This window comes from Diadema antillarum, unplaced genomic scaffold (assembly GCF_040938485.1).
Source record: "Diadema antillarum isolate AM-2024a unplaced genomic scaffold, OU_Dant_1.0 scf00000068, whole genome shotgun sequence".
NCBI lineage: Eukaryota > Metazoa > Echinodermata > Echinoidea > Diadematoida > Diadematidae > Diadema > Diadema antillarum.
This window is the reverse complement of record NW_027270957.1, coordinates 1,405,126-1,477,214: the sequence shown is the minus strand read 5'-3', so window position 1 is coordinate 1,477,214 and position 72,089 is coordinate 1,405,126. Positions and strand designations below refer to the sequence as shown.

The 72,089-nt window shown below is 37.9% G+C and overlaps 3 protein-coding genes across 3 annotated transcripts; 1 reads left to right on the top strand and 2 right to left on the bottom strand.

Moving 5' to 3' along the window:
• Positions 1 to 13,244: 13,244 nt before the first annotated feature.
• On the bottom strand, positions 13,245 to 23,048 carry LOC139716647 (uncharacterized). The gene is made up of 12 exons (XM_071628175.1): positions 22,907 to 23,048; positions 21,867 to 22,187; positions 21,419 to 21,489; positions 20,340 to 20,484; positions 19,359 to 19,424; positions 18,783 to 18,925; positions 18,250 to 18,346; positions 17,351 to 17,484; positions 16,406 to 16,533; positions 15,472 to 15,570; positions 14,485 to 14,585; positions 13,245 to 13,372 (listed from the first exon to the last, which is right to left on the bottom strand). The coding sequence occupies exons 1-11, from the start codon at positions 23,046 to 23,048 to the stop codon at positions 14,501 to 14,503; spliced, it is 1,431 nt and encodes a 476-aa protein (XP_071484276.1). The 3' UTR covers positions 13,245 to 13,372; positions 14,485 to 14,500.
• A 10,652-nt stretch (positions 23,049 to 33,700) lies between these two features.
• Positions 33,701 to 58,885, top strand: LOC139716627 (uncharacterized). Its single transcript, XM_071628153.1, has 10 exons — positions 33,701 to 33,739; positions 40,020 to 40,175; positions 40,604 to 40,683; positions 48,856 to 49,130; positions 49,475 to 49,688; positions 50,094 to 50,163; positions 52,477 to 52,590; positions 53,117 to 53,185; positions 54,536 to 54,634; positions 58,043 to 58,885. The coding sequence occupies exons 1-10, from the start codon at positions 33,701 to 33,703 to the stop codon at positions 58,169 to 58,171; spliced, it is 1,245 nt and encodes a 414-aa protein (XP_071484254.1). The 3' UTR covers positions 58,172 to 58,885.
• Positions 58,886 to 68,092: 9,207 nt separating this feature from the next.
• On the bottom strand, positions 68,093 to 69,219 carry LOC139716626 (ubiquitin thioesterase OTU1-like). Its single transcript, XM_071628152.1, has one exon. The coding sequence runs from the start codon at positions 69,187 to 69,189 to the stop codon at positions 68,233 to 68,235; it is 957 nt and encodes a 318-aa protein (XP_071484253.1). The 5' UTR covers positions 69,190 to 69,219; the 3' UTR covers positions 68,093 to 68,232.
• Positions 69,220 to 72,089: the final 2,870 nt, after the last annotated feature.

The window sequence follows — 72,089 nt, the reverse complement described above, 5'->3', positions numbered from 1 at the left end:
TTTACCATATACATGTTATTCTTGATTTCTATCTTGCCCTCTTTTTGTCTATCTCTTCTCTCCCTCTAATATCCTTTTTGTGTTTCCCTTTCTCTCTCTCATACACACTCATCCCTCTCTCCATCTCATTTTTATTTCTGCATGAAGTTTTTCAGATTGATAAGGAAATATTATTTCAACGGTATTATTTTAACGGTATTGATGTGAGAAGCCTGGGGAATGATTTGACAGGGGGACTTAGATATTTCAATCGGGGGAAAAAAATCAATGTCCTTTTTTTCTTTTCTTTTTTTGCGGGTGGAACGAGGGAAATGAAGGGTGCTGGATAATTGCATTCATATCCCCTGAAGTGAACTGAAGAGAAAATTGAATGATATTCCATTTCTTGAGATTGCCCACTTTGGGGACAACTGTCACTTCCTATTAACAGACATGAAATGAGAGAGAAATATAAAAGAGAGAGAGAGGGAGAGATGGGATACGGAATGCGAAGAGAGAGAGAGAGAAAGATGGGAAGAGGAGATTTCCTGTGGTCTTCAATTGCTAACCAAATCTCATATATCAATTCCTCTACTGAAAACCATCACTCCTATTCCCTCCGTGAGAGCTTAACCTTTTGTTACCCTCATCTTTTAGCTTTGGCTAATGATGGTCTTGCCATGAAAATTTGATTACAGAGGGTGCTCCATTTTGACTTACATCAACAAATGCCAAGAAATAGACATTAAAGGGAACATCACACCTGAATATATGCCATTTTACTTATTTATCTATACTCAGTTGATTCTGCTAAACAATGGTCTGTGGAGCCGGGAAATGTGCAAACGCCGGGAAATGTGCAAACACCGGTAAATGTGCAAACGTCTCGCCGGGAATTGTGCAAACGCCGGGAAATGTGCAAACACCGGTAAATGTGCAAACGTCTCGCCGGGAATTGTGCAAACGCCGGGAAATGTGCAAACGTCTTGCCTGCAAATGTGCAAACGCCGGGAAATGTGCAAATGTCTCGCCGTGAAATGTGCAAATTTCATCGACAGGAAATGTGCAAACATGACGCCGGGAAATGTGCAAAAGTTCAATTTTGCCGGCAAATGTGCAAACGTCGCCGGGAAATGTGCAAACCATTTACTTTAGCAATACTGTGTATAAAGATGATCGATAAACTCCATGTCAAAACTGCGCATGAACCTCCACCATTAATATTTTCTTAATAAGATCCTTGACAGATTTTTCAACAAAATTGGCAGGTAGCACCGTTATGGCAATGGGATCTCAATTTGTTTAGATTAGTCACACCCCCCTCCATCCAAAAAGGGGGGGGGGGGGGCAGACCTCAAAGTCCCATATGCAGAACTACGATTTTATCAAAATTCTTCTTATATTCTATAACCAAATACGATAAAGCTTGGTTGGTGCTATAAAGACATTGATGACAGTAGTTCAAGTTTAATGGCAAATCCAGAGATGCAGGGCATGAGGCCATGTGGGGGCTTCAACTCCCCTCCCTAGCCCCCTTTCGGGGAGGTGAAGCTTAAGATTCCTAAATCTCTGGAATTCTTAATCTTCTTATGTCGAACCGAAAAAGATAGAACTACGTTAATGCTATATGCAGACACTATTGTTACTGAAATTTCAGGTGTGATGATGGCGGATGCAGGGGTGCCCTGATAGGGGGGTATGAGGGGGATTTTCCACATTTTCTGTATGTTCTTGAAAAATCTCAACGGATTTCCACCTAATTTGATTTTGAGTTGTTAAAATGATTCCCCCCCCCCCCCTCCCCCGCCGAACAGGAGGGGGTTGGGGTGGGGGAGTTGAAGCTTCAGAGTCCCTAAACTCTGGATTTTAATATTTATCTCCTGTAGAATCGAAAAAGAACTAATTTAGTGCTATGAAGACATTAATGACTGAAATCTCATGTTTGATTATGGCGGGTGCAGGGATGCTCTGATCGGGGGTGGGTCGGGTGAGGGGGAGGAGGGAGATTTTCCAAATTTTCTCCATCTTCTTGAAAAAAAAAAATGACGAATTTTCACCTTCCCAAACCCAAAGTGGGAGGAGTTAGAGCCCCCCCCCCCCCCCCCCCCCATCTCAGCCCCTCAATAGGGACCGAGACGAGGGGGTGGGATCGTTCGGGTGAAATTCAGGATTTCAGATATTTCTTGAAAACCCTATACGCATGACAAAAGGAATACATATTTGAAGAAATTTTCTGTACAACTGAGAGTAATAGAAATCAATTTTATCACATTTTTGGAAGGTTGGCCTACTTTGATGAAGTTTCACGTCTGCTATAACTGTCACGTGGTGGCTACCCTCGTTGTTAGCCCCCGCTTTGGGGAAAGGAAACAAATTGGACTTGTTGCCGTTTCGAACAAAGTGGGATTCTATTACCCTAGAGATGCTACCACGTTTGGTGAAAATCCGTCAAAGATTTCTAAAACAGATGCAGAAAATGTGGAAAATCCCCCTTCTTCCCCTCACTCTACCCCACCCCCTGGATTCGCCATAATCAAACCTGAAATTTCAGTCACTAACGTCTTCATTAGCACTAACTTACCTCTATCTTTTCCGATTTGACAGAAGAAGAAAAAAATCCAGAGTTTAGGGACTCTGAGGCTTGTACACCCTTCCCCCCCCCCCTCCTTTGGCGGGTGGGGGGGGGGGGGCTCATTTTATCAGTTAAGATCACACTACCATAAACATGCTATCTGCCAAGTTTGATGAAAATCCGTTGTAGATTTGTAAAGAAGATGCTGAAAATGTGAAAAACCCTATCTCCTTCTCCCCCCCCCCCCCCCCCCCCCGATCTGGGCACCCCTGGATCCGCCATAATCAAACATGAATTTCAGTCATTAATGTCCTCATATCACTGACTTACCTCTATCTTTTCTGGTTTGACAGAAGAAGATTAAAAAATTCCAGATGTTAGGGATCATTTCCCCCACTTCATTTTGACAAATAAAGATCATATCACCGTAAAGATGCTATCTGCCAAGTCTGGTGATAATCTGTCATGAGATTTATCGAGAAGATGCTGAAAATGAGGACAATCCCCCTCCTCTGCATCCAACCCCCCCCCCCCCCCCAAAAAAAAAAAAAAAAAAATCAGGGCACCCCTCGATCCGCTATAATCAAAAATGAAATTTTAGTCATTAATGTCTTCAAAGCACTAACTTCGCTTTATTTTTTTTTTTGGTTCAGCAGAAGAAGAGAGAAAAAAAATCCATAGTTCAGGGACTTTGAGGCTTCAACCCCCCCCCCCCCTCCTTCGGTGATGGTGGGGGTGGGGGAGGGGGGACTCATTTTAACAAATTACGACCATATCACTATTAAGAGGCTATCTGCCGAATCTGGTGAAAATCCGTTCTGAGGTTTACAAGAAATGTGGAAAATGTTAAAAAAAGACAAGTGGTCGCTAAAGACAGGTGGTGGCTAAGACATGTGGTAAAGGTAGTAATGATTCATCCACAGGTTTGATTGAGAGTATCTCTTCCATCTTTACATAATATAGGTGAAATGAACGGTTTGCACATATCCCGGCGGCTTTTGGACATTTCCCGGCAAAGTTGAACATTTGCACATTTCCCGGCATCACGTTTGCACATTTCCCGTTGATGAAATTAAGAGATTTTCACATTTCCCGGCAAGACGTTTGCACATTCCCCGGCGTTTTCACATTTCCCAGCGAGACGTTTGCACATTTCCCGGCGTTTGCACATTTCCCGGTGTTTGCACATTTCCCGGTTCCACATGGTCCTATCAAGACATTTCACATGCTACTGAATTGGAGAGACAATTGCAGAACAGGTATATGCCCGGCTTGAAAATGTATCCCCAGTTGCCTGGAGTAAAACACTACAATATCCCAAATTGAAGTCATTCACAACTTGTATACAGTTTCATACCTGGTAGGTCGCATGAGGTTCAGTGATATTTTTTGGAGGGGGGAGGAAGTGGAGGAAGGGGTGGGAAGCACCCCTTAACAGCTTCCTGGATGAAGACTTAATGCCAACAATGTCATGGCAATTTAATCCTCAGACCTTTTTACTTTGTTCACACAAGCAATTTAGTATTTGCATCCATCCTACTGTGTACATTTCCTGGTGGTGCAAGCTGTGAAACAACCTGTCGGTTTGGACAGAGTATAGGGGAGGAGAGACAGACAGATTTATTTCCCCGGATGAGGAAGATGAAATATTGATCCCCCCAAAAGGCGATGCTTTTCTTGACCTTTACGTAGGGCGACACAAACTGATGAACCCAATCGGAAAAGAGGCGGAGAGGGAGTGGGTTTAAATTGTCTTGAGGACATATAGGCAACACAGTTTCAAATATTGAAGGACCTTGCTAGCGTTTCCCATTTGTTGAGTCAAGCATAGCAGTGAGATGTGAAACAGGGAACACAATACCTTATCAAAGCAACAAAACAATCAAGTTTCAAAGAAATGTACCCTTTAATACAATAACCTGTTTCATGCTGGGCTAACTGTTACTAAAATGTGCGTATTTTTAATTTTGCAGAAGACCGTTATTTTGTACATAACTTCATACTTCTGAATATTGTACGTCACTATAATTTTATGGTTGTTACTGTGAAGCCCAAATATGCAGAATTTACAACATAAATGTTTCCCATTTATAGCAACTTGTGATAAATTTCATCAAGTATACACAAAATACAATACCATATCAGTGAAGCCATTATCCATATGGACTGCAACTAAATGGGAAATGAAAAAAAAAGACAGACGTAAGGAAAAATGCCAGACAGGTATCAGTCTTCAAATACTATTCCTTTCCTTTCTTTTTTTCCTGATGTTCTGGACAGTTCTCATTTCTCTGCGAGTGTAACCCAATGCATATCATTAGCTCCGTTATGGCGTCGCAGATTGTCTTACAGGATGTAGCCCGGGATGACAATTTATTTTTCGTGCGCAATATCTGCCGTGTTTCAACGTTAGTACACACGAGCAGTTTGACCCATATCCCAGATTTTCTTCATCTGACGCTGGGCATTCTCAGTCTACGCATCGGATGTCATGCACGCAGACAAATGGCACGAAGTATGATATTGTTTCAGCATCGAAAATGACAGATCAGGTTGCAACAAGACATACAAAACCAAAGAGCAGAAAATGGCAATATATCCATTTCTGTTTTATTTCTCTCCTCATTTCCATGGACGGTATATTGCAATGATATTTCTGAGAAATCCTAGTTTCTTTCCATTTGTTGTAAGTGCAGGAAACAATTAAAGACAACAAATTGTCATACCATCACTCTCTCTTCTTAAAGTTTAATCAGAAGGATTGTGTTTGGACAGGTTTGAGCCAGCCATACCACACATGGAAAATGCTGTCTTAAAGGGTATTGAGAGATGGGGGAAAACAAAAGAGGAAGTTTTATGGTACAAAACAATATTTACATATAAAAATGCATAATAACACAATAGAAAAATTACCATGGAGAGCCCCAGTGAGCAAGTTTCACAATGTATTTGTTTTCTTTTCATTCATTTATTTTTTCATTTCCAACAGAAACATATGAATATATTACAGATATACAGATATTACTTTTACTATTTCAAACATTATCAAATATGCCCAACATCATAAATAATCAATTGATGCTACATAAAGCAAGCTTTTGTTGAATTGTTGGGGCAGAAATCTTACTTAATGTGTTAATCCATTTGCAAGACTTACAACTTATATGAATTTGGGCAAACATTCCTTTCATGATTTGCAACTGAGAGCTACTATGCTTTAAACCGTCTCCTAAGATAATGCTGCCCAACCACTGTATACAGATATCATTAATGTAGTTGCATTATACAGAAATACACACATCTAAGCTTACAGTTTTTTTATTCCTACCTTCTTGCTAATATCTCCAATAGCCAGTGATCTTTAATACATAAGGTTTGTATATCTATAGTTTTCATTTTTGCCTGTATTATAGGAAAAAACTAACAGTTTGTAATTAGCTAATGTACTGTCAGGACACCTGCTTTCACATTGCTAAAGGGCAGGAGAAAAATGTATCTATATAAATCTTTTTGATATCACAAGGAAATATCTGAAGCAGTTCCTGAACCATTCCTTGGCAGTTTGATTTTGATAAATCAAACCCGGCCCACTCTTGTGCTTCCTATGTGTTTCATCACATCGCAACAACTGCTGCCCTTTTCTGAAGAGTGCGATCCCAGGCAGGGAAAAGGCTTAATAGCTAAAGTGGTCTAAGATGACAGACATGGTGAAATATTGCTTTTAAATGGTTCCCAGCTACAAGCATTTCATACAGATCACCTGATAAAAATACCATGTCTGAAATCTAGCCGTCTTTGCCGTCTCTGAAAAGAGCTGTTGAAATATATCTGTTACCATCCTCCCCCCCCCCCCCCCCCCATTTCATCAGATTCTTAGAACAAAAGTACATGTATGCTGGTTCAATTCTTGTCCAGCATTTCATCCTGATGAGTGTGTTCATTCCATGACATGCATCCACACAACACCTATAAACCTCAAAGATAGAACTTATGAGCACGAGTCCAACTCAATGATAAGACTACAGAATCAGAAGATATCCATACACATGAGGAAATCTCTCTCTAAAAAGTCTCTCATATTCTTTTACACTGCAGCAGTGATTTACTCTGGACTGACAAAATACATCATCATGTTCAGATATTCCATTGAGAAATGCAGCATTTATTAGAAAGACGTTAATATTCACCACTGTCTTCGGATATGAAAACATACAGTGGCAACCATCCTTTGTATTTGCTAGTAACAGTTCAACAGTTACAGTGGGTGGAAATTGCAGGAGATTGAAGCAGGGTGCATCAACGTTTTGACATGAGAGTGGATGGAACAGACAAACCGGGACTCAATCATTCAAATCCAAACATTACAGCACAAGATAAACAAGCCACAAGCACTACATATGCAAGAGCAAAAAATATATCTTCTAAAAAAGAGAGACAGTTGATACACTCCAACGGTTTGGCTACACTTAACCCAAATCATGCCTGCAAGCTACTCACTACTCAGAACGCACCAACAACTCTTGTGTGCGCGTAGGAAGACAGATAATCCACTTACTTGGATTGTGTTTATTGGGACAACCCTGCGCTTCAGGGCGTCTAAAAAAAACACATACACACATACTGACAATAGCACCGACAGAATTGCATTTCCCCTCTCCATACAGAGTTGCAATAATTTTCTGAAACGCATATGGACGTGTCCACAGTTTTTTCGTCAAATTCCAGGAGGTGAAATATATATATATATATATATCTCTTTGGCTGCCTCGTGTTTCTCCTATAAATTGCTGATAGGAACAACCACTGTAATATCATGTTTTGTTTTGTTTTGTTTTGTTTTGTTTTGTTTTGCTTTGTTTTTCAACAGGATTGTTGTAGGCCTCCTTCAATCTTGAAAATTCATTTCGCGTTGAATTCTAATTCCTGCTTATCTTAAATTGGTGTCAGTGCAGAATATGACAAGTACCACGACAGACCAAAAATATTCAACCAAAGATATATGTTTGTCGTGAGCTTATGTAAACTGTGTTTTAAAATAACACTGTGTGTCTTTCTCACATTTTGTATTCCCAGATTTCCTTTTTCCCTTTTCTCTGTTTCACATCTCTTCGGGAAATGACAAACAATACCCTATGGTCGCATTCCAGTGATAAAATGACTCCTGTGGTCATATTTCACCATCCTCACCCAGTTGTAGATTATATGCATCTCTGCTTGATTCTCCCCTTTAAGCCATCTCCTCCCGTTTCCCACCCCCTCTCCCCCCATCCATCTCGGTCACACCCCCTGACCTTTCTCCGCCCAATTCCCTCTGACAATATTGTTGTCCTCACTGGTGTCTCGGGCTTCATCCCCAATAAGCGAGCGGCAAATTGAGCGCAATTCCTCCAATCGACGACGAAGATTCTCCTGAGAGTCAGCAAATCCGATTAATTAAAGACCGGATGATTACCCACCCACCCCTGAACTTTTGCCCCCCCCCCCCTTTATTCTTCCTTCTCTTATTTTTTTTTTTTTTTTTGCCCAAACAGTGCATTGACACAAATGTTTTGACCTCTTCACCAACTTTCCAAAATTCTCTTATCGTCCTTCACTGACTAGATTTCATTATCTGATATTTAGACAAAACAGATAATACTGACATATTATTGGGAAACTACAGTAAAAAAAAAATCATTCTCAAGGGGGGAAAAAATGTATTAGCTAGACTGTGCAAGATATCTATCAGTGATATTCTGTTAATACAGAATGTTTTAGAGCAAGAAACTGAATGCACATTCCCTTTTCAAATTTAGCCACAACTTAAACCTTTGAATAACCATCGGGGAAACTGGAGTCGCACTCCTTCCCCCTCCCCAATTGTGCCCCCTTCACACTCAAATAAGAGCCAGTCTTTAATTTCCTCTCTGCATCCAAGCACATTCACTGTCTGCCCCTCTTCTTCCGCTGATCTCCCTCGCTAACTCAAATGTCCCTTGACTTTTACTTCTCTTTTTTTTTCGCATCCCCAAATTGGATACACTCCTTAATGTTTCCCTTTGCTTTTTTTTTGAGGGGGGGGGTCTGGGGTCTTTTAGTCTTGGTTTCTTTGGAGTGATTCTGACACCAACAATGACATGCTACAGTACATCCAAACAGGCCACTTAAAAACCTTATCTTGTAGTGGGTCCTCTTATGATTAAATACGGAATGTTGCCTTTGTTCAGCAGAGTTACTGCTCTATGAAACTCTTCCGAGTTCCTCATTCTCTGAACCCCCTCCTCCTCTGCCCCCATCCCCCCCCCCCCCCCATCCCTCCAATTCAGACTAAAGTTCTCCAATTCAGACCAAGTCCCTCACTTCCTCCCCGGGTCCGATCACTTTCACTTTCCGCTCCCTCTCCACCTTCTCTCGGCTCCCTTCTGCACTCATAGGCTCAATATACCCTCTCACTTCTTTATTCATTCACACTGCCATGTTTGTTTCACACACAGCTATTGGTGCTCATCTGCTCTTCTATTTCTACTCTTTTCCCTTCCAAATTTCTGTCATTCATCAATTTTTGGCTTATTGACACAATCTGCAAAGGGAACCTATAATCTACACGGAAGCCCTGCTTTGCTTCTGAAACTTTAAGTACAAACAAATCAGTGCTTTCTTTGGATCAAAGGCAAAAGTAAGCAACATGAATATCGTTATCACAATATATTTCATTATGTTGAATTTTAGTCCTCCAACCCCATCCCCACCTTTACAATTAAATAAATCATTTGAAGCATAGGTTAATCATTAAATTTCTCAAATTTCCCATTGCCAGTACAGCATAAAAATATGATTTCGATGATAAATTCAACTTTGCTGTTGCCAAACACACAACTTAGACTTCTAATCATTGAATTTCCTGTAATTTTTTTTTTTTATTGGATGATTAAAAAGGAAATGAATTGAATTGAATTGAATCATTAAGGAAAATGCAATGACAACGCATAAAAAAGAAGAACTTGTGAAAAAAAATCTTGCTGGTTGAGACACAAAATTTTCAGGGGACAATAGCATGTAAGAAAAAAAAAATCAAAAAATGTCAAATTCAAACTTGAGGCAGCTTTCACTTAGAATATCCTCTTTGTCTAATCATTAAACAAACATACAGAATTCAGAAATTACAAACCTACAGAATGTATCAGATCCATTATAACATCTCACATCCCCTCCCCTCACTCGCAAACGTACATATGCACACATATAATTGGGAGAAACAAAGAGTTCATGCGACATAATTTTGCAGATGAAAAAAAAATTCTACTCAGAGATTATGTTTTGTTTTTACCCCAGTTTCTGTTGTTTTGTTTTGTTTTTAAACATAAATATACATTAAAATGTATCTTGAAAGCTGAAGGGAAGTGAAATTTCACGATTTAATTGCTCAATTGCTCAATGTAACATCTTTCCATGTGGCATCTCCATATCATTTTTTGTTGTCTGATCTTGTGTGTGTGTGCGTGTGTGTGTGTGTGTTTTGGGTTGTTTGTTTGTTTGTTTGTTTGTTTGAGATACAAAGCATCCTTTACACAGAAATGCTTGGGTGGAAAAGCTATATTGAATGTAAACATTTATGTTTTGTCCGTGCACATGCTTTCTTAGCAACAGACCAACATAACCACACACTGTTCTCTTCCAATTACACTGTACCCCACAATAACCATTTGGAGTCCACTTTTAACCACTGCTAAATATTTTTTTTTTTGCCTTAAATAACAAATCAACACAGAGGAGAGACAGCCAATTTTACAGCACGACGATCACACAACCACTTCAACCCAAGGAAGAAACTTGGCCTCCTTTATTTTGCAGCCCTTGGTATAGGAGGATGGCAATCTATGGAATCTATTAAAGCACAGTATCCTTCCACATGTACTAGTGACCCCTTCATAAAGGTGCAGTTGATTGGCAATGCTGTATTCATTGTAATTATCGAAATGTGCCAGATCTTAATATGGGGGGATGTCAATTGCCTGCCATCCTAATCTGTTTATGGGAAATCAAGTCAGGACGTATCAGACGGGTCAATATGTACTGTCTTCAAATGTATGTATATGTTTGTTGGTTTGTGTGTGTTTGTTTGTTTGTTTGTTTGTCTGTTTTATTTTATTTAATCTCGAGATCAAATGCCCTCGATCAGCCAGGTGAGGCTGTTTTTCAGAGAGGCCGTGAATACAGTGTTACAGCAACAACAAAAACAACACAACAGTTAACAAATCAATCAAAGCAAATTAACGATAAACCCCCCCCCCCAAAAAAAAAAAAGCATAACATAATGAAATACATTACAACATAGCAGAAACTAGATACCAAGAAAAAAATGTGTGTGTATGTGTGTGTGTGTTGTGTGTTTTACATAAAAAGGAGAGAAAAAAAAGAGACAGACAGACATGCCATGTAATATATATATATATAGGTAGATATATATATATATATTCACTTACTGTAAATGCAGAAATTTTCATCCATTTCCAGAACCAGAAACTAGCATGAAAAAAAAAATAAAGCACACAAATATTTTTCCTTGCCATATGTTCCAGTATGTGTAGTTGATGTCTTGATTTCTGTAACTTATTTTACCTAGCTGAGCACAAAAAATTGCTGGCCCAAAAATATCCACTTAAAGATAGATACACAGATAGATACACAGATAGATATAAGAACAGAAAGATATATAGATATATATAGATAGATAGATAGATACACTGTAGATAGATAGATAGATAGATAGATAGATAGATAGATAGATAGATAGATAGATAGATAGAAACATAGATAGATAGATTCCTTCAGATATATTATTACATGTGCTCAGCTCCACAATAATATCAGCATCAGAAGTTAAAAAGTCCTGACTGATTCCTACCACAAATCAGGTTCCATTGAAATGAACAAGGAGGGCCCTATGTTACCAAATTCAACCATCAAGGCTGATGAGAACCATCTCAGGGGTGTAAAGACAGGTAAATGGGAGAGCATTGTGGTGAAGCTTATATCACACTCTATATATCAACATATTACATGCCCAAATAATCATGTAATATAACAAATTTTATTTGTAACATTTATCAATAGCAGTACTGCCCTTGGATGCAGTATAGCCAGAACACATTTCAATTACAGACTTGTGCATAAACTTGTGAAAACCACCTGATGAAATAGTTTTAAGAAGAGAAAGCCGAGGGTAGTGTGCTGGGAATATACCTGTAAAACTTTCTTACGATGCATACACTTGCACTACGTGTAAAACATGGCAAATACACCATGCCTCTGTCTTGGTACATTGTAGCAGTTATAAATGAGGTCTTATAATAAAGAGGTCATTAAAAAAAAAGTTATTGAACAAATAATAATACAAAGAGTATACAAATCAGTGATACTAAACACAAATATTTTTTTTTTTTTGCAGATCTTCTTGCAGATTTTCATCACTTTCAATGTATTTGTTTGCAAACGTGACTCAAATATGTAACACAGAAATCTTTCATACATTCTTGATATGATCACTTACATTTCCCTTCTCAGATGAAGCTGAAGTACTGATTGACAACACACGAGGAGTGTGTATTAGAACGGAACTCTGTTGAGAGCAATGCGGTTACTTTTACATCTGATCTCTTACTCTGCCATCAACCACCCATGCATTTTCAAATCTGATGCTGCAAAGAAATCTTTGCATGAGGTCATTTTTTTCCCCTTAGCTTTGGCATTCTGGCAGTCATAGTTCACAAAGAAATATACGTCATGGTTCATTTCAGATTTGGACTATTAAAAAAATAATAAAAATACAAAATAATTATGATGGCATATTTAGTACAAGTGTAAGGATTTCAGTCAAATATATTTGATAGGCCTGGGGTACATTTGTAATATTTTCAATAATTTAACACATGTTGCTCTGAAATCATTTTGCATTTTCCATTTTACAAATATGCATGCATTTCTTTATATTTGATGGATAATTTCAAAACATCAGGTTACACTTTGCACACAAGCTTCCACATCAGAATTTTCATGGCAGTTCTGGACACATGCACACACACACACACACACACACACACACACACACACACACACACACACACACACATACACACACAAACAAATTGCAAGTACTAATCTCCGTCTGCCCATGCAGAACTGTCATATCAAACTTCAAGTGTCTCAAAAATATGGCAAAGAATAAGTGGACACTGAGCCAGCATTTCAGGGATGCATTTCACGAATTCCACGATTCCAAAGTTCAATTATGATTGCAATAATGGCAAAAGGTAATTATCTACCAATGATATGAATGTTACTTGTGTCTTTGCTTGTTCATAAAATCAACAGTGCTGGCAAAAGAGAACATATCATCTGTGTCTCTAATTTCATTCAAATTCATTGTATTTTATAAGTGCAAATTCAAAAGCAATGTTTGCCAAAGAGATACCACTAAATGCATTAACAATGAATTCTTACTCGCAAATATTGTAAGTATTTATGGGTCAAAATAGTTACATACAGGGAGACCTATATCTGGTTTACAGGATAGTGTATTCAATTATTTACTGCCATTTAAAACATTTGTAGCTCTGTTGATATTATCTGTTATTCGGTTTAGATATATGTGACTTGTAACTTTTATCTTAGTGCTTTTATTCAGGTTAACAAACCTTGGAGGCGATTTCCCTTTCCCTTTCTTACTTTAAATTGAAAACTAAAATCGTGTGATGTACCAACTCGGTTAAGATAGGATGATTGGAACAGAAATCAGACTGAAACACTGACGATGAAGCAATGTAGTGATGTAGGTAGGTGAGGCTGTCAAAATAAATAAAAATGAAAATAAAGTTAAAAACATGAAGCACATGAGTTTCATTGCTAGGGAGAAAATGTTTTACCTTAATTTTAGATGTTTGACAGAAACACTACATAGGTTGGATTTTATATTTTACAGTGATCACTGATTTCTTTCTGGTTAGATATAAATTTGTCCTGTTTATGCCACAGAATATATACTGTAACATGATTGTTACAAATTCTTAATTACACTCATATTTATCTTTTTAAGTTCACACACTTTTTTTGTCAAAGAACTCTTTTCTTATACCGGTATATATTCAGGATATGCATGTCATGAAAGTGTACTTCCCATAAAGTAAAGAAAAATGACAGCTAATTGCAGAAAGAGCACCTAAATCATTCTGATTTTCTCTTGAGCAAGATTACAGTCTACATTTATTGAAACAAAACAAACTAGAGACTGACACAATCAGTCTTGCTCTACTCTCAGTCACTTTTAAAATTGTTCTATCATCATAAATAGCAAATGCAGTCTCATTAGATGGCATAATTCTATAATCAAAAAGTTAATTCTAGCAATTTTTACATTAACCTACTGCCCTTAATTCACTGTTGAAGAATTAAATCATTACAAGAAGAAATTCTTCAAGAGATAGCGATGCCTCATGTATCCTTAAAAGACAGGTTGTAGAATAAGAATCTATTCCATTTCTGCTCCTTTCTAATATAGTATTTTGACTAAGACATTCAATTTACATTCTGGAAGGCAGAAGAAACACATCAGGGCAAGAGTGAAAAATTGAATAGTATGTGCTTACGTACGGAACAATAAATGAAAATTAAGTGGCTAGCTGTTTGCAGACAAATGAGGTTAGTTGAACAGTAAAGCAGCACAGGCATGCAAGTTTTAACAACTGAAGTAACTCTACATTAAACAACACTGCTCATAATTTGTGTTGCTGTTGTTGTTGTTTGTTTGTTTTTTTAATCATTGAAAATGTCAATAACAGAGTAGCACTTCTACTTGCCTAAGAAAGGGACATTAATGCACGATAAACACAACATTAACAAGTGATTAATCCTAAGTAGTCAGCAGAGGCAGATCAGCCTTGCTTGACTTGAGTGCTTACCTTTTGTTCTTGTCATCTAGAAGATGGGACCCAGGGAATCAAACCACGCCACCAGACTGCTATCCACAATGGCTAGATCCTTGAACTGATCAAAGCTGATTCTGGTATTCACAAGCGAGAGACAGTAGAAGATAGAAGGAAGGACAGAAAGAACAACAGAAAAGAAGAACAGAAACGAGAGTGAGGATGTTGTGATAGTATAAGAAGTACAATCGTGCAAATTGCAACTCGGGAAAAATCTACTTTTTAGAATCCCACAGATGCTATCCAGCAATCACTGAATAACAACAGTAATATCAATGAGAAAACATTTCTTTGATATATATAAAGTATATATTTTTCAGCAAATGCAACATTGCATGAGAATATTCCCTATGTTTCTCTCATGGATCGTAGAGACCAAGAGAAAACAAGCATTTCATGAAATGAACTACAATTCAGAAGATAGAGCTCCCCAAACAATGTCTATCACTTGGATAATACACTAACAACATCTACAATCATTTTCTAGAAATCATGGAAGAAACAGTGTGCAAAATAAATCATTTTTATCAATAAAGGGAGACAATCTCTATCATCACTACCATTTAAAAAATAAAACATGCTAATACATTGTAAATCATTCCAAATCATTATTATCAAATAAAGGATCTTGCCCAACACATCTCTCTGGCTGACCTGACCAATGTTGTTTTTATTTGAATTGTTGAATTGGTGGGGGGTTGGTGGTGGTGGTTGTACATGTAGTTGCAGTTGTGGTGGTGGTTTTCGAGGTGTTTGTATTTGTGTTGTATTTGTGTTGGTGTTTGTGTTGGTGTTGGCATTCATGTTGGTGTTGTTGGTGTTGGTACTGATGTCGGTGTCGGTGTTGGTGTTGGTGTTGGTGTTGGTGTTGGTGTTGGTGTTGGTGTTGGTGTTGGTGTTGGTGTTGGTGTTGGTGTTGGTGTTGGTGTTGGTGTTGGTGGTTGTGGTTGCATCTAGTTGTACCTTTGGTCTGGGCCAATACTGGCCATCTTAAAGACATTGTCCACCATCTCCTCAATAGCATCCTGTGACATAGCCTCCATGACAGGCCACATGTCTTCCCTGTAAGGGATGGAAATACAAAAGATAAGTTGAAGATAGACTGGAAGAAACATCGGGGGAAACCAAACAGCACACAATGAAGACTCATTTCAATGTAAGAAACAATGAACCTTAATGATTTCATAGAATGAAGATTTCACCACCATTAATTCTGTCCTACAAAAAGAGAAATTATACAATCAGAATTTGCTTTCTTACCAAAATCCATTGATAAGCATTGTCAACATGGACTCCTAAGAAACATACACCCCTTGAAAGGCAAAAATTACTGTTGCCTGCAATTTCCTATGCAGCCACCTTCAAAACAGCTGTTGCCACAATTCAGGAATGATTGCTAAAATCTTGTTTTTAATGGTAAACTTTATTCATAGCAGGGGCACTTGACAATAATCTAAAGATGGATAACACAATAGGAGTCAAGAAGAAAGCGTCTCAAACCTCCACAACATTCTTTTGTTTATTAACATCCCAGCAGCAAATGTTATGATAAATGTAATTCATGGTACAGTGTATATAATTTTCATTGTGCACTTTATTTTTAATCTGTTTATGGACAAAACCATTACCTTGCAAAGGGAGAAATTTCTAGATAGAAACATATGTTTTTGTTGGTTTTTGTTTTTTTCTTCTACCTAATGCCAGCACCAGACTGTCAATATATGCATCTTTTGTGAATAGAAAAATGGATTCCATGTCTTACATGGCTCACCAAAAGAAACATTGACAGATAATCACTTTGCCTGGCATAACCAGGCACCTTTTCCTTTTCCCCATGAGAAGAAAACACACAATACAAAACAAAAGAAGTGACCATAAGGACTTTAAAAAGACATACTTGCTGCCTGGGTTAACAGGGAAGGGGATCTTCCCATTGCTGGTGAGTGGTGCCCCAGTGTCTGACGGGATTGGGGCACTGAAGAGTGAGGAGACTGGACGCCCTTGGTTATCATCGAAATTTGCCATCTATGGAGAGAAAATCCAGTATGAGAAAACACTCACTGTCATGCTTTGTAAGACCCAGTAGTGTTGGGCTCCCATGAAGTGGGAAAGCAGGTCCAGCTGAGATATATTTGAGAACCCCTGTAATGAATTGTGTACAGGTTTATCACTGATCTATATGCAAGTACACATACCGCCGAAGAATCTCTACTGGAGTAGATCGTTACCAGTAAACATACACTTTGATGCACAAAGCTGCTGACCAGTGCTATTTGTGGTTTTGCAAATGTACCCAGGTGGGTAGCAAATGAATCACCACCACAACCCACCCATGAATCCACATGCTACTAGGTCTTTAAATGAATATTGCTACTTCAAAAGCATGTCATCGGTTGAGAAAGATAAGGGTACTAAGACTCCACTCGCCCTGTGGGGTTGATGGGGTTGATGCCCTTATCTTTCTGAACCAACAATTTTCAAACACATTGCAGTACGTTTTCACATAGACCAGTTTGAACACATCTTGTGAGTCACAAAAGGATGTTCTATTGTGCTACTTGCCTGTATCAGCACTCTTAATTAGGAGGTTTTACATTGGAATAAAAATAACCTGTATTACTTCACTCTTCACTAAGAAGGCCATCTCCTCATTTCACATTGGATATCTATTTTTGCAAGAGAGAAATTAAAGTAGATTACATGAAGTATGGAATCAACCATTTAGAACACACCCAATTCTTGAAAGTTTCTCTATAAATCCCAGTGTCCCTAAAAGGGCTTTGTATGTTTGGTTAAGTTTAACTTCAAAGGAGTGCATGGCTGAAAGACAGCATCTCCTCACCATCTCCTCTTCGCAGGCCTTGACGACATCCCTGACCAGCTCAATGGTGACACAGAAGTAGGCCTTGAACATCTGCCTCAGGTTGTCTCGACTGATGCTTCCCACTCCCTCAAGGTCGTAACCCTCAAAGGCATCTGCAGTTGGAAAATAAATATCCAAACAAACAAACACACACACATGATGAAAACACAACACAGTGAATCTCACTTATGTTAAGCTGTTGTTGTTGCTGTTCTCATTGTTGTTCTATCAAAAAAAAAAGTTACAGACTAATTGTGGTAGTCATTGTGACACCATTTGCAGTGGCTATTAGCAATCTTTATACAACACCTGATTAGAATGTAGCTATCCGATTGGTCGATTGCCCATTACGTGACGTGCCATTTCTGTGCTAAATTCAAGAATCTGTGAGGACCACATCTGTTGACGTTCAAGGTGTTGTATAAAACAAATAGTGTATGGTCTTTACTCGTGCAATGGAACAAGATTTCGCACTCGGTGAAAGATGAGGCGCACTATTCAACTCGGCTTCGCCTCATTGAATAGAGCGCCTCTATCTTTCACCTTGTGTGAAATCTTGCACCATCGCACTCGTGACCATTCACTATTTGTATACTATTACAATAAGCAAGGTTGAGAGAAGACTATAGGAGAGTAGAACACACTGTGACACTGCTGCTGAGTTTTAATTTGTGTCTGTTTGTCTGGTTTGTTGGTCATATTGCTTTGAAACTGAGTGAAAGCATCAATCCATGAATCCATGATTTTTTTATGTCATCTTTCTGCTTTGATTCTTAACTTGATATGTTTCCTTCCTTGACACCTTTAAAAATGAGCCTGTTTGTAATCAAACACACCACAAGTCAGATTGGTGCATTGTACCTGCACATGATACTCACATTTCACTTTCTCCTCAAATGAACCCTTCACAAGAGTTGACAGCCCACAGGCAAACTCAGCAAAATCTATGTAGCCATCACCGTTGGCATCATAGAACTGAGGTGAACAAAAAGGTTAAATAGGATTAAAAATTATCACATGAAAAAATGATTGAAGGAAGGAAATACTGGTAGATACACATGCATACAAGTAAATACAAACACGTATCATGAATAAAAAAATTACTTAAAAGATGTTTTAAAAAATGACAAGAACTCACAAATACATTAATAGATATGATTTAAAAGAAGTTACACACCATTCTTAAAAACTCTACATAACATTGTTATGTGGCATCTTTCTAGCAATAAAATAAAAAAGAAACAAAACAATGTAAAGATCAAGATGTCCCTAATGCTAACACATAAAAACCATAAAAGCTGTTAACATCAAGTACACGAATGCACTCGAAAAACATACATTGAAAACAAAACAAATAAAGCTTAAATCTTAGATTACTCCACATGGTTCAGAGAAAGAGAACAAACACTACCTTGAACAGTCTCTCTAGCAGTAGGCTCTTCTCAAGCCCCAGCGGACCCAGGCACTGGTCGTAGATCTCTCTGGTGATACCCTGCTCCTTGTTGCACAAGACTCGGTACTGTTCGTGCAAGGCCTCTATTTCGTACTGGTCAACTGCGACAGATATGGAGCAAAAGGGAAGTCATTCTTGAATGCGTACATTGGTTCTTGAAAACTTTGTGACAGAACTCTTTTGGTACCAACTCTTGAACCACTACGATTCTGACCACCAACAACTGATGAAAGTTTTAACATATTCATTTCAAATATTGCTGGGCTGAAACAAAACAAGGGCTGTGTCAAATAAAGCATAGTAAGGGTGAGATGGTGCACCCCTTGGGGTTGTATATGCATTATATTTTGAGTGTGAAATCCATTACATTCTTTACAAACTTCACAGATGTATGTATCTATTCCTTGCATTCTCTTCCACACTTACTGCATCATAGCTCTAGGTGGCTGCACAATAAATACAACAATGCATCACACACTGTTGTTCTTAATGAGCATTCAAGGAAAGCTCAGAGCACACAGGATCAGTACTTACAATGTGATATTGACTTCAATTTGTTGATCTCATCCCACGTCAGACGCTTGATAACTCTCTCTTTGCCTGTCAAATACAAATTGATAATAGATCTCCTTTTTTGTTTTTTAAGTAATGGGGGGGGGGGGAAACGATATAGGCAAAGTATGGGAAAGTGCATATTGTTCATTTAGAGCTGAACAATATTTCGCTGTAAATTATTGGCTAGAATGTCATTGAGTAATTGCATTGATAACATCCACATTTAACAGAAAATTCATTTAACTTTCCTGTCTATCAAGTGATGAAATGATGGTAAAGTGGATTGAAAATGAGCAGCACATGCCTAATATCCTGGAAAATGCAAATGTGATGTTCACAAATATTGTCATAAGTTCATTTAAAGATTGTAAGCCTTTTGCAAATGTCATAAAATTTTGCATGGTTAAAGAATAATGTCTCCAAAAATCATGTATATCTTGTGGTTATGCCCTTCAGAGTTATTAAAAAGGAAATGAAATACAAACCCAATGTTACTCCTTTTGTATCAAGAGTAGCAATTGGAATTTTGAGGGAGTCAGAGTAAATTCACTGGAAATCTATAATATTGTTTTCCCATCATCATGAAGAAGTTTCCAGCTTATTCTGAGGAAAGGTCTGAATTGCCTACCTCTACAGTATACCAGCTTATGAAGGGAATCTCATTTCCAGGGTTGCAAAAGGGACACACAAACTTTAAGCCATCACTGAGCAGCCAGCATGATAGCCATGGAAATCTATAATGTTGTTTCCCCGTCCACCATAGAGTAGTTTCCAGTTGTATTATTCTGAGGAAATTACCTACCTCTACAATGTACCAGTTTATGAAAGGAACCTAATTTTCAGGGTTGCAAAAGGTACACACAAACTTTAAGTCATCACTGGGAGGGTAGCCAGCATGATAACCATGGCAAGCCGATTCTAATTTGTGGTTGTCCCCCACTACCATATATTGGGACTAACCTGGGTAGAATGGCTTGAATAGGACCGTCCTTGGGTTTGCAAGAGGAGGAATGGGTATCTTGATCTTGATGAACGTATGCGTTCTATTGTGTCGGTCGTGTGGCTCGCACCGCTCGCAAATGTCAAAATCGACACAGTTGGCACACTGGAAGGTGACAAGAGAAGGCCAAACTACCTCAAAGACTCTCTCACAATGTGATCGTCTTCAAAACAAACAGCTGTCATACATTTTCTGATTCTTCATCATGACTTTACATGAGTTACAAGGCCAAAAAATGAAAATTATCTATTCATAGATCTACAGGGGAGGGATATGTTGTGAAAAAAAAAAAAACAATCAGCCATAAGTAAGCTATTCAAAACTTATATTTGGCATTTAATTGGTGTAACCGTAGCTACTTGATCAACCAAAGAAGAACTGACTCATTCCATTCATCGACATGGGGGTTGTTTTCTCTAAAAGAAGTTGAGATAATGTCATTCATCTTGCGTCTCAATTCATCCTCCACTTGTTACAGAAAAACCTTTGACATATATTTCACTATGCAAGAACCACATGAAATCCAGAGAATGATGAATAATGTAAAGCTCAAACTAGATGATGACAACTATTACAAAAAGAAAAATCAGCCTAACTATTGCAGTAAGAGAAATCTACATTCATCTTTGAAAATATTGTGGCTCGGGTGATATCAATGAGTCAGATTTGAGATGTGCTGAATAAAAATTCATGGTAAATTTTTCAAAATGCATTACAATACCAGCATGCAGCTTTCACATCCTATGAGTAGAAATGAAGTTTCTTGCTCTTCCAGTAACACGGATAATCACACTTTTGGCTTTGTTCAATACCCGTCCACTTAACTGAAGTTTCCTTGACACCAGAATAGGTTGCTAGTATTGGTCTCTTGCATGTAAACCTCTCAACAGATATGATCACTTTAATATCTAAAACAATCTGGCTGCATCACCTCACATAATTGTACCTTTTAACAGATTTGCAGTGAATATCAGTATTTTCAACCCCCTCCCCATCCCTTACTGTCAAAGAGACCCTTATTCTGAATCACTGTACATACCTTGTATCTGATTCCGCATATCGGGCTTGCCTGGCATCTATTGCATGTGATCCCACGGTGAATGTAGCCCTCTGTTTACATGGAAACACAATTCTCATAACTACATTGAATAAACTGACAATATAATAATTTCTTCTACAGGAGCCATTGTTTGTATCAATCCTCCTACTGCCGTACAATACAAGTAAACAACCCCTTGCGAGATTACTTTTAAACTGTTTGGAGATTTATCTCTGTTGAGCATGCTACAGCACTGTACCATGATCAATTGTTATTTGACAGATGATGTCACAGACAGAATCTTGGTTTGGAAGTGTTTCAATTTGTTATTTCTGTGGGTGTGTCCAAGCACTCTGAAAAAAAAGAAGATAGAATATATGCTGGCATATATTTAGATATTCTTATTTGTTTTGTTACAGAATAATGGCATCGAAGATAATTCTTTTACCTTTCTTTGCTTGGTCTTCTGCGATATTAAAGAGGAGATTGAGTAAGCTTTGATTGCTCTCGTGCCGGTCTATCTGATCTCCCGCTTCATTGGACACTCCAGCCCCGCCTCCTCCCCCTCCGGCTTCTCCTCCACCTCCGCCCACCTCCCTGACTGCGACTTCGGCCGTGACAGACATATCAGTGACAAGCAGTGCATGCTGCGTGTCACCGAGGCCGACCGAGCGCTGAGTGCTCAGGGCAGTGATGTTTGTCTCAGCCAGGCGGTCTGTCGTGAGGGTGTTGGAAGAGGGGAGGGGCACTGGATGTTGATGTTCTACATCTCCCTGGGCTGCTGCAGAGATGCAGAGAACATCACACTATCACTGTAAACCTGTCTTTCTTTTTTATCTTCTCCACATTCTTCCTCCACTCACTTTCAAATAGTTAATAAAGAAGTCATAGTGCTGAGTGCACAATAGATAATTGGTAATATTTGCTTCATAGTGCATTTTCATAAGCGGATCCAGAGGGGGGCACCCTGGGTGCGTCCCCCATTTTTTTTTTTTTTTTTTTATATATAACAAAAGAAATAAAAGACAATTGCGCTTAAGCCCTTTTTTCTTTTTCTTTTTTTTTTGCTTGTCAGCCGATGAAACCCGGAAGTGACACCAGAAATATTTTTGGCACTCCCCCTTTTCGGAATTCCTCGATCCGCCCCTGATCTTTATTGACACACCAGCTTGCAGCCATTTGTAGCATCCTGTAAATATAGATCTCTCTTCCATTCAAGTTAATCATACTTTATTTCCTAGAAAACAAGGATGATATACCATGTGAAAATAAAAATGTGAAGAAGACAGAGTTACACCCTTATTATTTAATTTCTCACATCGAGTGATATCATTCTTAAGTTTCTGTTTCTATAGATCTGTAAAGGTCACAAGTTGGCGTTACTTCACTTGCCATTGATGACAAACATTATGGAGATGCTGTTCACTGCTTGAGCTTGCAAATTTTGGTGATGTCTGAGATCTTTATACAAGGGAAACGATATCTCACCATGTTGGCCACATAGTCTCGATGCAAGACTCTGCCTGTGGTGCCAGAGCAGGGCTACAGACGCTGCCGTGACAGCACCAGCTGAAACCCCAACAAGAAAGGTAGACCAATGTGGCTGATTCGGGCCACTGGCATCATACATGATGTTGAAGATGTTGAAAAAGTCTGTTGCTGGAGAATCCCAAAGAAGATGTTTATTACCTGGAACAAGATGGTCATTCAAAACGTCATAATTTTGATATCAATAATAAGGCAAGCCGCCCATAATTTGACCATAACGCTGTCCACAATTCGACTACCTGCTACATGTAAAACCTATGCCTTTTGAGTGTGGTCAAATTTTGGCACAGTAGGTCGAACCTAGGACAATTTGCTTTGGTCTGCCTTTAGTTTAATACAGTACTCTCCGCATAATCGGGTAGGCTCGGGCAGAGCGTTTCTTACCCGATTAAGCGGAGTACCCGATTATCAGAAGAACACGTCTCATTCATAATTGGCACACACAATGTATATGTACATGCATTGTACACTGCACCAAACACCTTCACGGTATGTTTAACACGCGTGCTTGCACGGCACATTATACATACCTTACACTTGCTCAGTCACGAGCAATAATCTACACTCTTTTTATGGACAAATATGTCTTCAGAAAACTTTGTCGTTTGACTATAGACTCCTCGCTAACACGCAGGCATTTTCTGAAATGAACACGTCTATTTGCGTGCACTAGTCACGTAGAACGTCGGGTTACTTTTCGAGAAGCTAGTGACTGGGGAAAAGCAAAATTATATATGGAGGTGTGGTGCCTAGCCTGATTTTTGTTGCAAGCTTCTCGTATAGTGAATGTTGTTGCGGAGCAAGGGAGGAGCGCAAGTGTGTTCAACTCCCGTCTGTCTATTCAATTGTGAGTGCCAGCTACATGCGCAATGTTCGTTTACGTGTGGCAAGTCGGTACTGGTACATGTGTTTTCATGTTAAATCACTCCCCAAATAATCGGTATTCTTTGCAATTAAAGCAGAGAATGCGATTAGTGCATTCATGATTTCTTAAAGTGTTATATCTGCGATAAAATGTGGGTAGAAATTAGACTACAAGAAATTATTTACCCATTTATGCGGAGAGACAACCCGATTATCAGGTAATTTTAATGTGCATTGGAACTGATTTTTACATTACTACCCAATTAAACGGAGTACCCGTTTAAGCGATACCCGATTACGCGGAGAGTACTGTACTAGAAATATCAGATAATTCATCTCCGTGCTGAAAAGCAATTAGAGTAAAACACACCATTTGCGGCAGGCTTTGTTCAGTGTGCCTATTTGCTGCAGGGGGCATTTTATTCATTGATGAAAAGGCCCAATCACGTGTCACTTCCCAGAACACCTGCAAGTAACTCTTGTTTGTGTTCTAAACTAAGTGGGACTAAGCACACATGATGTTCATTAGCTGTTTATTGATGAATGAAAGTGCCCCTGCCAGAAATAGGCACCCTGCCACAAACTGAGTTGATTACTCTTATTTGTTTGTTTGTTTTTTAGCATCTCATAAGCAGACTTGCTCAACATTGAAGACAGTGTCAAAGACCTCTGCTAGTTTTGTGCAATGCCAGGAAATGTTTCCATCAAGATACCAGTAATTTATAAAGAGCACAAATTGAGTGAAAAAACCTGGAAACTGGAATCTAATCTCACTTTAGTTACAGCTGTATCTCACTCATGCATGGGGGGCCGGGGGCAGCTTACTTGAACATCAAAAGATCATGGCACTGGACTGAACAGCTGTAATTTGTTTGTGCACACAACGCTATCTACAGCTAGACCGATAAATCTGCCTCTTGTTTGGTGGCCTCTTGTTAACACCACTAGACCTACACTCTGTCACTAGCACTAGTTTACTCGGTATTGAATACCGACTGTGCAGTAATAACAACATGACAAGAGGCCATCGAACAAGATCATCATGAGAGGCAGATTTATCGATCTAACACAACACTAACGTTAGAATGTTCTTCAGACAGTCAAAAAGAAGTAGATCAACTACAGACAAGTCATGAAGTACCCAATCCAAGCCAAGGCAATTCAATAATGACAGTAGCGTAATTACGACGACATTGACAACATTCGCACTGCGTGCGTGTATTGTAACGTATGACCGTAGTGCAGCTATGCAGCGACTGCACTCTGTCGCAACGAAACGGCACTCGACTTCACGCCCACACCTGCGGGCGGCCCATCTCGGACGCGGCTGCTCGCAGCAGAACGTTTACGCTGGCACTCTATCAAAATAAATATGAACGAATATGCAAGGCGTCTTTTGATTGCAGAATAATAACGTGTTCGATTCATTACCGGCTCATTACCTGACTGCCTGCCTTCTACGTTTGAACCCAGTTACGTCGTATCAAAGTCTAGTATCAATCCTATCGTCATCCGTCGTTCAGTAAAAGCCTCTGGACTAGCTGGTGTACCGCAGCTGCCACAGTAGTGCAACATTGATATCGGTTCAGAAATGGCGGCTCACGCTTAGCCTTCCCACAAGGCGTAGGTCTCTAGCTCTATACTTTTAGAAAATCCAGTAAGGTTCGAGAGATGGAGTCAAAGTATATGTATTTCCTTTTTTAATCCATGTTTGACGCCGCCGCTCAGATCTTTTATATTTATTTTTAAACATGCGCCAAACTGGACCTGCCTAACGGATAGGAAAACAATTTGATTCATGCCTAATTTTATAGTAAATGACCAGCCACTCTCTATATAGGCATATAGGCCTAAGGAACTTACTCAGTAATTATGTCCGCGAACGATGGTATACTTTTCCCCATCCCTACAATACTAATTTGTCAAAGATGTGCAGTGTACTAGTAATGAATGGCAATGGAAGACACGAGAGGCGCAAATGGAAATTGCGCGAAGATTATTGGAGGTAAAAATAAAAAATACTCGACTGGACATGTCTGGACACTAATCCGACACTGAGTAATGATTTCAAGACCAGGGGGGTGTTTCATCAATTTAGTCAGCGCTGACAAGTTGTCAGCCTCTGACAATTTCAGTAAAATCCTAGGTTTTGATTGGCTGAGATGCTCTGGTCACTGACTGTTGCTATGGTGATTGTCAGAGACTGACAACTTGTCAGCGCTAACTAACTTGCAATGAAACACCCCCTGTAATGGGCCTACTTGAAAATTAATTGGATAAATCAGTTTTATTTGTCTGGATTAAGCGGAAAAAGTGACAGGCTCTAGGCCTACAGGCTTTCATGGGGGTATAGTGTTAAACGCATTCACACCATGTACCTCTGATTTACGCATTTTATATTTTGCACATATTTCTGGGCGGGATTGACCTTTGTTCTTTATGTTAATCATTATATTGAGAGAAATTTCATTCATTTTAATTGAATAAACAAGCAAAAATTATATTCCCGACATTTGGTATGCTAGTGCATTGACAATATGAGAGAAACTTAATGTAGCGGCTGACTAAATCAAACGGCATTGTCACATTTTCCCATCATTATAAGGGGAAAAATATTTAATATTTCATGACAGTGTATTAAAACACTCATTAAGATCTCACACCTCTTGTTGTTTGTTCTATGATTGTATAGAAAGATGAAAATGTTTATAAAATATGTGTATATATATATATATATATACACATGATCAGACGTGTTTTCATGTCTGTTTCAGAAACGGGTTTGATTAAGATCTTTTGTCACACCATGGGCACTGATGAAGAGTGTGACCTTGCCTTTCAGTATTTGAGAGCTATGCTCCGTTTTTAAGATCTTCAAGATCTAGGATTTATTATTGTTTTTTACGGCGTTCTTTTTCTACTGATTCGTTTACTTATATATATATATATATATATATATATATATATGATAATCATTTTCATCTTTCTACAATAATATATCAAACTGTTTTCTTGTGAACGTACGAATACAAGCAATATTGTGTCATTATTGTAGTCGCGGGGATGGAAATTATATAAAAAGTCATGGCCAGCGGAACGGGGGGGTGGGGCGAGCCCCCCCCCCCCCCCCCACACACACACACACTTTTTGTGCACCATACAAAGGAATACATATAAGGTGTCATCACTTTGCCCCCTCCTCCCACTTTTTTAATCCGGAAGTACATAAGTGGCACTAAATAAAAATAAAAAGAGATCTTGAAGTGTGAGCGCGGTAAGGTTATGTTTTTCCACTGAAGACCTTTTTTTTTTCGTTTTTGCTTACTTGTTAGCTCATGAAACCTTAAGTGCCCCCCCCCCCCTTCCCACTTTTGAAAATATTCCGCCGGCCCTGAAAGTCATTTCATGTCTTATATAGGAACGAGTACATGCATCAGTTCACAAAATTGCATGAGGTTTTATGAACCAACATGTTGTAAAAGGCGACCTAAATATATCAAAGCACACTTGTTGAACAATAATCATTCAGGTCCCGTTATATGTAGAATATCATAATTGTATAGATAAGTGAAAAATTGTTTAATGAATATATCACAGAAGGTAGAGCTTGGATGCCTAAGAAAGTGATAGGAAATGTGAAGGAGGAAGAAAAACGGAGTATATAGACAGGAGATGACAGAGAGTGGGCATAGGCCTATAGTGCAGGCAGAGTAAGTAGTGAAAGTTAGCATTGCGATTGTGCAGTATAGCAAGTTATTCACCTCATCGAAAACTATATAATAATGCATATTTAACCTATCTGGGAATATGTCAAGAAGGCAAAATAACTGGCGGATGTCATTAGCCGGCCTTACATACTCATCATCATGATAAATAATTACAAAAGTGATTGATCTCTACTGAATGGAGTTGTGGAGAAACAATAATATTCAAAAGACAGAGCACGCAGTTTGGGGCTAATGAATGGCAAGTCAATTAGAGAGAGTGCTGGGCAGGCAGAAATAATAACTGCACAACAGTGAGTACAGAATACGAGTATTACAGAATACAAGTAACTTAAATGCACATAATTATTATCATAAAATTGACTATTAATCAAAAGTCATCATCAGTCAACATAATAGGATGCAAGGAGGCGTTTTCTGAAGTCTGTGCTTGAATACAAATAAACTGGGGGCAGAGCGATATTCAATTCAATTCAGTAATATATTCAATATAATTATTATAAGATTATTTGATAATATATCCAAATTAATGTACAAAAATGTGATGTATACTTCCTGGCTCTTTGATGGGTATCAGAAAAAATATTCATTCTCATTCATAAAAGTGCAATATTCCTATCTCTTAGTGCAGTCTTGGTCAAACTTCGTTTATCCTATATTCATGGTCACCGCATAATCAAGTCCGTGCATATCACCATATTATTTATGTGCGCTTTGACTAAAGTTTGCCGTCTGCATGGTCTGCGTGAATAATATGCCCACGTCCGTTAATACGTCCTGTAGTATGACAACCATTCATTTCGCGAAGGTAAATAATATTACTGTCTGGTTCTTCACTGATTTGTCAGTATAACTGTGTAATATATTATAGGGCCTATAATCGTTATGAGGGTTTCTCAAGATACTGCGTTCTCTCGTTGCACAACAGCGTGATTTCTTCTTGCAAAAATGTCGTATGTTCAAGCAGATTCATGAGAAATTCTGAAACTTATATACGTCACTGTGGAAACATTTTTTTTTCAGTGACATGATGCATCCGTTATTCCGAAGAGTAATCCGAAAATGAAATAAGGTTCGTTATTCCGAAGATTCGTTAATCCCAAAAGAGAAGAGGCTTGTTATTCCGAAGGTTCGTTAAGCCGAAAACGAAACAACGTTATACATATTTGCTTATATATTATTTTGTTTACCCTATGTCTATAAAGAATGGACTATTTTTTGTGGTACTTCTCTCTTTGAAGAAGATAGAATGTAAAATTGTATGAAATGTGATGGAACCATCCTCTTTTATATTCCATTGTTCCGTATACGTGTTTACAAACTAAGAAGTTTTATATTTAAAAAACTAAGAAAGGTTTCCAGAAAGTTATACCCAACATTCTAAACAGACGTTGTCTCAGGACGCCCTCCCGAAATTCACTTATACTCACACATTAAAAAAGAAATCGTTCAACAGCCCCTGATTATAGCAATTATTTATTCACAAGCAAAGTAGATCGACATGCCTCCCGATATCCATGAACACCCAGGGAGTATAAGGAGTATAACACTAGATGGCGCTTTTCATGTATCAATGCCAGTGCCGTATATTAAGAGAGTCTGGCCAACTCGGTTTTTGGCTTATGTGATTTGAAGCCTGTGATTGGTCAAAAGCTGGTCCCGTGATCTACAGGCGCCATGTCGTTACCAAAGTCAATCACGCGGGCGCGAGCAAAGCTCATACGCAGTGCCCATTGTTCATTACGCGCAGCTACGCGCTAATTTTGTTTGCCTTTGGGAAATCCCCAATATCAGTCACGGTGCAGTGGGGATAATGAATTGTCATTGCCGTTGTCTACTTTATTGAAGTAGAAGGTATATAATATATTGTTTTAAAGTTATTTTGATATGTTTCTGCGAAAAACTGAAGATTTGTCATGCCTAAATTCCTGCCCAGCACGGCGTTGCTTGAACCACCCGACTCATGTGTAATGATGCACCGCTTGCCGACAGATCCAAAACGAAGGAAAAAAAAAAGTGGGAAATCAGTGTGCGACGGGAAAACTGTATGATATGTTTTCTTTGGATTCCTCACGGTGTCTTTCAGACTATCCAAGTTTTGATTTACATTTGTCTGCCACCGCCATAACGTACGAAGTGTAGCCTGAGGCATTTGTTTCGGTCGTCCGTCCGTCCGTCCTTCTGTCTGTCCTTCATTCCGTAATCATTTTTTGGACACCGTTTGTAATGAAACTGTTTGACATAAGATGCATGTGTGAGTGGACGAAGTTTTGTCTTTAGCTTATAAACTTTTGTGTAAACACGCTCAAAGTGAAAGGTCAAAATCATGTACATAATGGTTAAATTCTTAAAACGATATTACTATTTCCCACATATTTACATGCAATTTTTGAAGGTGAGTACATGTATTTCCAGACAAAACTTACTGCGGCGACTATGATTCTCTTGTGATTCATTTATTTATTCATTCATTTATGGGGGGAGGGGTGGGGGTCGTGGGAGGGGGCCAAAGGTCAAGGATCAATGTCAGGTAAAATGTTAGAATTTTAGTATCTATTGTTAAAATATTACTACCCAGTTCCTCCGTATATACCTTAGAGATTACCCAATGCAAAAACTTAAAACCAAACACGGTATTTGCATGCCATCATTACTACACAGTTAAGGGAAAGATTTTGGCCATGATGGTCAAAGGTCAAGTGAAAATAACAAAATGACAAGATTTTCCACATATTTTTAAAATAACCACTCAAGGTATTGCCATGAAGTATAGGTGAACTGACGAGTAAAAAATGCTCAAATTCCTTAATACTTGCTCTCTTAAACAATAAAGGTCATCCATTCACGCCTAGTTCAAGGAAAGTACACACTCGACGTATTATATCTTATGACAAACATGCCATTTTTTCTGTCAACTATATGAAACTGACGTGTAACATTGTCAAGACGTACTCTACCGTATGTACCCAAAAAAAAAAAATACAACGGGACTCTCTGCATTGATATCTTTAAAAATAGTCAATCAATCTAAATACAAATTCAGGGTATGAAACTGTAACTCATTGCCCACATTATTTACAGAAAACCCCATTCGATTTGCTTTAGTGGTCAAAGAGCGTTCAATTACTTATTATAATGTCATGCAATGTAATGTAATATAACGTAATTTAATGTAATATTATGTAACGTAATGTTATATAATTTATTATGTTTTTCATAATCCTTATGCATGTATTGATTTAAGATTTAAATGTTAAGCGCTTAGAAACTACTGTAATAAGCGCTATATAAATGTACATTATTATTATTATTTATTATTAAGAGAAATGAGGAGTTTTGTAGAGGATGTCAGAAATCTCTTCCCTCCAAGTTCTGTCTATTGTATTCTCACTCAGAGAATCTTCGAAGTGCTTAACTTGGAAGAATCAGACTCATAACATGCTCTACAACAATCCACTTTTCTCTGTGACCGCTTTACCAAACTGAGAGCTAAGATAATGTATTTTAAGACGCTGAAGTAGCATTTAAACAGTTTAATCCTATTGGGTGTTATCAATGCGAAAATCTGATTGTATTTCTTTCTGTTTTTTTTTTTTTTGGGGGGGGGGATATACTGTACACCTGCTAAGAGAACAATGATGGTTGAGGTATATGCCGGTAGCCATTTGGACAATTTTATTTGTTTTTTAACTTATTTCATATCTATATATTAAATGGTCCTGATAGTATAGTTTATATTTGGTACGGATGTCACTGAGGATATCCCTCATCATCATATGTTATCCAGGTATTTGTGCTTTCGTTCAATTACAGGTCTTTTTAAAAACTATTTCTAAACAATTTGAGATCATTTTACATACCGTAATACGCTCTTGCCGATGGCGTTTCATGTTGTACATTGTACATAGGCGTATTCCTTTTGGATTACATACTAATAGGCTTTCATGTCTGTTTCATACATAACTATATGGTACTAAATAGGATGGTAATTGATGGTTATTTACGCGCAAAACAGTAATAACTGTGGAATTCGTATATTGCCTGTGCACTGCTAGAATTGTTAATTTATTTATCATTTTGTTTTACAATATTCTTGTTCCCTGGACAGCTTGCTAAATACAATATAGCATACAGTCTAGTGAAAGTGTATGACACGGCATACTGTGAATTCTTCTTTTATATTTACAGCAAAAAAAAAATCATATTTATATTCAAGAATTATGTCCTTTAGACAGCTTCCCTATACCTGGGTGCTTGTGTCTACAATGGTCTATTTAAATGTGTAAAAATGATTGACGATTGTTGGCTTTGTTCAACATGGATGGAATGAAAGAATGTCCCTCCCCCAACCTACACCCTTTCTCTCTCTGTGTCTCTCCCTCTCTCTCTATAATAAAAAAAAGTCAAGCAATACAGTGCCTTGCGCCTTTGGGACGCCTGCGCGTAACGCTAACCCCCAAGCGCACGCGCTAAAACCTGAAGCGCGCTGTACGCTGGGTAACGACATGGCGTCCAATTTATGAGTTGGCCAGACTCTCTTAATATACGGCACTGATCAATGCTAGTGTCCCTGACAGGGACACTAATCAATGCACCGCATTTCGAACATGTCGAATCCGGTCGAAAATTAAAAATGTGGTTGCAACCAGGGAGGTGGATATATTCTTTTACACCTCGTTGATTCAATAAGTGCTTCCACCGAACCCAGTGAGATATTGGTACGAGAATTCTTATGGCCAGACAGTAATTTTTGGTTTGCTTGTTTTTTCTTCTACCACCATAGCCATTACAGCTATTTTTCCATACAAAAACATAGACGTCTCATTCCTCAATATTTAGCATTCCACTTATACCTTTTCTCCAAGTAAATAATGTTCATATCACAAGTCGATATCATGTCTTCTTGTCCCAAACAAGTCGACTTGCCGAGCTACAAGAAATCGGCTTCTTGTCTTCTTGACCTAAACAAGTCGACTTGCCGAGTTGCAATAACTCGGCTTCTCGGTATTTAACCTGTCTTCTCGTCTTCTTATCTCGTCATCTGGTTGGCACTTTTAAGCTTCCGTAGCAATTTTTACTCTTTAGAAAATGTCCACATCAAGTCACGCTTGTTTGCATTTTAGCGGTTATTTCATCACACATTACAATGAACACTGCATTCCGAACGGCGACATGCATTACCACTTTGTTTGAATGGTTTTTCATTGTCAGCATTTGTAAAATAAATCATTGTTTCTTTTTCTTTGGACTTTATAGATAGCATGTATATTTACTGTTGTCTTTGATATCAGTTTCTCACTGAAATATTGGTAGTGATCCTACCATAACCTTTATTGGGAATATCTCGACGGTGCAATTCAGTACAAAAACAACAGTGGAGTATTTAAAGACTTTATGGATATGATGGGACAATGTAAACTGCCCAAATCCATATCTGGGTGCATTTGAGGAGAAATGGTATCTAAACTGAACATGTACCATATACATATAATATATCAAAGACTTCAACGAAGTGGGAGGCGATATCAAAATATTTCAGTGCCTCTTCAAACGAATGTTATAACTCACGTATAACATAAACTTTATGCAAATCAGCAGTTATGATCATTAACACCGCTATCATCATCATTATCATTATCGTCATCACCATCGTAATTACTTTTCAACATCAATCACTCGCTACATAATATCATCAAAATTATAATCATCTCATCTTGAAAAAAAAAACACCAAACAAACAGAAAACAGCATTACAGGACATTGTACTTATTTTGTGTGTCACAAGCCATAGGTAGGGCCTACTGTAAAAAGAGCAGTTGTCAGTAATGATAATATTATGTTTTTGAACCATGGAATTGATTTTTAACTGCAAACTTTAATCGGCTCTTTTGACGAGATCATGCGAACAGGTTCAGGGCCCAACAGGTGACCCAATCCATTGCTATCTCTTTTCTTGAAAAGTTCGTATCAGTTCGCGCGCCACCTGTTCTCTGTTGATGCCGCACAGTGGTCCTGTCCTGGGGTTTGGAGTGCTACACATTCAAGCTTTCTGCTCGAGCTGCTATGAGTGGTGAGTGGTGCAGGCTACACGCTGTGATATGCACACACACACACTTGTACATAAACACACATTTCCACACTAAGAATGGCGAGCGATGTGACAGACGTCTGCGAAAAGTTACAGGTGCGTCTTTAATTCATTACTTTCCTAACTTTCCTATCTTTCAGCCAAAGCATAAGCCATAGGAACATTTTGGAGTACTATCCACATTTTTTTATGAAGGCAGTGCTGATGTTAAGTATGTCTGGATATGTTGTTTTGGTTTCGAAAGTTGGCCAAACTCCACTAATGCGCTGGTGTTCTGGTTTTCGCTAGTTGTATGTATCGGCGCACGGTGGTAGCCTCTGTACGTGGCGAGGGCAGTGTGGTCCCATGACAACAACCAACGCTCTCGCTGAGCTGTTCGTAAAGCACTGTACGGTATTCTCCGGAGAGCTATGGCTATGCGATGTAAATTAGTACTTGGGCTCAGGTTCTTTGAGTTCATACCAGCCTGAACAGTTGTCTTGCGCCTGATTAATGTCTCAATACTGCACCAGGAAGCAATGAAAAGTGTCAAATTGCTTTTAATACGCAATAGTGATTGATTGTTTACGATGTTATTAAGTTGATATGCCTATACTTTGTGTAACCAATGGCAGATGTGGTTAGTTTATTCAATTTTTTAGTATTGTCTGGTGGTGGTACATGTAGGCTAATCACAATCACTTGTGGCAGAAAGACCTAACTTACCCTGAACATTTAATAGTTTACGACTTGGTAAAGGGGAAATTGCGGATCTACATTTATGAAAACCAAGTCTCCATAACTGCATAAGTTCATTCATTGCAATTCATACCAATATTAATTTGCTTAGAAGAGGGAAGATAGTAGATCACTACTACACTAGCAAAATGAATGAATTCATAACCAAATCATCTTGACCTGGCATTTGACCTTTTCTTTGTTTGTTTGTTTTTTCTTGTTAGTTAAGGTGACTTTTCTCTTCTCTTCAGAGAACATACAAGTGTTAGGCCCTATGCCTGGCATGCATGAAGTTATTTCATTTGAAGGGAAACTAATTTGCATTGCATTTACAATATTGATGACAGTTTGATCAAGTCAAAATTAAGATGTTTTTTCTTGTCTATAATACTCTACTGTATTTGAAGTTGTACATTGTATGTTTGCAGTTTTAGATTTCTAAATGACATACTTGTGCACATGTCATGTATGATTGCAATCGTATTACATGCGATACAAGATGTGTACAATATTCCATACAGTGTACATGTGTACAACTGTACAATAATTTCACTCATGTGTTGCATTAATGTCAAACAAAACAATGGTATTCTAAAGGTCCATCTAGAACTTTTTCACCAAAGAGTAATTCGGCATCACCACATACAACATACTGTATGTGAAAGTAGATGAAGCAGTTATAATCACCTCACATCTCTTCTATTTGTTCTGAAACAAGGGACTCAGCAATTGGGTGGGTGGGGGGGGGGGGGGAGGGTATGTATGCCCCTCCATGGTATTAGAAGCTTTGGCATTTTTATGCTGTAAATTGTAACATTTTTTGCATTCAGAATACACTACAATGTATGTGGGTTTATTCTGGTTGAGAAAATATTTTCTCAAAATATGACTTTTTGAGTTAGTGGAATTCATGTTGTGAGATATGAGTCAAAGCCATGGGTGTATGCAAGGGGGGGTCGGGAGGGTCGTACGACCCCCCCAAATTTTCAAAAGGTCCACTTTTTGTGACGGACATTTATGTTTTTCGAGGGCTTTTTACCCTGTATACAACAGGGGAAAAAAGTGACCAGGTGGTGTTCTAGCAAATTGTCAAAAACGTCGTAAATTTCGTAACTTAGTTTTAATCTGCCATAACTTATTTCTTAGGCTTAAGCCGCGCTGCCATGTTTATTGATTTTCCTGTCTCCCATCAGCAACTCATCGAACTAGTTGCCTAGACTACACACTTACAGCCGGCCTTATTACTCGCGCCTTACCCTATGACAACCGCGGCCGTTTGAATTATGGCCTAACCTATCGATTGTCCTGTAAGGAGAATGTTGTAATTCATACTCATGTTTTCAACTCCTGTCCTTTTGGATTGAGATTGAAGTGCATATTCTACTTTCTTACTATGTTTGGAGGCAAAGTTAGGCAGGATTGACTAGCTCTGGGAGTATCGTCAACTCTGGAATACTTGTATTAAACGGTCCGCAAAACTTTTTACTATATACTCTAGGATTTAATAGGAAGGTGTAGCTAGTCAGCAACTTTTTTTAAATGCAGTTTTCAACTTACCGATTGACAAACTTGTAAGTGACCAACTCAGGTTTTATCACCAGTCTTAACATAAAGTAGTTTTTCTAAGTATGCCGAAAAAGTCACTTTTGTATGCACCAAATGGCCCCATTTTAAGATATAAAATTCAAAACTCCCCACCGTGGGAGGGGGGATACCCCCCTCCCACACCCTCCCCCACTTGGTCGCTCCGCTCCCTCACAAAGGTAAAGGTTCAAAAATTGTGATTACGACCCCCAAGAAAAAATCCTGGCTACACCCCTGGACCAACTCAGGTTTTATCACCAGTTTTAACATAAATGGGTTCTTTTCTACATGTAAGTATGCCGAAAAAGTCACTTTTGTATGCACCAAATGGCCCCATTTTAAGATATAAAATTCAAAAACTCCCTAGCGTGGGAGGGGGGGGGGGGGACACCCCCCCCATACCCTCCCCCCCCCCTCTGGCGGTCCGCTCCCTCGCAAAAGGTCCAAAAATTGTGATTACGACCCCCCCAGAAAAAATCCTGGATACACCCCTGAAAGCTTGTTGGATGTGTGAGCATGAAAAAAAAAAAACACCTGAGGCATGAGGTACATTGTAGGCTCTAGGTAGGTACAGTATAAAGCATCAGGTGGAGACTTGGTAGGCTTGATATACACTTGTACAGTACAAATGTTAGTATTAATATTCTTTGCATCAATTAATGTCATCAATTTTTTTTCATGCAACATATGAGGAGGAACACTGTATTTTTTCCCCCAATCTAACAAGAAATTATGTATGAACAAGTAAACCCAGATTAATATACTTGGAAAACAGTTCAGTGCATGAGTAGAAATACTGTAGCATTGTGCACACTGTGCAGTGGCAGATCCAGAGGGGGTTAATATACTGGGTGTGCACCCCCTCTTTATTTTTTGTCAAAACAAAAGAAATAAAAAGAAAAAAATGGGGTGAGGGCACCTGCACTCCCCTTTAATTTTGTAAAGGCGCCTCCCCTTGAATGGAATTCGTGAATCCACCCCTGGTGTGTATCATACGATTACAACAGGCAGTATTTCATTCCTTTTGGATGCATTCATGTTCATGAAATCAACATTTCTGTGAAACAATTTCAGCATTTAATGAGAACAATGTAAGTTTTTACTGGCTTCAATAATGAATATCTTCTTGAATGCCGAATAAATAATGATTACAATAATAATTATATTGATAATACTAATGATAATAATAATAATAATAATGATAATAATACGAATAATAATGAGAATGTTGCCTTCATTCAGCTACCATTTTTCAAAAGTGCATTCAAAATCTAAGTTCTGTGTACATTTGACACATGCACTGTTTGTAGCATGCTTGGTAATTTCAGCTGCGTGTGAAAATAAAATGCCAATATTTAGCAGGGTTGCCAAGATACCCTGTGTGCTTGCATGTAAATATCGGTTAACAACCTCGCAGAGTATAGCGTCAAAACAGAAATAATTTCAGTGGTGCGGCTGTTAGCAAATATCCATTACAGAAAAGTGTCATCTAGTGCCGCTTCCCTTGGCATGCTATTGTTTGCTTGAGTGCAGTACATGTAGGTCAACCTTTGTGCATGACTCCAAGCCTTTGAATTTTGATACCTCTCCCATTCCCATCTGACGTGTCCTTGAGCTATATTGTAATGATTTGGACCACATGTGGATGAATATTAAATGCTACACGTTTCAATTTTTTATCTATAGAATTGTATAACTTTGCATCAGATTGCCCTTTGAAAAAACAAACTTGAGGTATGTTTCATTTGCCAGGGATTCTAATGAAAATCTGTGTATTCTCTGTTTTGTTTTATTTTGTTTATAAAACACAACTTAAGGAAATGAATAAATGCTGGCATTCAAAGAGTGATATTTGTCATCGATCTGGCAAGATAGGACACAGCAAATTTGCCCAGAAACTAGGCGAACGAGAACGAGGGGAAATCACTGCCTATCAGATTGTACTGACCAGACAAGAGTTTAGTACTTCTGTAAGAATTTTAGTTATTTCCAATGATAACTTTATTTTGAGAAAAAAGAAGAAGAAAGAAACCTCAAACAAAAACGAATTCAACAATCAGGTATGAAGTAACCTGATGTGAGTTTTAAAGTAAATACTGGACGAATAATGACAGTTATAAATACAGTGTTGATCATTATCAGGAGGGCATTTCATTAAGCATTTTATCTGATATTTTTCTTTTTCTAACAAATTTGCTCGAGGCCAATTAGGTACAAGGATTTCAGTAGCTTATAACAACTTGTGTGAAATGCAGCTATTATGGATCATGTTTTGTTAAAAAAACAAAAACACCTTGCCTGGGATCTGGTAGAGATAATTCAAGGATATCAGAAACTTCATAATACACATGTATCATCTGAAGAAACACAAGACAAAGCAAGGCAGTGAAATTATCATCATTTTGTATGAATCTGACATTTATACAGAACTTGTACATCCCTTGTATTTTAGATTAAAGGCATATTATTTACCGTAACTTTGCAAATGAAACAAAAATCCAGCTTAAGTGCTTCAAAATAGTTCTCAAATGTTAGTAAGGGATGAAAACAACCAATGAAAAAATTTTAATCAGTATACATAATATTGTTGATAGGGTTATATATAAGATGTGAACAGTAGATAGTAAAAATGTTTCTCGACTAAACTGTCTACAGTTATGGTTTATTGAGAAAAATAGTGATATCTCCTTATATTTTTGGCTTTATTGCAAAATATTTACAGTATGTACAGTACGCATACATCAAGTGTGACATCTTGAACATTTTTTTTTCTTTTTTCTTTTTTTAGATCACAGCTCCCAATGGCCAGGACTGGTATTTTAATATGGTATTTTTGTAGAGTGGAAACAGCAAATGGATAGCTAAAATTCAAGCAGTCAAAAGTCAGAATTTTGCTCAAACTCAGACTAATGAGCTGTCTTGAAATCTTTAATACCGTACACTCAACTACTTCCTCACTGGGATTAAAAAAAAACCAAACCCAACAACAGCAACAGCAACAGAAAACAACCTTTCCATAGGTGTGCCCAATCAAGTTTAGACTTTTGTATTGTAAGTTTGCCTTCAGCTGTCTGCAGGGAGGAAAAGAAAAGAAAAATCTTTGAATTTAATGAATCGCTTGAGCAATGATGATATTAGACCTAATTTAAACTCACATGTAGGGCTGCATATTACATGTACCAGCAAATGTCATGTAATTGTTAGTCTGTCCTTGGTACAGTACGTTGTATGAGTCAGTGCATTGAAAAACAAAGGCAAGGTACTGCTTTGTATCACACAAATATGTACAGGATGTTAATGAAGCAAATTCTTTGATTTTTGTTTCTTGATTTACAAATGTAGTTCCTGTGATACCTTCAAATTTTCTTTATTTTTTTTAAATGATTACTTTATCACATTTTGTGCATAGCCATTCAAAAGTAATAAAGTGTATAGAGAGTTTCTGTTTTTGCAGTTTGGTGCATACCTGCACCTTGTACACAATTCCTGTCTATGTTGAAGACATGCAATGTGATCGTACTATTTGAACAGGTGCAATAGCAAAACATCTGTACATACACATATTGCACCTCTGTGGTGTTGCTATGAGGAAAGCAGTTTTGCAGATTCTCATTGCTGATATTGTTTCTCTCATACCACCTCGTACAGTAATTCAGTGTGTCATCAAATTCAAATCATGTCATCATTCAAATTGTGCTCTAAATACAAATGATGCACAGGACAGAGTGGATCGTTGAGAATTGGATGCGCGAGTTTAACTTTGGAACTGTTTAAACCCACGAGTGGGTTTTAGACTGTTCCAAGGTCAAACGAGAGCATCCAGTTCTCACAGATCAGCGAAATAGGCCTGTGCATCATTTGTGTTATAAAATGGGCCCGTGAATTCATGAAATACAACCATTTTCCCCATCATGCGTCCGGAACACCTACAACACTAGATACAAGACTTGAGCCATGTGTTTGTATTTTACTGGATGCATGGCTCAATGTGGATCAGTAAAAATCAATGCATGACAATTGACCAATCAGATTGCAGAGATTTTAAAGCCCATTTCATACTGTGCTGCTTTTGCAGGGGGTGCAGCTCCAGCTCTCCTTGACCTTGACGAGGAATGAGGAAGTCCTCAAGCACCTTGAAGAGGCCGAGAAAATTGTGGAGAGCAATGGATCTGCTGTCGACAAGGAGCGCTTCAAGAAAAACATGGAGCTCTCAAGAGCAGTCAGCAAAAAGGTACAATGTAGTTATACACTCTTCTGAACCGAAAATTTGTCAGAGATGCTCAAGTCAACAAATGTATATACAAAAGTAGTTGAAAAGTTAAATTGAATTTAATTCACAAGTTTGTGTTATCACATGCCCTCAAACCTGCGCTTTTTCCTCTTCTGTACTATTTTTTTTCTTCTGTCCAATCATTTTAGTATTCATTTAGCAATACTTAATATCTCATTATAAGTAGAATTGAGTGGATATTTGAGGTGTGTATTTTACATTTTATATCTCTGTTGCATACTGCTAAACTTCTACAAAGTAGGAGAATTAACAGAGCCTTTTATGCATACTTTTATATTTGCCCACACAAGATTTTCCATATTGATTTCAGTTCATTTTCACTGCACTTATTCTTTTTGTTGTTGTTGTTGTTGTTTATGTCACCATAGCTGGAGGAAAATATACGGTTGCAGTGTGAGTCTTTGAGCCAAGCTGTCACAGAACTGGAGACGAGGACAGCAGAAAACCAGTGAGTACCAAAAAACACCCTTCTGGCAAAACATTGAGTTTTGAGAAGTTTCAGCTGAATGCATTTTAACCAATAAGCAAGATGGTTCAATGGTTGGAGCAGCGAACTGTTTAATCAGTTGCACTTGAGATAGTATGCCCATTCACATGCAAGAGTTATCGGCTTGGATTGCCTTGCAAAGTTACATTTTGTTTATCAATTGTTCACACATGGTAAGAAAGAAAAAAAAAAACATTTGTTTGCAAGCGATTCAATTCAAATCTCTGAATTGTGAATGCATAACCAGTGACCTGAGTGTGACCCCAGGCGCCCTTATGTGTTGCAATATGGGACAATTTTTTTTTTTCTCACTTGTATAGAATTTCACACACACTATGCAAGGAAAATGATTGTGAGGGTACCAAGAAAAAAAAAAGAAAATCAAGATGGACTGATTTCTCACATCATGATGTGGATTGTGAGAGTTAAACTTTTTTTGTTTGTCCATACACAAGAAATATTAAACAGTTTTTGTGTCATATCGCGGAAGTTGATTTTTCAGAGTCTGTTTGTTTTCAGGTACATGTGTGCATAAGAGTGATAATGACGAATGACCCTGAAATTCTTTAGCGGTGCAAAGTATGATTCCCTTATCTCCAAATTTTAATGTGCTGTGTAATTCAATGCCCTGGCTCTCTGGCTAACGAAGTAGGCAGACAAGAACTTTGTATTCAAATGGACTCACATTCCTTTCAGTGGGTAGGTTACCTGTTCTCAGTCTGTTGGTTTTATATAGAAAAGTTTTTGTGGCCCTAAAAGTTTTGGTAGACAAATAATTACCGTCTTCATGGGCCCGTGTTTTTCGAGTATTTTGGGTGATAAGGAATTAATAATCCTTTATGACACCAACCAGCCTGAGAATGTTGATTTTCATCATAATGGTTACGAAAACTCTGAGTTTGATGATTATGATGAAGAGTAGGTCCTATATTTCATATTTCTGGTAAAAATATAAACCTCTGATTGCAACTGGTCTAGTTACAATTGTAAGTTCGCTCATATTTCTGTAAGCGTATAATATTGATATTGCAGCTGCAGTGCTTACAAAGTCGCTTGTAGCTGCACATTTATCCATTTTACACTAGATTGTGTGCCATACGTCCAAGAATTGAGTTTAAAGTGATCTTTCATTGATGCATTCTCAGTTCTGGTACTGGAGGAGTGAACGAATCTGAAGCATGCCTTTCTTCATTCATATTCATACAACCATCATGTTGCTGTCCACTATGTGGATATGCAACTCAAAAAGTCCTTGGTGTATGATTGAGTTCACATGTTTATTCAGTCACCTCTTCCTAAATTGTTGAATGTGATCCATCTCAATATAATGGAAGTAAAGATAGTCATGAATATATCTGATTGTAAGAAACACTGCAGGTCATTTCAAGCAAATTCATGTCTCTTTGTACGTGTATCTACACGTAGGGACTATTATGAGGTGTGATTATATCGTGTCATCAAGTTTGCTAATAGCTGGTTAAGCTGGTAACAAATTCTTGTGTACACCTGTACATGTACATTGTATGTCATGACTGCTCTAAAAGTTTAATGAAAAAGGATGAAAAGAAAAGTATTTGTGGTTTTAGGTGATCATATATTCTTATGTACAATTGTATTTTTCCAGTCTGCATGTCCAGCAAAGATTTTAAGTCTCAATATGACAGTGCTGCACATACATTCTACTTAGCATTGGGGTTAACTCATGAATTTAAAGCATTATTGATGAATTGCTAATTTTCCATGTGCTATTTTGCTTTTGTTTGTTTTTATGATACATTGTATTCACTCAGTTCTGCATTGTGGACTGTAGTGGGTTTTCTTTTTGTGTGTGTGTGTGTGTGAGTGTGTGTTTACCAGGGATTAGTTTTCTGGGAGCTTTGCTCGGTTTGTGAGAATTTACAATACACAAGTCTTAAGCCATGTCTCGGCTGTATTGATTTTAGTAGGGGGGAATTAAGCTTGCAAAGTTGAACAATAGGTGTGCCCTAGTTTTCACCAAAGAAGGTGCACATCCAGTAATAGATTTGGAGGGAATTCTCTCAAAGATGTCGTTGATCCGTATTGAGTATGAGGTGGTTTGTGGAGACAACGAGGTTTTCTTGGATGGACAAAATCAATGGGGTCGAATGTACAGCAGAAAAGGCTAACTGCACATAATAGGATAGATGCCTTGTGTGTTTTTAGGCCTGCAGCGTGTACATACATGTATGTTTGCAATGTACAAGTGTATATGGGGTGTCTGATAGGGGGTAAGATGTGTTTGTATATGTTTACAATGTATATAGGTGTCTGAGATGGGGTGAATTGTAACAACACTCACACATTGCAAACAAAAACAATATTGACATTGGGAAACTCATTCATTCCGGGAGTATAGGGCAAAAGTTTTGATAAAACGTTGCACTTGTATGTTACAATGTATGTGAGCAATTGAAACACAAGTGCACATCCTTCATAGCAAGTTAAATTTCATTGTAAATTTGGAAGCTTGTATTTCAAGGGTATGTGAAAACCGGCACCGTATGTATTGAATATAAAGATTCTTACATACTTTGGGGTTCTCTTCCCCATGTTGAAGGGAGACCCCAGTGGTATCCCCACAACTCTGATAAGGGTACAGTCAAAGGATCTGACTCCTTAGGCATACAAGGCAGTCCTTCAAATCTTGTAGGAATCTGAAATTATATCCAGGTCCTGTTTTGTTCCTCACTGTAACCTCTTTGGTTTTGAAATCATAGACACATGTCTAGTCTGACACCAATTGCTACCGCCAGAATACTGACTCTTGATTGATATAAGGGAGGCTTGCCAAAGAGGGGCTGTCAGTGTTGATCTTTGGTGTCGAGCCCTGGGGGAATTCTTGTGTTCTCATGAATTTGTACCTCTGAATTTCACTGCATATCAATATCTTACACACACATTGTAGGATTGAGAGATGTTAGTGTGAAGTACCAGTAGTTATTAACCTTACACAAAGTCAGACAGGAATGTTGTATGAACTATGCCAGTTTGAGAGAGATATAGGCAATATTGGAACTTTCCACTTCCATTCAAAAGTTGTTGCAACTTTAGGAATTACACAGGTCTACATTGAAATAGCTTAGAAACTAAGCTTTCGAAGATTCTGTAAAGCAAGATGGTATAAACAGCAAAAGGCTTAAAAGGAAGGACTCAATAACTTTATTTTATTGAATACCAACAATGAATAGTAAAACTTGGTGAAAAGACTGATCAGAGGTAGCAGTGGGAATGAGGTTTCTGGTGATGAAAAATTGCTCTTGCCTTGTTCCTTGTGTGTCATCATTTAGAAAGGAAACATGGTCTTGCTTGAAATAGTAGGATGAACTCTGAAAATATGAGTTTCATTTTCTTGGCTGAACCCTTTTCTGACATGAGATGGAAAAGCAGTACCCTTACTGCACCAGACACAGAGACTAGACACATGGCTGAGGGGAGACAGGAATGAATGTACTGTAAATGTCAGTCTCAATGTTAAACACAAAATTGAGGGGGGTTTTTTGGCCTTGGAGTAGTGAGTCAGGGCCTTCCACGCCTGGTTTGCTGTGGAGTCACACTTTAACCCATTGAGGGCAGGCTGATTTTGCTATATTAATATACATTTCCCATAGCAACCTGTCCGAGTACACTCAGAACTACACTGGTCTTCAATGGGTTAATATAATAGCAAAGTAATGAGAAATCAAGTCTCACCAGTGAGTGGATGGCATAAAGATGTTATCAGTACACATTATGCACTATAGACAGTGTCTAGAAATTTGAAGGACCTGAAAACTGAGTCATTTCAAGGTGCTTGCACAATTCTGAGTTTATGTAGCTCACACTTTTTCATAAAAAAGAAAAAATATTTCAGTACTGACTTTGTTTTAAAGGGGTAGCTCTGTGTCACAGTTTCATGTTCCCAAATTATCATCACACAGGTCGGTCAGGACAGTTTGACAATATCTGGAATTGAGGCACTACAGTTGTACAGTTTGATGATAAACAGTGTTTTTAACCCATTGAAGATGGTTTGATTTTGCTACAACACACATTTCCCATAGACACCCGCCTGAGTATACTTGGGACTCGTCAGAGGTACAGTGGGATTGATACAATATGTACATGTAGTATCTTATGCGCAATAATGCTGGTATGCATTCAATTGTTTGAGCTGTCTGAATAATGAGGCCCATTGAAATGGAACATTGAAATGTATGTTGTATGTGCATGTTCTGAAATAAGGTGTTTAATAGGAATTATAAGCAAATGTATGATAGAATTTTTCTTAAATCTTTAAGTACACATGCAAATTGAAAATTTTGCTCAGCTACTACTGCATTTTCTTTTGAGGTGTAACATAATTTCAATTGTACAGATTGTAACTGTGTTCACAGTAACAGGGATGCCCTGTATCTGTGTTGCATTATACAAATGCAAACCTGTGCATATATACTCAGCAAACTTTTACTGACCATTCATGACACATATATTACAGTGTACATGTACATTTGTATATGTAGGCCTGTTTGCTATGATACCCATATTGTAGATGCCTATACTACAGGTATACTTGCAAAATTCGGTATATATATAGTGTATAAGAAGTGTACACATCTACAGATATGTACAGTACCATTGCCAATTTATACTCGTGACACAGCATGAATTGAATTCGTGACATACCTGTAATTTTATGCTTCCTTACCCTTGCATTTAGTAGCAAAGGAAGGCCATAAGAGCCATTTATACAATCTATATATTGTACATGTACAACTGTACGTATCTGTAAACACTGTAAACACAGTGGATCATTATTGTTTTTTTTTAATGCTTTTAAACAATGGGATTCCCATCTCTTTTATACTTTGTGTACCCTTGCACACATTGTGCAGTGTGAAATAAAGGCAAACTGTTTTACACTGTGATGATTCAATTTCAGAAGTTGTCAAATGTTGTAGACTATGTGAGATGATGTTCAAATGCATTAAAAGCAAAAAGCAAAGAAAAACTAGCTAGTATGTAGCCAGCACAGTAACGGTTATTTTCAGTCGTCTTCATTTCATATATGTACAACACTATACCGGATAATGACACAATATCAGAGACTTTGGTTGCATACTGGGACCATGCAGCCCAGATTTTCCAAACTGGAAACAGTGCTTAACAGTGGATACCTTTAATACAAGAGTGCAGTGAAGTAAGTAAATTCCATTGGGTGAATTGAGGCCGCACTGAGGTTATAACCATCTGTGAAAGCTTAATAGAAATTAATGCAATTGCCAGTGTAATTCAGGAGACCATTTTCTTTTTCCTTTTTTTTTTGGGGGGGGGGGGGAGTGGAGGAGAGGGGTATTTATCATCTAGTTCGTATTCTCACATATTTCATTTGCTGTAAAAAAAGAAAAGAAAAAAAATCCTTGATTTGAGTGACCTGAAAATGTTGTCAATGTGTTGAGCAGGAAAAGCTCAATAGTATCAACTCTTGCATATGTGATACTGACAGGTTGTACTGTTTAAAGGCCAAATCATTTAGAGCATCTCATGAAAGACAGGAAGCTCTTTCAATCTAGTGTTTAGAGGGTTCTTTCCTGAAGACCATCATCTTGAGTGCCTACATTTTATGACTTATTCGTGATCAGTCGCCCATTATAACATGACCTCAAAGTTTTGCTTCTGCCAGTCAGAGGGTAAAAAAAGCATGGAAAGGATTACAATAATGATCAATTGCTCATAAATCTCTCCATTCTGCCATTCAAAGGAAAGTTGTCAGGAAAAATAGCAGGTATTGTTGTTTTCATACTGGAGTTTTGGTTTGTTCATTTTGATTCCTTTTGTTTGTTTGTTTATTTGTTTGTTTTTGTGGTAAATCAAGCCACTTGCTGTGACAAGCAGCACCGCACCAAGTATCTGTCCCCTTTCAAGTTTCACCACTAACCAGTAACAAGCACTCCTACATGTACATCCGACATGATAAAATAGCACTGTTTGCCTGATGAGTAACATCAAGGTTTGATTGTAAACCTTTTTTTTTTTACTTACATTTTATCATCCATTAATTTCAACTATGATGGAGCAGCTTCCAATTCTGTTTAAACTACTACACTGAATATGTTGGGAAAAATATATAAATAAGAATGAAATTAGTCACTGCCAAGTTTGTCAGTACTGATACAAGCTGAATAATTTCCCTCTGCAATGTTTCATTTCATACTATACGTACCAGAACATCAACATATTGATGTTTTCACAGCTGCTGTTGATAATTGTGCACGACAGTCATCTGGTTACTTACCTGTAGCATGACTTTAGTTCTCACATTTGCACTTCAGTGTTTTTCTGATAAATTTTCTTCACTGCTCTACTCACTTATAAGTACATGAGTGATTTTTGCACATTGATAAAAGAATGCCAGGGTGGGGGTTGCATCAGATGACAAGAGTCAACTCCCTTGAGCGGAATTCAGCTGAAAAGCAGAAAAGTAGGTCTTCAAATATTCATATACAAATGCACAATAATCTCTTCTTTTTTTGTGTGATGTGATTATGATAACACAGCAAACAAACTCTTCACACCCTAAAGAATTTCAGCTTTTCAGCAAGCTTTTATACTTTGTAGATGGACTTCTGCATACCAGCAGTTGTATCCAAAATGTCTCATTTGACTGTGCATACCTAATTTAGCTTGGCAATCTGTTGATGTGAGATTTTTCATCTTGGCTACTTCAAATAGCAACAAAACAAAATGAAATGATGCAAAAATCTATATGTTGTAGCAGCAAATAAATGGATTGTAAATGACCAATATTTTGTGTGTACAATGTTGAGGATCTGACTATCAACATGGCACTCTTTGAAGCACGCACTGTTTATGCAGCCAGATGTTTTGTTTATCTCCAGTCAGGGTTCGTGTCTTTGTCATTGACAAACAACTGGTACTACCAGCACTCTCAAAAGAATGTGCTGGTTGACTGCAGTGGAATTTGGTGCACATAAACGTCATGGTGACAGCACACAATTTGTCACACATATATGATATACCAGTATATTACATGTATATGTGTTCATGTGTGTGTGTGTATGATGTGTGTCTCTGACAAATACGCTGTAAGTTATCGAGAGGCTGACAGAATTTTGCTTTAGCTTGAATTCATTTTTTTTAAAAGTATGTAATTGGTGCTACAATTTGTAAATGCCCCTTTTGCAATCCTATCATCTGCCCTTACAATGTTCTGGACAAGATTAACCACCTTGCACCAGATCGAAATTTGGAAGCCATTCCATAAGCAATGAAGGCAAGAATTCATTTTCTGATTGGAACTTTAGCCAGTGCCCTTCATGATGAGTTTCGTGTCAGTTCTTCCATCTCCTGTTCACAGTTATGGAATGGTATGCATTTCCCATTAAGAACCACTGAAACTTGGCCCGCATTCTGACATATGTGTTGATTTCAACTGAACATATTTGAATATAAGAATGCATGCTTATGTATTATGTTCTGCTTTCTCGATATGATTGCTTAAGTGAAATGAATTGGTAACAAACGTAATATTTCATATTTGTTCTGTCAGATTTTGCAAGAACCAACCAGATTTATATTCTTTTCTGTCATGCACATTGACCAGAAAAAAAGAAGCTCAGTAGGAAGAACTACACTAAATTTTTGTATTGTTTATGATTATACCACAACTGCCAAATCAATAGAAGTTCTTGAAACAGAATCCATTGCAAAGATTACAGTTTTTCATTCTCAAAATGCCAAAAATAAATAAGCTATTATAATTGTCTACATGTGTACAATATGGTCAAGGCATGTTTCAGCAAAACTCTACAAATAAGCCCTAAACTTTGATTATAAAGAAGTTTGTTATCTTATATATCCATGATTATTTCCATACACGAGTAAATTGTTTGAGGATAATGAACAGGTGATATTTCATGCAATCACAAGAATCTTGTGAATACTGTGTTACTCATTTTCAGATGCCTCTAAAGTTGCCGTGGAGTCCCCTTCTTGGTGAGAGTGCAAGCATTTTTGTTTTTGTTTTTGTTTTTTTGTCTTTTGTCTTTGAGTTGCCCAAGTCGCAGCAACTGGCCAGCCCTGGCATTCATGGAGAAGTCTCCTCCAGTGAGATAGGCCCTTAAATGTCGAGACTTCACATTTCTCCCCTTGCCACAGGTCCAGCTCGCTGTCGGAGCAGAAGTCCACACTGGAGTTCCAGCTGCGGTCGCAGCTGAATCACAATGTGGCACTCCACGAGGAGAAGGCAGAGCTAGAGACGCGGCTGAAGGAGCACATGACCACCCTGAAGGAGTCTGGTAGACAGGCCGACAAACTGGAGGAGGAGCTGGTGGAGACCAAGAGGCAGATCAAGGACCTCCTCGACCTCTTCGAGGGAAAGGCACTGGAAGGTGAGGGGTCAGTCTTGTGACCTAGTGGGTCAAAGTTCAAGGGTCACATTGGAAGAAAATGTAGGTGGTCAGAGGAAAGTGTCTTTGTAATCAGCTATCTGATTGTAGGATAGAAGCTTGCTTTTGGAAAAATTTCAGTTTCCTTGAAAATCCTCTGAAAGATGACCTTTCAGCATATCTGTTTAGTGCAACAGTTTAATTGAACTGACAATACTCTTGATTTTAGCTGTGATAGCAGCAAATTAAATGCATTTGACATTTTCTGTCCATGAACATAATCATTTTCAAGTGGAGCTCATTGCATTTCTCATCTTTTGCCCAACATTTGAAATCACGTCGGACAGCTGAGAAGAGGATAAGTGAGCTGCATGTGGCGATGAACGGCACACAGGAGCGGGCCCAGAAGTTTCAGGCCATGTATGAGGCTGAGAAGGAGGCTAACCTTCGACGGGAGAGGGCCGAGAAGGAGAGGATGCAGGCACGAATGTCACTGGTAGAGGAGGGCAATGAAGGGGACAGTGAGGATGGAGGGCTGGGTCCAGTACTGGTCAGTAGCAGGTTAGTATCCCTCAGGCTGACCATTCCTTAAACTTCTAGCCTGGATGATAATGTGTTGAATTCCACCACGTCATTGGTTTGTAGCTGATTCTGATTCTGGTGACTGACTACAAGAAAAAGGATTTTGAAATATGTAAATCAATCAGTGATTTCTGCTATCATTGATGATTTGTTGCTCATCCCTTTCTTGTCTTATCATTATCATCATTATCATTATATCATAATCATCATTATCATTTCAGAGGATTGAAGCCTTTCCTGTGTAAATATTGAATTAGAATGACCTATAAAGTTCAAAGCTGATCCTATCAGTCGTAAAATACCTCTTATTGGAAATTGAACATGTAGTCCTTAGATTTATTTCTTGTTTTGTTTCAATTTCTATTTATTTTGTGATCCAAATAGGCCCCAGACTTCAGTGAAGAGAGCGAAGTCAGCGCCGATCAATCCACAGAATGTTGATCCTTTGTATCTGGTAAGTCATGTTGCACTTCTTTCATGTGCACATGCTGTGGTTGCTGAAGATTGCATCCTCACAATCAAAACTCATCACACTGTTGTTCAGGACAACGATGACCTATATAGCTCCAGTCATTTGTATGATATTTGAAATTTTGTGTAGAATATTGTTTTTGACTTGCAAGAAGATTCTAAGGGAGTTTGAACTTTTAAACTGCTAGGAATGCCCTGACATATTTACAAAGTGGAATGTTCTCATTCTGTAGTATGTAATCTGTGATAACTTCTCTCCTAGAGATTTGTGACCTGCTACAGATTAGAGTAGTACCTTTCAAAAGGTCAGTTAACCCATTCCTTACAAGAGCCTGATATACCGGGTTCCCATGACATCAACTGATATATGGGAACCTGGTAAAAATGTAGACAAGAGTGCCTGCATTTGTAGCCTGAATTCATGTTTATTTGTGTTTGACTTAATATGCTGCCCAGAAAAATAATATGGGTTTGATAGAAAGATTTTAGAGTTTCTTCTATCAATAAGGCCTGTCTGTTTTCTTTCTGTATGAAAACTGCATGTATCACAGTATTATTTGCCCTTTTTCCAATGTACAAGTGTGCGCTTGATTTGCTATAAAACTTGTATGAAGATGTACATCCAGCGATCAAGGCTGCTGAGCTCAGTAGATTCTGACTTCGCTGACCCCATTTAGGTGCTTCTTTTGTGTATAACAAAAGAGTTTGTGAGCCCATCAGTGTACGCTCTATGTATACCTCACACCCAATCAATATTTTCATTATTCGATGACACACTTACACTGTAGTTGACCATGGAAAGGAGATGCATGTACCGCTTGACTGCTTCCACACAGGTGGATTAGCAACCTGTCCATTCAATGTTGACGTGCATAAAAGAATCTCATTTGGGAGCGTTGAAGGCTCTTGGAGAATTGTGGGAGGAGTGGGTCAAGGGTATTTGCAACTGCCATGGTTGATGTGGAGTCATTGTGTAATACTCTTCCAACGTAAAATAGATTTAGCTGATTTGCATTTTTAGGTGTAATTTCAGCAATGTAAATGCAGAAGTCATCAGTTTGTCAGCAAAATTGTAATGGATTCTCAAATTCGAGTTGAGTGAGATGTATCTGAAAAATCTCTTTGCTGATATCAAAGGGAACATGAGGGAGAAAACAAATGACAAGGTTGTGATGAATATCTAATTATGATAGAAGAGATGCAACATCTTTTAACCCTTGCTGTGCTTCGTTTGCTGATGGGCATGCACAATGGAGTGCTGTCTTTGCTAACTGGCATGGAGTCTTGAAATTAGCTGTCAGTGCATAAATACTACCTGTATGTAATCCCCTATGAAATCCCCCTATTCATATCATTATAGCCTTTCTACCAGACTAAGGCATACTGTTACACCAGAGTGGGGCTGCAAAACTTCACAACTAGGTCAAGTTTAGAGAGATGACTCAATGATGATGAAAAAGTTTGACAAGTTAATCTGAGTGCCTGGGTATGTGCAAGGTTAAGAGTTGTGAAGTGTGGAAGGAAAGGGCAGTGTATTAAAAGCACTGGAGAACTGTTGAAACTAATAAGCCAGTTCATAGTTCCACTTTGCGCATGAGCAGAAACAAGGTCAATCGGACCAACAGGCATAATGGTTTTTAGATTCACTGGGATAAGCATCTGTAATGTAATGATTATTCATGAGATACTTACAAATGCTGCTTGCCAGCACATCCACCTGACAGCAAAAGTGGTATTTGGCAATATCAATAGAAAGAGATTGTCAATACATTCAATGCAAAATAATGAAATGGATGCTTTCCCAAGTGTAAATTGACGGATCGTTCTGCTTATCTGGTCTACGCAACTCTATTCTTTGTTTGAACAGGATTGTGAATCCCATAAATTGTTATGTAAAGCTTATGCATTATGTCTCTCTAAAACAAGTTCAGTGCCCCTAACCGACTGAGAAAAGAGAAAGGTCATTCGTACCAATGCGCCCATGAGCTAACTCTGAACTAGCTTATTTGTTGGCCATCATCTTTGGGGGGCACTCTGGCATAGTGGATAAGACTATCGACTCCCAGTCGGAGGACCCGAATTTGATTCCCGCCCAGTGCTTAGGCCTACGTCCTTGGACAAGACATTTTTACCCACCATGTCCCTCTCGACCCAGGTGTATATTGTGTACCTGGCAATACTAGGGTAATGATAATGGCAGGGCCCTGCCACCGTTTAGAGCAGTGGCAACACTGAAGAGGCTACCCTGGATAAAGAATACCTTATTATTATTTTCATTTTTATTCTGACTTTGCAGAGTGTCATTGAAGAGAACAAGAGGCTGAAGGCAGAGGTCGAAAGGTTACGAGTGGACAATGCAGACCTCATGATCAAAAGCAAACGATCTCAGAGAGATATCGAGACAATTCAAGTGAGTTGAATAGACCATCTTGTTATCCTCACAAGTGCAAGTGTATGATTTCAGGGATGTCATTAACATGCTTTCATTTTCACCTAAAAATATCATTTATCTGTTTCCTTCTGTTCAGCAAATTGTGCTTATGTAAAAAAATGTTTGAGTGCATTTAACATGAATGATTATCATGTATTTCTTTTTTTATTCTGGAGTGTAAGGCTATCTGCACATTTTGCTTTGTGTTTATGGACAGCTTAATTTATTTTGAATGAAAGACATAGAGGGAAGTGACAAATAATGTGTTTGTTTTTCTGTGTGTGAGTGTGTGTTCATGTCTCATAATGATGTTAGTGAGCAAAACAAGAGACCTTTAGAATTAGGACTTTACAGATGTCACAAGTTGTAATGGGGTATGCTGGTCACCACTGCCTCAAGAATGATAGCAGCAGTGGCCACTACAAACATGCTGACGACTTCTGTCAGGATAAAATGGTAAAATGTCCCAATGTCACTGATGGTCATTGCACCGGTTTCATTTCAGAATCATGTTGCAACCTGCTCTACCCAGAGAGAGGAATTGAGGAGAAGATTAAGGAAGGAACAAGATGAGGTAAACAGATAATTCATGTAAGAGATTTCAAATGTGATTTGTGCTTATAGTTGACTCTAGGTGTGCGACGTTGGCACGCCCGACCCAGTAAATGGCTAGCAAACTTCACATACAATGTATTTTGATCAAACGCATCATCACTCACAAACCGATTGATAGAGTGCAATATGCTATGATACATTGAAAGTGTGAAATACGCAATTCGATTCCTTCCACATATAGCTTGCAGTGCTAGGTGATTGAATAGCAATGTTTCAGAGAAAAACTCTGATAAATCATTGAGGTTGCATCTTCTAAAACTCATGCCTCTTAGATTAATTCATGTAAGTATGTGTAATTGGGACCAAGAATACATATTTGCAGTGTGTTTGGAGGGTTATGTTTTGAATCCTGTTTTGAATTTATAGTTTTATTTGTGGTATAAGTGTAGTACTACGGTAGAACAAATTATGACTGCTACATTAGAAGCTTTTCTGTTTTCTCCTATTAAGATTTGAAGTCTGTAATGTAAAGACACAATGATGGCAAACGTACTACCTGCGAGGTGTTGTGTGTGCTACAGTAGATATCTACCAGCAGAATGTTTCTTTAATATTATGTGCAGTGAAAGATGTGGCTAAATATAGCATATCCATTGGGAATAATGGATGGATTAACGTACAGTTGTACATTGCCTGTTTTCCCCCGTTGATTGTGGGTTTAGATGCAGTACACGCAAGCATAGTCTAGTTCTTGTATTTTTTTTTTCACTCAATGTTTTTCTTTCTTTTAAAAGGTGTTATTTTCGTGAGGGTTTAATGTTCGTGAATTTCACTAATCACTGTTGGGGTGTGAATTTAGCAACACACAAAAATTTTGCCACCTGATCTTGAATGCATTAACCCATTGAGGACGAGTCCTGAGTATACTCGGGCAAGGGTCTATGAGAAATGCGTGTTGTAGCAAAATCAAACTGTCCCCCAATGGGTTGAATTTGTGGCATATGAATATCAACATGCTCATTTCATGGCCCATTTCTCGAGCAGGGGCAAAGCTATGACCAATGCTGGCTGGATACATGCTTGCTAGTTTGTATTGGATGAGCGCATCCCTCATTAAAAGTTGGTGCATGAACAGACAGGCATTGGTACACCTATGATAGCCTTAGTGTGAAATCACGAAAACAACATGTCACGAAAATGTCTCTGACCTCCTCATTCACAAATTTATATGACCACGAAAATAACAGCTTTTGCACTATACCAAAACAGTCCTACACAGTGAGAACAAGCACCCTTTTCAGAAGCATACCAGCATGTTTATCAAGTTAATGATGTAACAGAGCATGACATTGGTATTTTTTTTTTGCAGCACCGCAAGCTGTCAACATCCATGACGAGGCAAGCGTCCGACTGGATAATGCAAAAGAAGATGGTGAAAGAAATCGACCACCACACCAAAGTTAGCAAGGTGAAGTATCATTAAAATGTTTTAAAGCAAAACAAGCAAAATGTAACTCCTTTGCTGTCAGAGCAGATGCTGAAGATTCATTGTAGATTATTTCTACAATGAATTTCCTGGTCATAATATTTCATTCATTTACGGACGACTTTTACACTCAGCCTTTCTCCTTAGTCTCAACAGCCATGTCAGTCTTCTTTTGTTTTGTGTGTTTATGTTAGACGCATTTCTTGATTAAGGTTGCAGTAGCACTAGATGTAGTGAATCTGTAATTGCGCATGCTTGATTTTACTGCCGTTGCTTTCTTTGTTCCTGTTTGGTGATGCACGAATTGTATTCTCCTCTAGACCGATGCTAATGTAGAGAAGCAAGCTGCAGAATGAAAAGGAAGTCTTTGCTCATTTTATTTTTCAACTCTTTGTTCAGTTTACTGAGATGCAGAATCCCACATTACTATTATACAGGAATGCCTTTGTAAGCCAGAGAAGTTTGTTTTGTGTGCAGTGAGAATTCCAGCCCTTTCTGAATACTCAATCAAAAAACACCTTTTTGAGCTGAGAGTTTCATAATTTTATATGCTGGAACAATCCATCAAATCTGAAGTTATGAATTAAGTCCAATTGTAGTATTAATTGGTGAAAGGGATTGAAATGAATTGGAAAATATTTCCTTCCATGCAGAAATGGTTAAAGGTTATTCCTTGGTTAGTGGTCAGGATGAGTGAACTTTATAAGAATGTAAATGGATGCCCATGTAGACATACATAGCACATACAGCTATTGGTTGAGAAGTTGAGGTACACTATTCAACTGCATGGCAGTTAGAATTGCTTGTTTTGAATTTGTGTTCTGTATTTTCCTTGCAGCTGCAATATGTTGTCTAATTACACAGAGTAATGTCTACATACTGTATTTTCCAGCTATCCATTTTCTGATACACTTCTCAGTTTGACGTCCAATTTTGTCTGTACCCAAGTAGAGATTTACTCATACAAACTAGTTTTATGGCAAACTTATGCCTGCACTTTCAAATGTGTGGGATGGCGAAGTTGTGACAAATTACAGAAACATTTCAAGACAAATTATGACATTAGATGCCAAGAGGGTGAATGCTATAGTATGCAATATTAGAATGGTAAGGTGTTACTTTTTATTTTCCTTTGTAATTTGATCTTAAAGTAGTTTATTGCATGAGTCATATTTAAGCAGATAATGCATAAATTATGCACTCTCATGCTCATGAAAGGAAAGCAAACATACTGAGGCATGTTTGGCATTCCAGGCTTTTTGCTGAAAGGTCTATTTGGCTTCGCCTATTAGAAAACATTGTATGTCTTACGTTAACTTCATATTTTTTCGTCTGTATCTATTTCTTTGAAGGGATGCTTTTTGCAGTGAATAGCGTAGGTATATTCCAAACTTTCAAGAATACTTTGCTGAAACATCCATTTATGAGAAAAGCCGTATCACAAATGTTTTGTATTTTCATAATTCAGCTATGTCACTGTCAATCAGGGGTGTGATATTTAGAACCATTTTGGAAGGAAGGGCTGGACACAATGTGTATTTATCAAATTCGGTGGAATAAGTATTATTTGTTATCATCATATTACCTCAGCTTCTATTTGTTTTTTTTTTTGTTTTTTTATTACTGAAACAGATTTCCTACTTTTGGTTTTTCATTTGTCGTTATATCCATCATCATTGTTGACCTCACTTTTACTTTATCTTTTTTTATCATTGGGTGCACTTTGTCAGGAGTAAACATGATATTTGACATATAGATATGACAAAATGTCAATTTTGTTGTGCCTAAGGAGATTTACATGGTGGGTAGCCACGTTGATATTGTGCACTGTATATGTGTATAGATATAACTACACTATAGATGCACATTTTTATTTTTGGGTGTCGGGATGGGAAAAACTGCAATAATTACTCAGCACTTAGATGGGTCATGTGAAAATCAAGTATAAAACAGTCTAAAAGTAATATAACAATAAAAGAAAACAGATACATGCACAAAGGTCCATCCATTGAAGAAACTTGTGACTGCACCCCTTTCAGAAAATTTCAGCATTGACTGTATGTGTTATGAGTCATGGCAGTGTAAAGATTTTAATTTTTGTTTGTTGTATCAATCATATGGCGTCACATTATATATTTGAGATCCGTAATATCATCTTTATTTATATTGTTGGTGTGTGCATTGTACGTTTCATCATTGATTTTGCTCGAGCTTATTTAAAGGGGATGGCTAGTAACTGATCAGTGGGAATTAGTGGGAATGCTGGGAGATGATTGTTCCAATCCTTGTGGGATTCATTTAATAGTACATTATGTATAGCTTATTGTTGTGTGAAAATTATTTGCTTCAGAACGGTCTCATTTTCAAGAAATGTGCAGATTAATGCCCCGTCACTGACCAGGCACGCTAACCTGGAAACATTAAACTGCACATTACGTGAATATGAAACCATTCTGAAGCAAATAATTTTCACACAACAATAGATATATAATGTACTCTTAAATGAATCCCACAAGAATTGGAACAATCATCCCCCAGCATTCCCACTGATTCCCACTGATCAGGTACTAGCCATCCCCTTTAAGAGAACATACGCTTTTTTGTTTTGTTTTTGTTAATCTAAAAGTCAGAAGCTTTTGCTGACATGACATTCACAATCTACATCATCTCATTAAGTCTCTCACTACCATGTGTCCCCCCCAAAAAAAAAGAAAAAAAGAAAAAAAAAAAGAAAATAAAATAAATGTCCCTCTTCCAAGAGAAAACAGTGAGGACATTATTTTTTTTTTCCATAATACAATGGTCAAATAGTTCATTTGCATTATCACTTTTGTGTAGTTAAAATGTGGTTGTTTCATTGTGTCTATAAGCTGGCTGGTGCTATGTTAGGATTGAATACTGAGCATATGTGTGTAATATGTGATATATAAATATTGCAGTGTTTCATGAATGATTTTCAGTGAGGATTTTTTTTTTCTCTTTTGGTGAGATCACGCATCTGCATTACTAAAATATCAGCCTGACAGTTTGATTACCGGTAGGCCTACTGGTAAGTAGGAATTTCAGATAATGATTTTCTCCCAATTGCGTACATGTATTTCCTGATGTGCCATTTCCTAGCAAGTTTCTGTAAGTTTACTATCACATTACTCATCCAGACAATATTGCAATCTGTAGATTTTGTGTTAATTTGGTGATAAATAATTTCTAGCAGATTAAAAAGAATATCACTTAAAGTGTATGAAATGTAACGTCTACCATAAAAATTCCACATAGCCTCTGTAAAAAAAAAAAAAAAAATCTTTCTTTGTTGGAAATGACCATTGCTGCAACTTTTAGGAAGGTTTTATTAATTTCTTCGTTTGCATCATCTCCCCTAAAATGATCCAGGTCCTTCCAGAATCCACATTGACGGCCAGCACGAGATATCGCAGCCACCCAATCAAAGCCAATGAGGACAAGCCCAGGAACATTCCCGTCGAGAGCTGGTCATCTGACAACCCACTGAGGGCGGTATGAGAGGGAGAGGGGTGGGTGATTCGTCTGTTCCCGTGCAGCTGTGTATCCGTTCAATCTCTGCTGTGTCAAGGCACATGCTTGTACATGTAGAGTAACCTTTGCGTGGAAGTTAGCGATATGAGAATGTCTGTAACAAGGAGATCAAGATCAATGTACATCACTGGGTTACAGTTTATCAAATTTGTCACTTTCTTAATGTTGAGAAAAAAATAAATTTGAGCGTGTTCACCAGAGTATAGGTAATACACCTGTGATCATCAAAATATGCATTTAAGGAAAGTCAGGTTAGCAGAGATACCAACTGTTACTTTTTTGCAGTATTTAATACTGGGTTGTTGTTTTTTTTGCCAAATATACCACAGATTTCTTGGAAAATACTGTTTCCCCAAATTGTATTTAATATTACACATGTATGTATTGCAGGAAAGGTAAAAATAATGTTTTGCACCAAAATATGCCTTTTCAGCCCTCAGAATACTGCAATATTAATATTGATTACAAGGTTGGCATCCCTGGGTTAAATACACTTGTTTGTGAGCTCAAGAATCTTTTAGATGCCCCGGTGAAATGAAAAATCAAGGAGCAGTTGGTTATCTAGTGTAAATTTGCTTGGCATGATGTTCCATGTGATTCACTTTTAATCAGACATCACAAGATATTTGTCACTTTCCATGCAGCTGTGTGTACACACACAATGTTTCATGATCAAATGCAATCTGGAGCAGTTACGTACTAGCAAATTCTTGTTTTGCAAAGGAATATATTTTCTAGAGGCTGTGTTATTTCTTTTTGTCTCATTTATGCTCTTTTGGGAGAAATTCCCTTAAATGAAAGGAGCATGATAGAATGCTGTCAATTGTTCTTGACATAATTCCAAGAATTTGAATCATTTGACTTTGCACATGCAAGCTTTTTGTTACAGTCATAGATGTGGCTTACATTGGCTACTTTATGACATTTTGGATGGATTATATGTGAGTTTATTGAAGGAAGACCATTTTGCATCCTTTATTAGATGCAAATGATATACAATGTAGCACTTGCTGTTATTGCCTTTATCATATGTATATATGAATAAAAGAATACTGTTATATTTATAATCTTTGTTCGATATGTGTGCATATTTCACAATGTGCTGGCTGTTTCCACCTCTGAGATATGTGGCTTCATCAGTATTAGGAATCATCATCTCTTACTCTGACAAAAATCTATCGATGTGCATCATACCCTCATAGGTCAACTTCTAAGCAAAAGCACAAAATCTGCTGATAACACTTTGTCTTCCATTTTCAGAGTGATATATCTATATTTCCATATATTTTTAACTTTAACCTTTTGCTGACATCAAACAATGTTTTTGAATTCACTAGTGATTCATATTCATCGATGTATTTATTTATTGTGATCTCTAGAGTTTGTTGTTAGTCATTACCATGTGAGTTTTATTCTTCTTCTTTTTCCTCCTCCTCCTCCTTTTCTTCTTCTTCTTCTTCTTCTTCTTCTTCTTCTCCTTCTTCTTCTCCTTCTTCTTCTTCTCCTTCTTCTTCTTCTTCTCCTTCTTCTTCTTCTTCTTCTTCTTCGTCTTCTTTGTCTTTTTCTTCTTCGTCATCATCCACAGTACAGTTTTCAAATTTTATGTCATGTCCAGATTTGGTGGATTATTCTTGAAAAGTCTTAAGGGCTGCATATTTCAGAGCTGATGTTGACACAGAAATTTGCATATTGCTGTCAAGAGTTGAATCCCCCATTTGCCAAATGTTCCAGCACACTTGATGCACAAAATGGTTTGATACCAATTTTGTTTTTTTTTTTTTTGCTTTTATTTCCAAGGCAAAATGTGTACTGACATGATCTTAGAAATTGATCTTGGCCAGGAATGGGAGAGGGTAGCCCATTTCTTGTGAAGAAGAAATGACACCAAATTAAGTGCCTTTTTGTAGTTGCAAAATAGTTGTATGATTGTGCTTTGCTTTTATGTGCAATTTTGTTTGTTTTTGAAACACACAATGCACATTTGCTGGAGAGAAGCTTCCTTTTCATGCTGAAAATATGTCTTTCCTCTCTACATACTGCAAATGATGATTTTGCAGCACAGTCTTGCAACCCGTCTTTTTTTTTTCCAATAGATGGTCATGATATCGTGGTAAATTGAGCACATCCCAGCACTTCAAATTAAAAAAAAAAAAAACAAACAAAAAACAAACCCCCCTTGTTTTATGCACTGTTGTGAACATTGTTCACATTCACCATCGTTGTAAAGCATACAATGAATATATTTGTTTAGATTAATAATGTCCAGTGTGGTGCCAATTATGTCATAGCTATGTTACTTCAGTCCTGTCCTACCGAAACTGTGTATTTGCTTTGATTTAATATAGCCATCATGCCGTCCTTTTCGTTGAGTAACTTTGAAAGATTCTATTTTTATGGATAGGCTGTGCATTGTTTTGCTTTCGTACTTGTACCTACTGGATATACATGTATGTTCTGAAAGCAAACTGCTTTTCCTCAGTTTTAGATGATAATTTGGTTATCCGTAAAGTGTTATGTGTTTACTGCAAATTGGTTTACAGTTGTTAAACTTCCGCTAAAAAGAGTGATTTCCCTTTCAAAACACAGGCTGTGTTCGTGCTTTTTTATGTGCTGTTGTAAAACCCATCGGTATTGTATAATAGGCATAGTAATTTTTCCTGTTTGTGTATACAATTTCTTGTATGCCGGTCCTTCATACGACAAGAGGAAGGAAATCGCTGATGACTAAAATGTTTTGCCCACTGGTATCATTAAGATACCATCTGTATCAATGCTGTGCTATTTACATTTCTTTTCCAGTCACATTTCATGGTGTGATGTTTCTTCTTTCCATATACATGCATTGCTCAGTGCTGTATAAATTTGTTGTACTGTACCTCACTTTGTGTAATTGTTATGTTCTTCCTTCATGTTTATGTCAGTCATGAAATGTTGATGTATAGGAATTGTGAAATGCTGATTCATGTACATACAGGTACCTCGCCCTTTTCTCTACTTCATGTGTGCCCCCTTATAATATATCAAAACAGGAGAGACTCTCATTCAATCCTGGAAATAACTTTATTTTCCTGTATTCTGTTTTTCGTTTTTTTATTGTTTGTAACTACAGCTGTATTTGTTTATCACAACTATGTATTGCAAGTGTCATGAAAGACAAAATAAAGAAGTCACAGTTCTTGTGCACTGAAGGATCTGGAACTCTGTTATTTCGTTGTTGCCTACCTGTTGTGCTGAGTTAGCTTTGTCCAAAAACTTAGGCTTCTTAGAATTGAGGATGGATATCCCTACAGGAAAATGCAACTGAATAATTTGAGTCGACTTCATTTCTAAGAGAATTGTACAGTAGTCTCTGCATAATCGGATACTGCTTGGTCGAGAACTCTGCCGAATCGATGTACAGGGTGAACAACCAGTTGATGCATGTTATGTATTAACCTTTTTTTAAATATGATTACATTGTAGTAATTTTCCAGACAAACTACATATTTTCATATTTTCCTGCAGAAAGTATTTAAAATGAGTGAAAATACAAATCTTAAAAATAAAATTGTGAGGAGCCGAGAGGCTACAGAGGGTTTGGGTTTACGTTTCAGAGAAGTGTTAACTACAGGGTACGTGATACGCAATGTACAACTGATTTGCCCGATCACTACACATAAAACACATCCTTCACGCCATCGACAAACCCTTGCACCAGTTACACTCACAACACAAACTTCACACACAGTGACACGCTAACCGCTACATGTGTCTTGACACTTCTAGAGAAAATAGATATTGGCCATGTTTTATCAATTGATAATGATATCAATTGATCAATTGATTTTGAATTTCCATAACACACAGGGTGCCATAGACATGACAGAAATCAACTCTGTAATCAATTTTAACTTTTCTTAAAACAGGGCCCTGATACGGTCACTCTACTGAGACCCTGTAACCTTTATTTGTTTGCTGAACACCACACTGATATTTACCATGGCACAAAGTCAGCAGTCCCACCATGCTTTTCATACAGTTGATATCTTAATGTGTGGAATGAAGATTATCAATTTCACAGCCAATTTTGTATTCGTTTGATATGAAACAACCACGGGAGACTTTTACACATTCAATTATTATTGCTATTAAAACAATCCATGCAGTTTTTTATTACATTCCAAGTTAGCAACTTGTACAATACATATCAGAATGCTTGTAAAAACACTGGACACCTGTACTGCACACGTCCATACTACAGATCACAGAAATACTCATTTTACATAAATTTCAAATTAGATTACACTATCTACACATTTCATTGACATGAAATGACCAATTGCGATGCATTACAGAACTAGAAATGTCGCTATGGCGACTGGTATGCCTCCGCCATAATGCATGATTCTCCTAATAGGTCTATAGTACATGTAGACAATGTGTGATTACATTTTCACAAAATTGGCAAAATATTAAAATGACATGTTTGTCACAAATGTATTGAATGTTTACCTTCCTTGACCTATGTTTAATTGGATGAATAGGAGAGCATGTATTTGGGGATTTAAGAACTTTAACTTGACTTTGACCCTTTCATAAGTTTATGCACCATGAGTAATTTTCAAGGTATGGAGAAAAAGTGCAATTTCTGTATTGAACAGTAAATTGTTATCATTTTCACCTGGCCTTTGATTTATAAGAGAATCACTGTCAGGCAGAACATACATAAATATGTACTAAATTTCAAGATAACTTGAGCCACTTCCGGGATATGGAGAAAGAAGTAAGTTCAGCACTTTCACTTGATCTTTGACCTTTTGACCTTTGACCTTCTTGGCAAAAAAAAAAAAATCCCAGAGAATCTCTATTGGGTTATACATGCATACATCAAGTAAAAAAAAAAAAATAATCCTGCTGGCATTGCATAAATATAAGGAAAATAGTAAAATTTTGAAGTATTGCCCTTGACCTTTGACCCCTGACCTTTGACCCAATGAACCCTAAATTCCCTAGATAATCACTGCAAGTCAGTACATGCATATATACTATGTTCTATGAAGATACCTTGAACAATTTCCAAGATACAGAGAAAAAAAGTGAAATTTTAACATTTTACTTGACCTTTTGACCTTTGACCTTTTGACCTCATGATCCCAAACTTTCACCAGAGAATCTTAATTGGGTAATACATGTATACACTAAGTTTCAAGAAAATATCTTTAGGCATTGCATAGATATGGGGGAAATAGTGAAATTTTAAGCATTTGACCTTGACCTTTTGACCTTTGACCTTGAGCATGTGCACCCAAAAGTTGATAGGCACAACTTCACCCCCTAATACACATACATGCCAAGTTTTATCAGGATACCTCAAAAGGTTTTGGTAGTTACCCTGTCCACAAAATTCATTACGGACGGACGGAAGGACGGACGGACGGAAGGACGGACGGACGGACGGACGGAAGGACGGACGGACGGACGGACGGACAACCCGAAAACATAATGCCTCTGGCACCACTTCGTGGCGGAGGCATAAAAATAACACAAAGAACATGAACAAAAACTGAGAACATTTTTATTTGCAAAAATCTGTTCGGAGATGGAAACGTCAAACTTGCACATAAATTGATTAAATCTGTAAATTGATCACACTTGGAATAGCAAAAATGTAAATGCCACTACCAGTATTCTTTATTTATTTATTCATTATCATTATTACTCCTCTATTAGCCATTTTATTTTTCAACATGCTCTCATACAGGAACTGAAGATTCAAGGGGAAATTTGGGAATGGACAGTTTTGGTTTGAATTCTTACGGTCATTTTGATTCCAGTTATTCATTTAATGAAAATCACATGTCCAAAGAATGATATCATGCCAAGATGGGAAGAATACAAATCTCTTGATATTCTATGTGATTCCATAAATGTTTTTCGTTTAAATTTCACTTATATAGACTGAAAGAATATAATTATGATCAAACGGTGCACAACATAGACTAGGGAGGCCCCTAGGGCTCATCCCCATGCACAGATGTCTATCCATCGTGCAATGCTTTCTGAATGTACAAAAAAAAAGAACAACAACAATTCTGAAGCAACAGGAAAAAGTACAGGTTAGACTCGTTTGTGTGTGTGTGTATGTGTGTTTTCGTATAAAATGTATGTTAGAGCCTGACCTATGCATGTGAAAGTACCTGTACAACGTACACTGTTGTACTAGTGATAACAATAATAACAATTCTTGTAGAGTATGAAACACTTGTAGCATTCCTTACCACTTGAGAATTAAAGAAAAGAAAGAAAAAATAACAGGCAGAGGATATTATCTGGGATAGGTTATATAGGGAAAGACCTAAGATGTGATTTAAGTGTTCAGTTGAGTTTGTCACATTCAAATGATGGAATAGGAGTTCTACAGGCATGAATGACTTCAATAGAGAGAGGGCTCATCCATGTCCAATAAAAGTTTCTGCACAGCACAGGGCATTGAAGTACAGTCAGAAGATTTCTCCTTTGTGATCACAAATTTGTAATCAGAGCATACAACAAATAATTCCTGTAAAACTGATGGGCCATTATTTTGTAGGCATTGTTAGAATTAACCATTTGGAGCATTTTGAATGAGAGCCCAGATTGAATTGCCAACCAGCGTAGCCGTTTCAACCTGTCGCTGATATATAATCAATGTCACATTGATATAATCTCTCTTCTTCATCATGCATAAATTATAACCAAAAACAACTGCATTTTCATATATATCTATTTCAAAGCGCAAAAACATATCATAATTATGTGAAGTACTACAACACACTGCATGCATCAATAATACTTTACACATCACAGTTTTGTTGACAGCATCATCTGCATGCATGTCTCTTTATAAAATGTTCACAAGGAAATAAATATACATATATTTTTGGATGAAACATGAACGACCTGAATTTCCACATGAAATAGTCAATTAACATCAATAACATCAGACATACTGTAATTATGTAGAATACACATTACAGAGTATTGCTGTGGTGGCAGAACCTACGAGCAAAAGTTTTTTTGCAATAACAGACATCCATATTTGCAGTGTTTTAATTTCTTTTCTTTTTTTTTAATCTACAAACAAACCAATTGAATATATACTAACAACAAAGGATACAATTAGAGACAGCAGTTTATTTCTTTGTTGAAGGAAATATCAAAGACATCTTCTTGTGGCTTATATGTAACCACATTCTATATTTCCTACACAGTGTGTATATAAAACCACACATATTATACACATTAATGTGCACATGTAATAGTTATCAATGAAGAGATATGTATTCATCTTCACATTTCTTCCAGTGTTATTTAAGTAGAAGCAGGTCATGTTATATAGATAATAATAATGATTAATGAAAAAAAGGTCTCAAAAAGATGCAACTTCAATGTGATTCATGCATCCAATGAAATAACATTGCGGAGTTGTGACAAATTCACACTTAGTCATTTGTGTGTGTGCGTGTGTGTGAGTGTGAGTGTGTGCCTTAGAAAAGGTCTGAAGTCACTACCACACAGGCATCACATTATTGGCCTTTTAAAAGGTTGCTAACACAGCAATACAGACTGACAGAAAATGCATATTTTTGCATAGACAAAAGATTCAGAGCAGCAAAAAATGATGGATTAATAAATGCCGACTTCTATAGCCCTTGAATCATAAAGTTTGAATTGATAATTGAAGTATGTCTACAACACCTCATGACAGCAGACCTACAGTATTTCCTGATATAAAGTCTGATATGAATACTTAATGATAGGCAATGAATTATTGACATATTGGCATGCAAATGAAAAATTAATGCTTTCTGCTATTCAAGGGTGGGGAGGCCCCCTCCCCCCTTCAGATCTAGGGCATGGATCGTGTGATCCTCGCGAAAACTTGCACTAAGGTAGAGGCCAATGTAGTATACAAGACTGCAAAGTTAGATTTTTCAAATTTTAATCTATGTATTTTATATTAATCAATCTATGCTAATTTATGCAAAAAGTTTTTTTTTTGTCTATAAATCAAAAAATAAAGCTCCAAGACTTCTAATTTTTGGTGAACATATTTTTTTCAATATCTTCAACAATAACATTGAAGCAAAAATTCAGCTCCATAATTATTTCTTATGTATTTTATTGTTTCTTGAATTGCTTATGTATTTCTTTTTTTTAACTTTTGTTTCGTTGTTTTTTTCATCAAAATTCATCGCAGAAACTTTTCAAAGCATAATCAGGCTAAAATAAATCATTATCAGCCATTGAAAGTAAAAATATTTATTTTTTAAATGAATTAATTGCAAAAACACAATTTCCATTGGATTTGTACACAAAATCATGTTTTTGAGCAATTTTTGGGTCGACAAATTTTTTTCAAAGGGGCGTGGCTTCAAAACGCTATGCCTAGTAGCAACAAATTTGGTTTCAAAAGTTGTGCAACACTTGAAAGAAAAAAGTCCTAAAATGTCGCGGCAAGAGCATCACTCGTTGCAGAATAATCACGCGAAACGTCGGGGGAGGGGGGCCAAAATGGCCCCCCACCCCCACCCCCTGGTGGGAATAGGATTAAAGCTTGGCAGACAACTGTGAGTATGGCAGTGTCTTACAAGAAATGTTGAGAGAGACCATAATGGTGTGGATATGACATCATCTGTCAGCAGTAAATGTTAGAACCAGTCTGTCCTGCATGTAGTGACACAGTTCAGTGAGCCGTTTGCTGCTGTATAAAGGCAAAGTCTAAAAAGAGGGGGTGTAGCTCGAAGTCAATGTGTGTGGTGCAGGGCCAGGGGTGGGGGCAGCAGGAAACCTCCAAGAGGTTGTTGAAGCTTGACCAGGCCCCTGTTGCATAAAAGTTATGATCAAACGCAAGTCAAGAAAATCATACGCAACTTGATTTTCAACCAATCAGAATGAAGTATTTGGGACTTACGTTTGATCTTCTTGACTTGCGTTTGATCGTAACTTTTATGCAACGGGGCCCAGATACTGTAAAATGAGGAATGTTCGTGTGCATTCTAATTTTGCGACTTTCGCGAGAGCCAAGATTTGTGAAATTAAAATGCACACGAAAGTTCTTGCCTACACTATATGCATTGAATGATAGAGGCAACTCACAAAAATGTCATGCTGCGAAAAAGGCCATCGGCTCCAATTCACGAAAAAATTTCATGCCACAAAAATATCATGTTTTACAGTATCTCTGCACTTCCAGAGCATGTTGACAAAGGGATAGATCATTGTGCAACCACTGAGATATTGGAAACTGCGAAACACTTCAAGAGGGCTGCCCCCATCACACAGATTGCACAAAGAGATCGTGTATGGTTTTATCGATGCTTTTATGTGGAATAGTTTTAGCATCACTATTTTGAATGAAGAAGACTATCAAATATAGCCATCTTGTTCTTGCTCAAGTTTTGGTTCTGGGGCTTTCTTGAAAGTTATTTCTCCACAAAGCAAAGTTCAAGGAAATTCCGTAGAGATAGATACCTCATTTGATAAATGCTGATGATAATGTGCCTTTAAAATGAGTTCACATTAGAGCGCAACACAAAGTTGTATATGTCGTATATGTACACATATGCTTGGTATACTTCTTCTTCTTCCTCTGGAGCAGTTCGTTATACTAACGAATATAATGACATCCAATGAAAAAAAGAAAAGAAAATAGACATAAACACAAGTTCAAAGCAGAAGCTTCCTTGAACAAAAGTAGACTGGGCAAAATGCTGCCTTTCTACTTGTCATATATTATAAATCACATGTCATTACGGCACAATATAAAATGATCAGCTTACATAGAACTCTAGAACTCTACTGGAAAGATTGGCTTGGATACACTCATCAGGTTTGATCATTCAACTTTGTCAGCATGCATGGCTTCGGTTGGTTGATTTAAAAAAACAAAAGTCAAATCCCTGAACAATATAAATAGCACACACGTAAATGTTGTGATGATATATATATAACATGGCAAACAAAAGGCAACTGAATGCTGACCACACCACTCCAGCCATGAGTTGAGATTAGTACTCGGCAAAGTTTGTGTGCCCAGTGGCCATGGCGTGCTGTTGTGCCTGTCTCTGGCCACGCAGTCCGTCATTGCACACAAGGCAACGTAATGTGAAGCCGGTGAGATCGGTGTACTGCCGGCTGCGTTGCGCCTCTGCGGCCAGCTCCAAGGCCTGTGACAGGACCTCGTCATCATCTGTCAGAAACACAGTCTCCACTTCCTTCCCATCATCCCCCAGCTCGCGGACGAGGGGATCGTAGTGCACATTATCATAGATGAGATAGATACGGTGTCGGTACCCACGGTTCTCCCCAAACTTATCCACACGTACGCTCTGCGTGTCGACGACGGCCATCTCCGTCTCGTAGAATTCGCTCAGGATGGAAATCTCGATGGCCCCGCCCCAGGAGTCAGGGTTTTTGATCCACTGGCAGTATTCCAGGTTAGGTTTGCCCAGAAAGGCCTCGTTGTAGAACTCCGGGTTGCTGCTCACCACGTTAACAATGAGATTCCGCAGTTCCAGCGCTCGCGACCGTTCCGTGTGTCCTCCTTCCATCAGCAACGCTATGCTGACGAAGAGGCAAGAATTGTCAGCAGGCACAACTCGACGAGTAAGAATGCCTTTTGGGGGCTTGCTCTTCAGTTCCCTACCCCCACTTGTAATTTTATCAGATTGATTCTTGTCGCTGTTGCTACTGGCAGACAGCACTTCCTTTTTAGTGGGGTCTTCCTCCACAATGACCATGTCTCCCGACTTGAATGGGAGCGACGAGAGCTTGAGGGATTCGTCGGAAGTGTCCAAGGGCTTTGGAGGGTACCCATGTAGGAGCTTCTGCGACTTTCCAGGTATCCTGGTGAACTCAAAGATCTTGTTCAGTAGATGGCTGACTGTGGATTCCGTCGTGAGTCCTTCAAGCTTCTTCCGACCATTCTTGGACTTGATCATGACTGCCATTGACTGGGAACTCATCTTAAGTGCTCTGCCTGATTTCACTTTGTGATTAATCCTGAAGATTAAAGGAAAAGTATTGATGCATTTGTGAAGCCACTACTAACTACTCATCCTGAAACTGAAGTGCCGCACATTTATTTACAATTTTCTATTGTGAACTGATGCATTTAAAAAATACATAGAGTTTGGAGCCAATGAATGTTAAAAACTGACTCTCTGTGTATGCAAACATATTTCTGAGTGATATGAAAAGATTAAATAGAGAGTAGGTCAAATCCCCTCCTAATCCCATGCAGACCGAAGCCTGTACTCCTGGCTCCTGTAGGGGTGCTCTGCCCGGCGTCATGTGCGGATCAAACGTTGCTTAACCCCAATTTCATACAGCCTTTTCACCTTCAAACAATTTTGACAAGACAGGACATATTGGAATGTGCTGCAATACTGTATTTGCCATATATTTTGCGAGTCTAAATTTTTGCGAATTGGGAATTCGTGACGATTTTGCAAGTGGTTAAATTCGCAATCATGGAGTCATGTACTGCACGAAGAAATGTACACATGTACGTCAGATTCACATCAAGATTAGAGTTACTATTTTCGTGTGTCTTTAATTTCTCGAATAGCGCCCAACTCGCAAAATTCGCGAAAATAAAAACCTCACAAAATATTCGGCGGATACAGTATTTTGGGCAACTTCCCCACATTATACAATCGAAATACTCTGTTAGATTAGATCGTAGAAATTTGTTTCCATATTGGCGATATCGCAACATCGCCATTCGCTAGATGTAAGTCGCCATGTAAGTACGTACATAGGCTGTGCTCTGATTGGCCGAGGGACCATTAGATTCCTGTTGCACATACATCACATGTGATTGGCTTACGGTTTCATATGTTGAAGAGCTGTTGACTGTATCAGTGGGCTAGTAGTTGCATCTTTTTCCATTAAAAATTTCACTCAAGTCTAGGATATTTCAAACAGTTAGTGAGGGCATTATATTAATGAGATGTTGATTTTAGGAATTTTTAGAGTACTACACAAGTTTAAATTTGCATATCTACTGTACCTGATGTTGGACTATGAATCATTAGACGGTAAATTACCTCATTCAGTTCTCCAAAGGGACAGGGGTGAAGAGTCCCTCTAGTCTCTACAGTGATGTATGTATGCGACATTTGCTTCTGTCTGTCAACGAAGCAGAGCCGTAAAAGTAAAAAAAAAGAAAAAGACAAAAACACCTCCAGAGAGACACATTTTTTCTGTCTAACGTTAGATCTATTTTTTAGATTTCTAAATCTAGATACTAAGTAAACTTTTTTTAGTCTCAACCTGCATGCGCGGCGTTCTGCCGTTGGCAAGGGCAAGGGCAAGGCGTTGGCGTTGCCGTTGTTGGTAACTACACGCAGCGCTGGCGCAGCACAGTGTCTGGTCAGGCTACCGTTGTTGGTAGTTTAATTAAACGTAAAACATGTCTTCTGTGGTTCTGTAAGCCTAGATTAAATCTAATTATTAGTAGACAACCACTCCCAATTACAACTACTCTTTACGTATTGCGCTATCAACAACTTATTCATATTTCTGGAATCCTTTTTTCAAGTCTAGATCCGGAAGATTCTATTTTGCTAACCTCATCCATGAATGTATAACGCCCTAACGGTACCAACGGTACCAACACAAATTTCCACATATGGGACTAATCAACATTTGTTATTAGAGATTTTGGTTTTCCCCGAATCACTCGATTGACTTTTAAATCGCAACAAAAAGATATACTGTTTGAGGGAACAAAAAGGCCTTCTATATGTACACGGAGGCGAATCAGTCACATTTAGCTTACCTCGTAATTGACCGCAAGGATCCTAGGGAGTAGGTCTACTTTGTTACCGTTTTCACTCTTCTGCTTTACTTTTCTATTGTGCTTATTAAGGGTCAATACACTTTTTAATAGTTCTGTCGCTTTGTTTACTGCTTAGTCTTTGGATCAGGCGGTATATCTAGTTAAATTAGCATGTTACGACTACTAGTACGTTGACTTCTTGTCGGAATGAGGAGGCAGGGAAAAGGAGGAGTAGAAAAAGAAAGAAGAGGAGAGGAAGACGAAGTCAGAGGAGGGGAAAAGGAAAGAAGCCAGAAGAGGAGGAGGAGTAGGAGAAGAGGAAGAAGGAAGAGAAGTTCAAAATTAAGAAAAAGCATTGAAAAGGATGAGGAGGATATGCTGTATATAGAGGAGGAGGAGGAGGAGGAGGAGGAGGAGGAGGAGGAGGAGGAGGAGGAGGAGGAGGAGGAGGAGGAGGAGGAGGAGGAGGAGGAGGAATAGATTCCGCATGACACTGGTAGCTCATTCAACATGTAGACCTTGTTTATTATCCAGGGAAATTTGATGTTTTTAATTTCTATATCATTTCCTATCCTGTTACTGCACAATATCCATACATTGGAGAATGGCGTTATCACTTAAAGTGTTTTATATCATACCCTACATCATTTCGCAGCGTTCATTATTCTCAATCAAAGATAAACTTTTCTCTACCACTTTGAAATTAAACCATCTTGTATCTGCGACATTCCCCATGACAATCATGAATAAGCATGTGTTCCCTGGATAGACAACTGCCTTTGTTTTATTTTCCTTTAATGTTTGGCAATGCCATGTACCTATATGCATATTAAGATAGACTAATGGATGGATGGATAGATAGATAGATTGATTGATTGATAGATAGATAGATAGATAGATGGATAGATTGATAGATAAATTGATCAATAGATTGACAGACAGATAAATTCACATATATAAATGTAGATACATATTTTTATGTATACATGTATTCTTGCATGAATGTTTGTGTGTATATTTGTGTTTGTGCATGTTTCATACCTTTCTGGGGTTTTTTTAAGTCACATAAACAACCACCTA

Bases quoted from the DNA above. Each gene is read 5' to 3' on its own strand.
- LOC139716647 (XM_071628175.1), bottom strand. From the start codon at position 23,048: ATGTATGATGCCAGTGGCCCGAATCAGCCACATTGGTCTACCTTTCTT. The intron at 22,188-22,906 runs GTGAGATATCGT...CAGCCCAGGGAG, and splicing joins GAGACTATGTGGCCAACATG to ATGTAGAACATCAACATCCA. The intron at 21,490-21,866 runs GTAAAAGAATTA...CCATGTAAACAG, and splicing joins AGAAGACCAAGCAAAGAAAG to AGGGCTACATTCACCGTGGG.
- LOC139716627 (XM_071628153.1), top strand. From the start codon at position 33,701: ATGGCGAGCGATGTGACAGACGTCTGCGAAAAGTTACAG. The intron at 40,684-48,855 runs GTGAGTACCAAA...CCAGTGAGATAG, and splicing joins ACGAGGACAGCAGAAAACCA to GCCCTTAAATGTCGAGACTT. The intron at 52,591-53,116 runs GTGAGTTGAATA...GTTTCATTTCAG, and splicing joins GAGATATCGAGACAATTCAA to AATCATGTTGCAACCTGCTC.
- LOC139716626 (XM_071628152.1), bottom strand. From the start codon at position 69,189: ATGAGTTCCCAGTCAATGGCAGTCATGATCAAGTCCAAGAATGGTCGG.